Source organism: Cylas formicarius, unplaced genomic scaffold (assembly GCF_029955315.1).
Source record: "Cylas formicarius isolate icCylForm1 unplaced genomic scaffold, icCylForm1.1 PGA_scaffold_13__1_contigs__length_503275, whole genome shotgun sequence".
NCBI lineage: Eukaryota > Metazoa > Arthropoda > Insecta > Coleoptera > Brentidae > Cylas > Cylas formicarius.
The window spans coordinates 362241-434329 of NW_026844228.1; positions in this window are offsets into that span (position 1 = coordinate 362241).

Sequence of the window (72089 nt, forward strand, 5' to 3'; positions counted from 1 at the left end):
AAAAAATCTCACTCCGTAATTTCATTTTGTCAGTATGTTATACTTTGCGTCACCAAAAATAATTGTTCGATCGCAATGCGAAATAAACATTCCTGTTTAAACAAGCAAAATGGTCCATATCTGTGTCGGACCTGTAGAAACCTGTTCCGTAGAGGTTTTGGGTCTGTTTAAGGCTGTCCTAGACCTGTTCGAGAGCTGTTCCATAGATATTTTAGACCTAATTTAAATCTGACCAAAAGCGTCCTGGCTAACATTTGAAATAAAATAAAAATATTTTAACGCGATTTTATTTTTATATCAAAATACAGTTACTGAATATTTTTTCGTTTTTATACAATATGTCCTGGAGCCAAATTTTGGAAATATCCGATTTTTGCTTTGTATTCTTCCGCACGTAAGCGCAGTATTTGGAGATCGGCCTGAACAACTGCTATCTGAGTTTCGAGCTGCTGGATACCTTCTTCACATTGCATCAGCTGATTTTCCAAATTGTTTTTCAAATTGAACGCCTCACAAACTATCCTTTTTTCGTTGTCATCTTTGAACGCCTCTAACCATTCTCCTTGTGCTTGCGGTAGAGATTCAATTTTTATTTTCTTAACTCGTGAATTTGCAGCAGTACGCTTACGTTTTGGAATATCTGTTGGTGGCTGCGAAGGCGGTGGACCCATCAAACCATTCTCTTGCAATAAATTTAAAAAATTATCCGGCAACACAATTTGTTCCATGTCTGTCTCGGACGCTCACAAAATCAAAAATAATAGAAGAAATTTATAGGATATTCGCGGTGTCGATCCATGAATCATGTGACTTGTCCAAGCCCAACCAGCGCACGAGAACCTTATTTCCTCGTTTGCGCAACACCTTTTCGACGAGATAGACGTCAGGGTTAACGGTTTTCTGCAATTCTTCCTGGTAAAAAGCGCCCATTACAGGCTTACCCTTCATATCTTCCAACAGATAAGTTACCGGATTTGTAATCTGCACTTTTACGATTTTAAACAATTCCGTGGTCCAGTTGGGAGTATAACCTTTGCTAAACACGTGCTTGGTCTTGCTGATTCTTACAACGTCGTCCAGTTTAAGTTTAGATGGTCCTACAATTTTCAAGTGACTGTACGCTGATTTCAGCAAACTAGGCGCGTTATCTTTGTTCACTTCTTTAGGTTTCATTCCGGTGGTCCTGTGCACGTTACTGTTATATTTTTCGACAACAGAGGATAAAACATCTATCCATTTGTAGGTGCCGTTTAACGAAAAATATCTAAATAATTTTTCCTTGAGAGTACGTATAACTCTCTCGGCTACGGCAGCTTTCACGTTGCTATATGTACTGTAGTGATTTATGTCAAACCTACCCGTCATTTTTTTAAAATGGATATTATAAAACTCTTTGCCGAGATCAGTTTGCAGATTTTGCGGCCGGCGTCCTTCTTTGAGAATTTGGGTAAACGCTTTGGTAACTTCAACACCGGTTTTTGTTTTTAACGGTCGACACCACACGTATTTTGAAAAGCAATCCATCACGACTAGTATGAATTTAAAGTTTTTATTTTGTTTCGCATATCGGTCTAGCTGAGCCAAATCCGCTTGCCACAAATCATCCAGCCCTCGTATTATAGTTCTGCGACGCACGTAATTTCTGCGTGCCGGCTTGTGCAGCTCTCGGACGAGTTGTGCTTTCTCACTGCTCATTACTTTGTCGATTGCCCGTCAATTTGAATTAAACACCATTTTAAATCATTCATTAGTTGTTGTCGCTAACTGATTTATTTGGTCCAAACTCGTATTGTATTTGTTCACCCATTGTGTATATCGGTTTTGTTGTGGCAAAAGTTTATTAAGTTGGGAATTGATATCTGCCTGATAGCTCTTTAATGTCTTCTCAAGCTCTTCTATTTTGGATAAATGTTTTTCCAACTCCTTCATTGAATTATCGTATTTCTCGTTAAGGTGGTGATTAATGTGTGTACCAAATTTATTAATAGTCATGACAGCGGTTGTTACTCAAATAATTTTCTAACTCTCAGTCGTGCTTATTTTATAAGATAACTTTTCCCTCTCTTAGTTCTTCAATAATTGAAGCTATTTCGTTCTCATGTCCCGTGTGCCCCGCAGCAGTAGATGCCAATAACAGTCTTAATCTATCGACAAGCTCGTTAACATTATCCCAATAAATATAATCTGTATTTTCTTTATTTGATTTTAAAGTTAACCCCGTCCCAGTTTTGATTGTCCTATAAGGCGGAGGCACTTTAGAAAATGCGTCAGCTAGTCGTCTCACCGGGTTTTTTGTTTTTGTTATTCCTCGCTCCTGTAAATAAGGTCCAATTATATTTATATATTTATATGATGCATTTCCTTGCACTTGTCCATTAGGGTCATGGTTTCTCCGATACGCGTTTGTTCTTTTCAGTATATCCATATAATTATCTAGATCTTGCGATTTGAAACCGACCGGCACCTTCTTGAAAAGTAACTCATACAAACCCACAGTCCCAGGGTATGTAATACCTTGTACCTTCACATCTTTACCGACAATTTCCACAGCTTTTTGGGTTAAGCCCAGAAAAAATTTATCGTTTTCTATGTCATGAACGATACCATAATTATGGTCAAATATATGTTGGGTATCTTTTACGCTGTCATCAATGTATGTTCGTGGTAATTTATTAAAGTCATTCAACCATTGCTCGTAAGCGGGAGTGTCGACGTAATCCTGTATAGCTTGCTTAGTTTGTTCTAAAATATCTGACAGATTTCCCAACGTAGTATCGCTGTCCGAAAGACCCGTACTTTCAGCTACAACATTGCTTTGTTGTTGGATCGACGGAAAGGAGGTATCAAAAAATGAGGGCAATTCTGAAGGTAAGATTGGGGTTTTTCCGGTTCTTTTCTCCTTTATTTTGGTAGGCGTCGAGGTTAACACTTCATGTTTAATATTTTCTTTTTCTTCAAACGGTTCTTGTTTGATATCCGTTTTATTTATTGATGAAATTAATTGCTGCAGAGGCTGAGTTATCGGTTTATAGGTTTGTTCGAGTTGCGTCTGGGATTCACTTGCGGCTTGTTTTAGCCTTTGATATTTTTCTCTAACTGCGTTTCTTGATTTTATTAGCTCCGTCGCTAGGCGTTTATCCATTTTGGGATATTATATATAAATGAAGGAATCGAAGTTTTTCCTATATCTGCCCTTATCTAACTCACAATCTTTGTCAATCACAAGAAAATTATAAGGTTCGTTCCAGCAGTACACACAGATATTTCTAAACTGTTCAAATGACATGTCCAACATACAGTGATCGTTATATATATGCTTTAAACTCATCATGTCTTGCTTGAATAAAATCAGAAGGTTGGCGTTTTCCCTGATAAGTCGCTTGAGTATAGAAGAATATCCTTGAAAAATAAAGAAACAATCGGTGTTTTTATGCCTACCGTGAGTGAAATAATCTCTAATGACACTTTGGTCGTGACAAGGAATATCATCAAATATTATAACAGAATTGGGTTTAATTTCCTGAGGAGAAACGATATTCTCATCGATCTCAAACTCAAAAAAGCCAATCTCTTGTAAAGGCTTTAGCAGTTCTCTCAAATACACGTATTTTGGCTGTTGCAGGGATTTGGAATATAAGTAAACGTTTTCAAATCTAATTCCATTAGGATGTTCGAGCAATGATAACATGACGTTGGTTTTACCCGAATTTGAGGGTCCTACAATTAGTGCCCTCTTGCAACTACCTCCAAAGAGATCGCCGTGCTTTTGAAATTCGCGGACCAAGCTTGCGTCGTGGTTTTTTACGGGTAAAGAAAAGGCTTGCTTAACAACTTTCATTTCGACTGAGGCATTAACAAGAACCTGCAAAAGTATTTATAGCATAATTCCTAAATATTTAAACAGTATTTCCAAACACTCTCATGATTGTACATCGAAACAGGGCGAAAGGTTCAGGATTGGTAAATAAACTTATAAACAAACTTCCTATCGAACTGCATATTCCTGGTTACCAATTCTGCGGACCGGGTACTCATTTACAGAAGAGAATAAATAGAGGTGATCCAGGTATAAATCCCTTAGACGCTGCTTGTAAAGAGCACGATATAGCATACTCTCAGTCTAACAATTTAACAAAGAGACACGAAGCAGACAAGATCTTTGAAGATAAAGCTTGGCAGAGGGTTAAAGCAAAGGACTCTTCGTTTGGAGAAAAAACAGCCGCTTTAGGCATAACAGGTGTAATGAAAGGAAAGCGAAAATTGGGAATGGGTGTTAAAAAAGCAAGCAAAATGAAAGCGAGCAAAAAAAAGCGTATTATAAAAACACCTAATAAAATTGGTGGATTTTTACCTCTTTTACTACCGATATTGGGAGCACTTGGCGCGCTAGGCGGAGGAGCGGCAGGTATCGCGAAAGCAGTAAACGATGCTAAAGCGGCCAAAGAGCAGTTGGCAGAACAAGAACGTCATAACAGAGCCATCGAAGCCCAAGGCAAAGGACTATACGTAAAACCGTTTAAAAACAGTAGAAGTGAAGGAAAAGGTCTTTATATTAAACCATATAAGGGCGGTGTTGTGTCGAAGGAGAAAAATACCCAAAAGAGAAAAAAAAAGTCCAAATAAATTTACCTCGAAGAGCTTTGACAAATTTCGATCTGGAAAAATGTGCAAAAATACTACAAATTCCGCATTTCAGGGGCGTTTTTATGCGTGATAATTTACCGCGAAAAATTAAAATTGAAGAATGCGGAATTGTTAACTTGGATAGTGAGAAAAACCAGGGAACTCATTGGGTCAGCTACATAAAGGACAAAACTAAGGCTTTCTACTTTGATGGTTACGGAAATTTGAAACCGCCTGTAGAATTAGTTAAATATCTTAATTCTAACGGAAATGTTAACATATATTACACTTATGAAACCAAACAAAAGTCCAGTTCTTACAATTGCGGACATCTGTCACTAAAATTTCTATATAATAACATGCCGTTAAAGTGAAACGTCAGTGATTAATTTAGATTCGCAATGTCCACTACGATTTCCATAAGTGGGAAAACTTCTATATTATCCGCCGATTTCAATCCGCCAATTTATTTAGATGATGATAAGGAATACTTTTTGGGACTAGCAGATTTCGAGACGTACATGAGCATACCAAATATTGAACCCGGTAATAACAAGTTACATATAGGAGACAAAGTTATAACTATTCCAGAGGGAACGTACGATTTAACAGATATCGAGAAATACGTCAAAAACCAAGTGAAAAAGATATTTAAAGAGAAGGTCGATTTTATTCTGGAATCAAATTCCAACACAACACACAAGAGTTCAATTTTTTGTTCTAAACGAATTGACTTTTCCTCGAATGATTCCATAGGTCGACTGCTTGGATTTAAAAAGCGAGTAGTTGAAGCATCGACTACAGAACAGTCGGATAAAGTAGTAAATATTAATAAAGTCAATGCTATTTGCGTCGATTGTAATATATGTGTTGGCTCATACAGTAATGGTAAACCGGTTCACATAATACATCAGTTTTTTCCGGCTGTAGCTCCTGGGTATAAAATAGTCGAGTCGCCCCTACCTATACTTTATTTTCCAATCAGTGTTAAGACAATTAATAATATCACTATAAAAATCATCGACCAAGACGGAGATCTTATTAATTTTAGAAACGAAACGATAACAGTGAGGTTGCATTTAAAAAAGCAATAATGGTTACCAGATATAACAGGACTTTTATAAGAGAACCATCAGTGGTTACAGTACAATCACAAAAAAAAAACTATAAAAAGAGAAATATTGTTTGCAAATCCAGTGCCATTAGAAACGGCCAACGTTTAACCTGTACAAACCGCACCTTTATGAAATCATTAGGATTCCAAGTGCTCTTAAAATGACAATTTTAAATGTTAACGAAAAACTCTATATCGACAACTCCATCGTAAGTTCAGAGTTTCATACTTATCAACCATTCGTGTCTTCAAAATTCGACTATAACGACGAAATACGCATACCAATTCAGGAACTAGATTCCTTCACTTTACCCTGTGAAAGTGTGTTGTACATCGAGGGGGTCCTTACTAATGAAGATGACAAGTACACTGGAAAATTAAGGTTTATTAACAATGGAATTGCTTTTCTCTTTAGAGAGATCCGGTACGAACTTAATGGCGTCACCTTGGACGCAGTCAGGAACGTTGGTTTGGCATCAACATTAAAAGCATATCTTTCCTATAATACCAACGAAAGTATAAAACTTCAAAATGCAGGATGGTTTCCAAATCGAAATGCAAGTGACAGAATTATGGTCGATGATCACGGAAAATTTAACATCTCTATTCCGTTGAAAATGCTATCAGGATTCTTCGAAGATTATCAAAAAATTGTATTGAATATGAAGCAAGAGTTAGTTTTAATACGAGCCAGCAACGATTTAGATGCGGTCCTTTTTTTAGACGACAATGAACCAAAAACCACAACTCCCGAAATACCTAAAGCTTCGCTTAAAAAGATATATTGGAAAATCCCAAAAATAATGACAAATATTGCAGAAGAACTTGTTTTAACGAAAATCATGGAGTCTAATAAAGAGATAACAATCGGTTTCAGATCTTGGGAAATTATTGAATATTTCATCCAGTTTCCAATAACATTGCGGCAAATTCCCAGATTTGAAGGTCAAAATAATGTTTCGGTGAATGTTTATAGGCTGCTGAAAAAATCATCAAATAGGTTTCAAGTTGTTCCTGCTTATCTGACCAAAGATAAAAAGGTCAAACACGTTAACCTACTACAGATGCAAAGTCAGTATTTTACCGAAAATTACCCCTTCGATTTTACGCCCGTTACGTACTATTATGTATGGATCAAAAGTATGTCTCGGCTTTTATCATCCCAACTTTCGAAAGATCATTATAGAAAATATTTTTGTGAGCGTTGCTTGCATTATTTTCATTCCGAGGACAAGCTAGCGAAGCACGCCAATGACTGTGAGAAGAGGAACAAAAATTTGCCACATATGCGAGAAGGCGTTTGAAAAAGACGACAAAAAAGTTCGAGACCATTGTCACCTGACTGGGAAATACAGGGGACCCGCACACGAAAATTGTAATCTCCAATTTAGGGATCTCCACACCGTTCCCGTAGTATTTCATAATCTTTCGTCGTATGACGGAAATATAATAATAAAAGCTCTAGCCAAATGTGATGGGTCGATCGACTTGCTACCTGTAAACAAGGAAAAGTAGATTTCCTTTACGTGGCACCTAAATGACAACTTGGTGAAATTCCGATTCATCGACAGTTTTCGATTTATGTCCAGTGGCCTGGACAAGCTGACGGCTAATTTAACGGAATATCCGATACTGGAGCTCGGATTTAGTGAATTGTCGGAGGAGCAAGCCAATATATTGAAACAAAAAGGCGTTTTCCCCTACGATTATATGAATGGATGGAATACGTTGAAAGAAACTGTTTTGCCTCCTATTTCGGCATTTTATAACATATTGGATGACAAACCGTTGACCAAAAAAGATTACAAACGTGCTCAGGAAGTCTGAGAGAAATTTGGATGTCGAAATTTGCAGGATTATTCTGAACTTTATATGAAGACGGACATCATGCTCTTGGCAGACGTTTTTGAGAGGTTTCGAGAAACGTCACATAAGACCTATGGACTTGATCCTGCACATGCGTACACACTGCCGGGATACGCGTGGAGCTGCATGTTGTATAAATTGAAGCAAAAACTAGATCTACTCACTGACGTCGACATGATTTTGTTTATCGAGAAAGGAATGCGAGGAGGCTTAGTCAGTGCTCAAGTTGATAAATACTCGATGTATTTCGACGTCAATAACCAATACGGGTAGGCAATGTCTCAATACCTACCGTACGGAGGTTTTAATTGGTTGGATGAACAGCAAATCGAAAATCTTGACATTTTAAATATATCCAACGAGTCGGACGTCGGCTACATCTTGGAGGTCGAATTGGAAATACCCGAGGAGTTGCACGACAAATTTGCAGATTTACCTCCATGTCCCGAACATCGCTGCCCTCCAGAATCCGAAAATCAAAAATTACTGACCACCTTATACGACAAGCAGGAGTATGTCATTCACTATCGTAATCTGAAACAGGCGCTACAATTGGGAGCTAAGTTAAGAAAGGTACATCGAGTCATCTCGTTCAGCCAGTCGCCTTGGTTAAAAGCCTATATCGACCTAAACATTGCACTATGTCAGGCTGCCAAAAACGAGTTTGAAAAGAACTTGTTTAAATTGATGATCAATGCTGTGTTTGGAAAAACAATGGAAAACATACGGAACCATTCCAACGTTAAGCTTGTGAAAAACTGGGAAGGTCGCTACGGTGCGGAAGCTCTGATTGCCCGACCCGAGTTTAAAAGTGCAACTATAATTTTTATATATATTTTAACAAACCTATCTACGTTGGGATGTCAATTATGGAGATAGCCAAGACAACAATTTATGACTTTCACTACAACTACATTCAAGAAAGATTTTCCCGAGTTTTATATACCGACACCGATTCTCTTGTATACGAGATATTAACCATAGACCCGTACGAGATTCTAAAAAAAGATTGTTACCAGTATTTTGATACTTCCGACTATGTGGAGGATAATCCGTACGATATACCCAGAGTCAATAAAAAGGTTTTGGGTCTCATGAAGGATGAGAATAATGGACGAATTATGTCTCATTTTATCGGACTGAGAGCTAAAATGTACGCCACAAAGTTCTATAAAACACCCGAGGAAAAAGAGACCGCAAAACACCAATTGATGACCGCAGAAACAGATCGCGAAGCATTTGAACGTGAATTTAAAAACTTGGGTGTTACGAAGAGGATCAAAGGAGTTAAAAAATCCGTCATCAAAACTAAGATAACTTTTGAAGATTTCGTCGATTGTTTGCAAAATTTTTCTGAAAAAAGCATATCGCAGAATTTAATAAGAGCGAGCAAACTGGAGTTGCACACAGTATCCCAAAAGAAGATCGGGTTAAGTCCTTACGATGATAAACGTCACATATCAAAATCATCAGTAGAAACGTTGCCGTGGGGACACTATTCAATTATGGAAGAAGAAACTGTCTCCGCTTGATTGTAAATGTGTTTTATTGGTTTTGTTTTGAAACTTCGTTTTTCCTATTTTAAAAAATGTATGAAATATTTTGATCTTTGTCATTATATTTTGGGAATATTTAGAATAAAAATGACCGGAATTCCTTAATATTTTTCGCTTATTACCTCCAACTACTTTTATTATATTTTCCACTGTCAATAAACAGTTTGACTCCTGTTAATATATGGTTTTTAATTTTTGCAACTAACCAGTACCTATAGTACGTGTCTACTGTTAACAGCAAACAGACGACCGATTTGCAAATGCCTATTTTGAAAAAGTGTTTATGAATCTAGAAGACATTTATTTAAAGATTAAATGTGCTATTGGATTCAATTTTTCAATATATTCAACTTTATCTTGAACCAATTTGCGATGTCAATGCCTGGCAACCGCAGATAAGAGACTACGGTGCGGCGATATCCTAGTGGGCGGATGGATCGCCTTTGCTTTTAAGGCACAAAATATATTTGCGTGTGCTATCAGTAATTTTGTTGGGTGTTAATTTTTTTTGCCAAATTACGTCATGTGAAAGTCGACACGCTTTAAAATTGCATGCGGCAGACTGCACGTCCGAGGCGGTTGTGTGTCAAGTGGTTCCCGTCTGAGCACGTGGACCTTGAGACTCCCACCTACATGGCTCTCTGGTGACAACATACGTTCATCGTGTTTATTCAAATAGGCGTTTGTGCTTTTCGATTTTTAAGTCAATTTTTAATTTTTAATTCAACCATGGAAGGGAGAACATGTGAATAAATACATTTAATGTGTATTGTAGACTATATTCAGTGCAATGTCAAGTGCGATATCTATTTCCCTATGACTCTACAACTGATAAGTTTTATGATTTTAATTTACCCTAATACAGTGCGAGTCTTTTTTTGTTATGTTTTTGTGGGTTTCAATTTTCGTTAATTTTCTCAGGGATTTGTGAATAACAAAAAACAATGATCACTTTTTTTGGTCAGTTCCTACCTGTTTTTATAATATAATAATCCACTTTTTTGCGTTGCATAATAATCGAATTAAATTGAAATATATAGTGTTTTTTAAGTATCCTTTAAATGAGAGGGAATAGAAATGTGACTTTACTTACGTCACTTACTGAAAGTTTTGTTTAAAAAATGTGTTTTATAGGCAACGCGACATATACATATTTTGTTTCTTGTTTGTTCTAGAAAAAACACGGTTTGTTTGTTTGACAATAATGCGGGAGGGGTGGGGTTGAGGGAGACGGTGGGTTGGTTGGTGCTAAGAGGGTATGGATCGAATGACCTTGACCGGACCAATTTCCGCTAATATGAACCTTAAATTTTCTTATGGGAATTTACATGTAAAAATGAGAAAATGTATTCTTGAACGCAGGTAACATATCTACTAAAATCTTATACGAGTTTTCACATTTTTTGCAAAGAAACACCACCATAACTGTGAGTTTTGTTTTCGTCACAAATTTGATGCATCCATCCATCACACTTGTCACACTTCTGGGTCTAATAAACAATCTTTCATTTTTGAGTTGGAAAATGATTTCAAATAGCGTTAGTTGATCCTGTTTTTTAATTCCTAACTGCAATTCCTTATATTTTGCAAGAACATATTCTCTAGATTTTCTTAAATATCTAGTAGTTCTTAGATTACTTTCGATTTTGTTTTAAATAACCGAAATAATTTTCGACGTAACAGTTGGTTACACTTTTTTCGGTAGCACGCTTCTGCATGAAAGCAACAGTAGGGCATATATTTTGTTAGGAATATTAAAAAAAAAATTGTTGAAATAAAGATTTTCTTGGCCGCTGTCTGGAAAAATTATTTCATTAAAAATTTTTGAAAAGTTAATAAACCACTCAGTAAATTATTGAACGATTTTTGTAAGTCTTTTGCAAACATTTTCATAATGTGTGCACTACACAAATGTATCGTAATTTGATCGTCTGAATATTCATTGTCTGAACACATTTTGAAACATAGTTGGAGATATTCGATTAATGGAAGTCCATTACAGTCTTTGCTTATAACGTGAAGGAGTGCAAACAGACTTTCTGTTATGATGCCGCTGAATATTGGCCATTTCTTATTTTCGGTACAAAATATTTTAAAATCATTCAATATTGCAAAGATCGTTTTCGAAAAATGGCTGCTAGTAATCATTTCGAATATGGGAATCACTCTCTTTGTTTCAGCAACAACCGTTACAGCCGAATATAAATATACCCTTTTTCTATTATTCGTAGGATTCTGTACAACATTTCCTGTTGCATCAAAATAAATGAGTGGTTGACCGTAACTATCGTTGTGATTTTGTAATATAATCAACTGTTCGGAGCTGTAAGTTTTTATACAAAAAGGCACTGATACTTGTTTAATATATTCTGGATGATCACCCTGCATTGTTATTAAATCCCAAAGTTCGTTTTTATCGCGATCTAAATGACCAATAGCTTCAGATCTGATTTTCCTTAGGGTTGGATCGGATTTTACATACTGTAAGTTACCCATTTTCGCCAATCATGGGTTTGGTGTTATTAATGATTGATTTTTATAATTAGATGAGTGTTGTCTTAATACCTATTTTTTAACAATTTCTCTATCTACTCCTTTTGCCGATAATGTTTGAACAATGTGTTTGCATAAAATTTTCTCTTTTTCGTGAGAAGAAATATTTAAATGTTAACTTTCAGGTACGGAAGGAGGAATGTAAAATTTCGGGTACATCTTTACCTTTCGTACTCGCCGAAAAATGAAACAGTGGATCGAAAAGTTAAGGCACTCCCGGTCCGGTATCTTAGAGTAACGGCCGACGACGAAGATGAGATGCAACTCTTTCTCCAGGGCGTCCGCGAGTTTGCAGATGTTAATTTCTACCCTGCCGTAGATGAAGGAGGCAGCGGATCGGAAGTAATGGTGGCGATGGGAGAATCAAATAGAAAACGAGTAGGGATATTTTTGTCGTCGAAGCCGGTGTGGCCTCCTCTCCCAAAAAAAAAAAAATAAATAAATTTTGGAGGACCGAATAATAAAGCCACCTTTTATGGAAATATACGACAACTATGCCTGCCAATTCGATTCTCATAAATATCACCATATTTAAAATAAAAGATAAAATTCAACATAAATTTGGTTTTACTTTTTAATTTGCGGTACGCGAACAATTTATCCAGATCTGTTCCTACTTTTAACATGGGCGGAGCACTGAATTTTTGTCAACTTGTATAGGCACTTAGATAATAAAAGGAAACAAGTACCCGTCACTATATACAATAGAATCAATATGTTTTGTAGGTCTATCCCAAAATTGTCCTTATCGCTGCGGTAGCTGGAATTATTGGAAGCAATCGTTTGCCATTCACCGTGGTCGCCGAAACTGCGATCAAAGAAAACCAAACGGACTTTGTAATTTAGGTGCTCAGCGGTGACGTTTGGTAACCTTGCTCCAAAAATTTGTAGTTTATCGTTACCGTTAACTGTCATGGGATACAGCTGACTCCATTCTTCCGACCAAACGCAACTGATATTGTCGATCACCCCATTGGGTTTATTTACGTAGAACATATTTTGCACCACCGCTGTTAATAAAACATATTGATCACTTAACAAAGCCATGCTTCTCCCTCTATTGAGGCTTTTTAATTTAATGAACTGCTTTTTATAACACTCAAGCAAAGTGGACATTTATTTTGCAGAGGCACGGGCCCGTCGATATGAGTCCTACTGTCCGGTCGATTATAGTGAATAAAACAAGGCAAATGCAGGTCGAAATTGTTTTTATGCGTATCGGATAACTTATGCCACACAGCCAGCAAGTCGTAGGATTTCACGTATTTAGTAATGTATTCTGAGGGAAGCTCATCAACGTTGCTTATCGAACGATTCATCACTTAAGAGTTGAGAATTAATTTTAATTTGCTCGCTGTGCATTATTGTGATTTATAGGTTGCCGGTCGAAAAAAAATTGCAAATTTTGAAAGCACATCTTTTTATTGTTATCTTCATATAGGAATTTTAGCATATAACCAATTGAATAATAATACAGAGTTTCGTAATGCACACATGCGTAATCTACCATTCATATGAAACGTGCACTGAGGTCGCTCCAATTCAAATTTAAGCGGTATCAGGCAACTGTCGTCAAATTTTTCAATATTAACAATCAAAGGTCGCGGTTGCTGTAATTGTTGGATCCTCGAAGTCAAAAATTCTATTTTCACTTGCCCTCTGAGGTATATAATGTCGGCTGTTTCAACCAAAAGCGTAATCAACTCGTCGACAAGGTTATATTCTATAAGACCTGTACTATATTTTAATCCGTGGTGAAAACGCTCGAGCTAACGAGGACAGGCAGAGACTTATTGCAGCAGCCCATGATCCACCCACTGTAGGCCACGGAGGTGTTTATAAGACCTTCCATAGGTTAATGGAAAAGTACTACTGGCCAAAGATGCGTCAAGATGTAGCTGTTTATGTGAGTAGATGTCAGGAAAAAGGGATCAGATGATTTCCCACCCTAAACCTTCTCGATCCTGACAAGTAATTTCCACAGATCTGGTAGGACCGCTGCCGAGATCTACAAAGGGTAATTCCTGGATCCTTGTGGTCACTGATTACTTGAGTAAGTTTGAGCAAGTCTTCATGATTTTCGGAGTTCCCCGTCTTCTCCTTTGCGATAACGGACCCCAGTATAAAAGCCGTGAATTTAAAACATTCACAGATAGTTTCCAGGTTAAAATCCAATACAATTTCAATTATCATCCAAGAGCTAACCCGACGGAAAGAACTAATCGAACTGTGAAAACCATGCTGTGCTGTTATGTCCAAGATAATCATAGGAAGTGGGCTGATCAGATTCACAGGTTAGCCTGTGCGATTAGGACGGCAACTCACGAGACCACCAAAGTTTCCCCAATCTTTGTGAATTTTGGCAGAAACATGTACTTATCTGGTGACGACTATTCTAATAAAGATCTGTTCGATAACGAAAATGGCGCTCAGACGGCTGGCGACAGCAAAAGTGGAGCTTTCCGGAATTTACTTGCTGAAGTTAAGAGAAGATTGGAGGTTACTGCGGAGAGAATCGTTGCTAAGTATAATTTGCGGAAGCGAGTTCTCGATTTCGTCGTGGGTCAGATAGTTTGGAAGAAAAATTTTGTCTTGTCTGACGCCGCGAAATATTTCTTTAGCTCCAAAATTTGTTGGACCGTATCTGATTCGTCGGAAAGTTTCTCCGTGGACGTACGAAGTCCAGGAACCGTCTGGGGGAAGTCTTGAGTGGTAGTTGGCACGCTAAAGACCTTAAGTCTGCGGCGGAGCCTCCGGATTAAGTGTGAAGACGTGGGTCCGGACCTGTAGGCTGGAGCCTCCATCTGTAGAGTTGTGGTGTTGTTTCGTGCGTTCTTCTGATCGGTTACTCTGCAGTTGGTAGTTAGAATACTACTCTGGGTACCAGAGGAGGTAGAAGTCCTCCAAGAGCTCGAGTAATTTCCGCATCACGGGCTTACTCGTATTGAGCGTGCACTACTTGGTTCTGTGGGTTCTCTAGTACCTACCTGGCTGTTATTTGTACACATCTCCCTGGTTCTTGACGTAGAAGTGGAAGACTTAGTATTTGGTTTGCCGGCATAGTTTACGTCCATCGCCTCGCTGACAGGTGTTTGGCGGTGTTGCCGGAATGCATAGATTTCGTGAAGTGCTCCGTGGTTCCTTCCGATGTAAGCTAGTCCAACAGATAAAAATTACGTTCTCTTGGTCGTTGGTCTAGGGTTATGTGTTTACTCGTGTAGTCGTAGCTCATACAATATGCGGAACTTGGCAGCATGATCCTTGGCGCCTTAATTAGTTTGGAGGTAGGCCGTAATGTTCTGAAAGTAAGAGATACTAAAGTGGACTCTTCGCTTGTGTGAGTGGGATGGATAGTATTTTCGGTTTTACGACGTACTTCCGGCAGGAAGTCTCGCGGAGTAATCGTTTAGCCATTTTGGGGTAGTCGTTTAGCAAGTAGTTGCGGTAGATAGTGTTGCTGGCGGAACCCATTTTTGTTGGGGAGTAAAAAGCAAAAACCGCTGCGTGTGAGTTGTTGTGTAGAAGCCGAGAGGGAGGCGAGTGAGGCCGTTCCAGAGTTTATTGGGATTTGGCTGAACAGCTCACGCACCATTTTGTGGGATTATCGGCTCACGCCACCACGTGCTATTGATTCCGGTTAGCTTCCGTCGTTTTGAGTTTTGGAAGTTGCGGCCATTGGTTTGTGTTGAGGCTGCACGAGTCGTTAAGCAAGTGGAAGCGTGGAAAACCCTCGCTAGAGGTAAGAATCTTCCGCTATAGTACACTGTAAACTGAGGAATTTGTTTACAGGGTTTCCTACTTGGCGTTTAGTTCCCGGTTTTAGTTTCCGATTGGTTCTTTCTCTGATTTGGATCTTCCTTTTTTTTTCCTGGATCTTGTACTTGCCTGTTCTACCTGCCGCCTACCTGGCGTGTTTGGATTTATGACTGGCTCGGTTTGGGTACTACACGTTCCCGAGCAGCACGCGCACCACATAGAAGTTCGTGTCCGCAACACGATGTAAGTGTACGCAGCAGTGCCGTAGTAGGAAAGTTGGAGCTAGGAGGGTAGACGAGTGAAACCTTACGGTTATCTATCGGTTATACACCTGAGTCAGCTCAGGTTATTTAACGTATGTAAACTTAAATTATTAGTACTGACCCTCGATGGTGTTGTAACTATAGACACCCTCGTTTAGTGTCGAAGCTCGGTAGCTTCCCTCTCATACTATGCGCATTGTTCGAAGATATATGACGTCATAAATCGCTCGTTCGGTTTCGCGCTATCTACCCGGTCGACTTGAAACTACCGGCGGTTGACGCTAATCGTTGCGGCGCTATAGCGGGGTAACTAATCAGTTCACGTTGTTCACGTTCCGATTAACCGACTTCACCTTTTCCTTTCACATTTGACTTATTTTATTTATATATATATATATATATATATATATATATATATATATATATATATATATATATATATATATATATATATATATATATATATATATATATATATATATATATATATATATATATATATATATATATATATATATATATATATATATATATATATATATATATATATATATATATATATATATATATATATATATATATATATATATATATATATATATATATATATATATATATATATATAGCAGGGGTCTTCGACTTGGCTTCGGAGGTTGTTGGGGATCGTTACCATCGGCGATGCTGAGTGTTGTCGGTTTCTTTCTCCGGCATTTGCAAACGAAATAGCAAAGTACTAAAACAGTCATTAAAATAATCGAAATAATTGTCAGCCATTGAGAATGTTTCTGAAGGGTTGGTTGATGAAGTAGGTTTTCTAATTTTTCAGAATATTCGTGCAGCTTGTGTTGGGCCACGTTAAGGTCGTCGGTGTCGATCTTACTTAGCTTCAGGGGTTTCAACTCTGGGGGTTGAAACTTATCTGGAATGTGAGAACAGCAATCATATGGAATCTCCACGGCGTGGCTCTTGTAGGTCACGTTCTTATATTCTTCGACAAGGTATTTAGCTCGTTCTCTGGAGCTTCCAATAAATGCACTGCAATCTGGTTGTAGTTTAAGTAAAGAATTAGTTTTTAACATTTCGGCTACGAGGTCTCTTTTTCCACATTTAATGGAGATTGGTAGTGGTTCGGATACGGTAATTAGCCAATAATTAAAGTCGATTTCTATAACATTGTAATCGGAGGCCAGGACGATGGGATATTGCATTAAGTTAAAACAGATTCTTTCTTTACCGCGAATTGGTTTGCAGCTTTTTAGATCTTCAGGTAGTACATAGAGTAAAGAATCGTCATCACGCGCAATATATTTTATTGTTGATGGAATTATATGAAATAATCGTGTTCGATTGTCCAAAATTGGAATAGGTAAAACACGATACAATGTGTATATTTCAGGCTCAATTAAGGGTATTCTTAGCACAAAAACAACTTTATTTTCAGTTTGAAATGCTTCTAGCTCCATAATATCTACGTACCTTGCAATGCTCGAAATATAGGGTGGTAGTGGTAAATTATTTTTTGTCAAGGATTTTGAAATTTCCTGAAGAGAAATGACTAAATCTCGTTGATAAATAATAGAACTATGTAAAACTTTGATTCGTGCGAACGTGATTGCGTTTAATATATCGCTGAGGTAAGACTCTAGGTATACATAACTTTCCATAAGGCTTTCGCAAAGATTAAGTGTTTTAATTTGACTTTCGTAAAATGCTGCGGTGTCCGAAATATCATAGAGAGATTTTTGAATTTGAGTTAGATCCTGATTGAAAGTTTCTTCGTCGATTCGGAAACTTTGAATTGTAGAATTAAAAGATTTTATAACAGATGATGTAACCGATATTTGATTTTTTAACAGCTTTTCAATTTCGTGTTCGTCTTTAGTTACTTTATCTATGCATTCATTAAAGTATTCGCCGTCTGTAGAGTCTAGGTTTCCGGTAATTGATTTAAAAATAGTTCCTACACCGTTAATTAAACCGCGTTTAGTTCTAAAATTAAAATTTTCAGTGTCGATAGTAATTTCTGAAAATTTTTCTTCGACTGAGTCAGCAATTCTGGTTAGAAGACTAAAATGAGTTTGGATACTTGTTTTGAAGGCTGTCATACGAGGAGAAGAATCGTCTAACATTTCTGTGAGAGAGGAAAGTATTTTATTATTATGTCGTATGGCTTCTCGCAGAGGTTCTAGTTCCTTATATACTAGCAGCGTCCATTTGTTGTTGGATATTCTTAAACTACTTTCTTGAGTAATGAGGAATTGGGGTGCGACTGTAGAGATCAGTCCCAAGATCCTGAAAGAAATTTAATCTAATCGTAATAAGGTTTAAACTTGTCAAAATTGAATTTTGAAACTTGTTCGGTAGTTAAATTTTTGACAGTGGCTGAAGTTTCAAATACTTCAAGAATTTCATACGGACCGTTAAATTTATTCTGAGCTTTATCGCTAATTTGAGTTTCCTTAACATAAACTTTATCTCCTACATTATATTTAGTCATATTTCTAGAGATTGCTTGATCAAATCTTACTTTGAATTTTTGTTTTTGTTGATCAGTGCGGGTACGCGCGACTCTGTAATAATGCTGCATGCGATTATTTAGGTCTCGGATGTATTTGGTGATGAGTTGTTCTTCATTATACAGAATTTCTGGAGGCCTACTAGAAGTGTGCCCAAATATTAGTTCATAAGGGGAAAAACCATGCGTTTTATTCTTTGTGTTGTTGTAGCAGATTATTGCGTATGGAAGAGCATGAAAGGGGTGTTCTTTTGGATTTTCGGCTTTATGAGCTCGGATCATTTCTGTGAGCGTGGCATGGAATCTTTCTAGTGATCCACTAGATTGTGGGTGGCTAACGCTGGAGAAAGTTAACTTTATATCGTACAAAAGACAAAGATCTTTGACGAGGGAGTTATCAAATTCCCGGCCATGGTCACAATGTATTCTAAGAGGAGTTCCAAAATGTTGGAAGTAGAGAAGAAGGGTAGTAACGATTGTAGAAGCTTTTTTGTCTTTTATTGGATATGCCTGGGTGAATTTTGTGAGTTCGTCTCTTATGGTAAGGGCGTAATTACGAACTGGGAATTCGAAAATATCGATGTTAATGCGCTCAAAAGGAGTTTTAGGAGTTTCTGTGATAACTAATGGTGTGTTGAGGTTTTTACGATAGATCTCGACTTTTTGACATATTTCGCACTTTCTAATACAGTTTTCGACATCTTTGGTCAAGGTTGGCCAATTGTACTTTTGCTTTATGCGCTTAACTGTTTCGTTGATTCCGCGATGTAAATTATTTTTTCCTGAATGGTATTGGTCTAAAATGATAGGGATCTCGTCTTGATCGGGAGTTCGAACTATATCTTGGCAGATTCTTAGTTTTATATCCTTTTCGGAAAATATAAAGGAGAATACTTCTAATATTGGAAGTTGTAAATTATTTTCAATACAATACAGTTTGGAAAGATCAAAGTCATTTTTAGCTGTGAATAAAATATAGAATAAATGTTGAACTACAGTTTCATTGTCATATGGAAGAGGGATTATATAATATTTCCTGCCTTTGACGGTTTTGCTAAAAAAAATGTTAATTTTGTTAAACGTAAAATTTATATCTTCTTCAAAAATATCGTCCATTATTTTGTTATGCAAATCATCAAGTTTTGATTGCCAAAAGAAAGTGACAATATCTTTGTGGTTTTTGTCGAGAAGTTGCGAATTAGAGGTTTCTATTTTGGAATAATCTATAAGGGATGTGGTTTTGTGAAGGTATGCGAAGTTGTTGTATTCTTCTGTAACTTCCGCTGTGTCGTCTTCGATATCTGAATTATTAGAATTGTCATCGTGAACGATTTCTTCTTTACTTGTGGATGGTCGGTTGTGAATGTCATCGTTATTAGGTGCAAGGATAAAAATTTTCTTTTGGAGATCGACACAATCTTGAATATGGTTAATTTAACACGGGATAAAGCGTCTGCGTTTTTATTTATTTTACCGGGCTTATACACAATGGTATAGTCGTATTCTTCAAGCTTAAGACGCCATCGAGCTAAACGACTACCAGGGTCATTTATCGAAAATAGCCAAGTTAAAGGACGATGATCAGTAACGAGAGTAAATTTTCTTCCGAACAGATAAGGGCGGAAGTGTTTAACTGCCCATACTATGGCGAGAAGTTCCCGTTCTATAGTTGAATATTTCGTCTCTGCACTACATAGAGTTCTAGAGGCATATGCTATGGGAAGGTCTTTTCCAATTGGACCTTGTGAAAGAACTGCACCAATGGCAAATGCACTGGCATCGGTGGTTAGGACAAAAGTTTCCTCGAAATTTGGATAAATGAGTATTGGGTCACGTATTAGAGCGTTTTTAAGCTCATCAAATGAATTTTTGCATTCTGAATTGAATACGAAGGGTGTGTCTTTTTGGAGAAGTCTAGTTAAAGGTTTTGAGATCTTAGCGAAATTGGGGATAAAACGTCGGTAGTAACCGGCTAAACCAAGGAAGGATTTAATGTCTTTTGGTGATTTTGGTTCTGAAATTTTTTGAATAGCGTCTATTTTCTCAGGGTTGGGTTTGACTCCATCTGGGGTCACGAGATGCCCTAAATAAGCTACTTCCTTTCGAAGAAATTCACACTTGTCAGGTTGGAGTTTGAGGTTTGCACCACGAAGGCGTTTGAAGACATCAGTTAACCTTTGTATATGTTCGTGTATGTATGGTAGCGGAATAAACGATAATATCGTCCATGTAAACGAGACATCGTTCGTTTTGAAGACCTAAGAGAATGTTGTCCATGACACGTTGGAAAGTGGATGGAGAATTTTTTAGTCCGAAGGGTAAACGGAGAAATTCAAAATGACCATTTTCAACTGAAAATGCAGTTTTAGCAACGTCCTTGGGATCAATTTCAATTTGGTGAAACCCAGAGGCTAGGTCCAAAGTAGTGAAATATTGACATCTGCCTAACTGGTCTAAGAGATCGGAAATATTGGGAAGAGGGTATCTATCGTCGACAGAGACTTCATTTAGTTTGCGATAGTCGATGACTACGCGCCATTTTTGTTTCATAGAAGCGTCTAATTTTTTTGGGACAACCCAAACAGGGGAAGACCATGGAGAAGTGGAAGGTCGAATGATTCCTTGTTCGAGCATTTTGTTGATTTGTGACTTTACTTCTTTTTTGTGGACATGTGGGTACCCGGTCTGGCGCTATTCGTTTCAATAGTATGTTTAATTTCATTGGTAAAACTTAAATGATCTCCTTCTAAATAGAAAAATCAAGACATAGTTGTGTTATTAATTCTTTTTTGTTCTTCGTTTAAATGATCGGTGCGTAACTGGGATTGAATTTTACCGCGCCTATCAACAGGTTGAGAGTTTAGATTGAAAAATTATTTATTTCTTTTTCGTTAAGATTTGTATTAAAAGGTTCGATAGATAAATTTGAAAAATCTATAGTTTTTGGGATAGCATTAGCGTTAATAACAGTAGTAAAAAATTCACCTTTGTTATTTACTTTAACTAAAGCATTAGATAACCTAACTTTTTCGCATTCTTGAGAGTGGAAAATAGCGTCTGTGTTTGTTAAACTACATTTTAATTTGAAAATTCTTTCGGTCCTAGGTTCGATTGAAATTCGATTTTGAATATTTTATTCAGGTTTTTTACAAATTTTGGGAAGAACAGATTCGTGTCCTACTTTATGTAAAGGCATTGTTTTGAAATTCGTTATAAGTTTTTTGGACTTTCAATCGATTATACATTGGTAGTGATCAAGAAAATCTAAACCGAGAATTCCGTCAAATTCGATATCAAGATCCTAAAGATAGACTTTATGTTTGTCGTTATCGGTGAATGGAATAAGTGTGGATTCTTTAATAGAAAGTGTTTGATTTGTTATACCTTGGATGGTAATATTTTCCTTAACTCGTGTTCTGTAATTCAGCGGTTTTATATTTAAAGATAGAAATACCTGCGCCTGTATCTATTAATATTTTGAATTTTTGCGTAGCGTCAAAAATATAGTATAAATTTTTAGAATTTACCGTAAGAAGAGGGTTTAACAGAAGTTCTGTTCTGGAAAGTTTAGATTGGGATTCATGTTGTCTAAATTCAGGGTTTGAATTTGGGAATTGATTTCGAAAATCGGGTCTGGAGACATTTCGTCTGGTGGGATATCGTAAGGGCTTTCTTGAAAATCCTGCTCTGGTTCGCAGTTTTCTGGATGGTTAGAATAATGATTTTGAAGTTCATTATCTTCTTGAAGAGTGTAATTTTCATGTGAAAATTCCTGGGAATTTGCGGAATAACCGTCGATGTAGATCGGGTTTGAGTTTACATGATGAGTTCGCTGCGGGTTTGGATTCATAAAATGTGGCTTAGGATAAGAGTTTGAAGATTTCATCGGTATTTGATTCGAGTTGTTGCTAATGTTGCTTTGTTGGAACCAATTAGAAGGTCGCTGTGGATATTGCGAAAAATTTGGTTTGACATGCTGATGCGAACTTCTACATTGATTTGAAATATGGCCAATTTTATTACACAAAGTGCATTTGGGTTGCTGAAGAGGGGTTCGAATATTCGCAGAATGCGATTTAGGAGAATTTAATTTGACAGATTTTTGATTTTCAAAATATGAGAGTTGGAGTTCTCGACGAATCCTTGCTTGGGCTTCTAAAAGTGAAGTGGGATTACTAGCACGAATGAGTTGACCTAATCTAGGTTCTAAACCTATAAGAAGTGTATTAAGGGTCATAGTCTCAATTAAAGATATCTGAGCATCCTTTTGCTCTTTGGATCCTAATGTGGTGGATTTTTGAACACATGAATGCATTTTCGCATTTAGGACTTGAAGACGATTGAAAAATGTTAATGCTGATTCATTGGGCAATTGTTTAAGACGTTGAAGGTCATGAATTAGGGAAGGTAAATCTCTAGAATCACCAAAGTGTAGAGTTAATAGTTTCTTTATTTCTAGATACGAATCAGGATTCCTAGAATTAATTAATTGAGCTGCTTTACCGCGGAGCTTATTTTTAATGTGAATCACTAAAGGAATTTTTTGTTGCGTTGTTGCCATATTATAAGCACAATCACACGCGTTTATAAAATTTCCTAAAAAGATTTGGTCGCCCTCAAATTCAGGTACGATACAGAAAATTTCCGATAGTTTATATGGTTCAACTTCCAGCATTGTACTAGGTTCGTCTGATTGAGTTGCCATTATTTTAGGTTTTAAGAAAAAGCAAATAAATTTATAAGAAGTTCAAACACAATTATTTTTTGTTTTAAATATTGCCAAGTTAAACTTGGAGACTAAAGTTTAATCAAAATAATTATCGCGGAACGATTCTACATTGGGAAATTCAATAAATAGGTAATTTTCAACCTTGGGTAATCGAACGTAATAAATTCAACAATGTTGCAAATTAAAAATAAAATTATTCGTAACGATTCCTAACACTTACAGTACTATTTTCATTGCTGCCTTTCGAGACGGTTGATGGGTTTATCCTTGTTCCGGTACGATGGGCTGTCTTCGTTGTTCCCTAGATTTAGGGGTCGGAATCTGCCGCCACTAGTTAGAGTACTCGTGTTCTAGCAACGTGAACTGATCCTACTCCGAATTCTTGCCTCTCGAAACGGTGATGGAAGGTTCCTTGTTCCGGCACGACTGGGCTGCGATGGTTCTTCTTTCCGTCTAAGGGATTGGAATCCGCCGTCACTAGTTAGAATACTCGTGTTCTAGCAACGTGAACGGATCCTACTGACTGCGCCAATTTTTATATTTCACTTTTCAAAAATAACTTTTTAAAAAATATATTTAGTAACTTTAAATTAAAATTATAATCAAAATGATATTGGACATAATAACCTTGTGACGAGAGAATGTTATTAGACCGTTAAAATCAAACTAAAAATGGACATAATAACCTCGTGATGAGAGAATGTTATCAGACCGTTAAAATCAAACTAAAAATGGACATAATAACCTCGTGATGAGAGAATGTTATCAGACAACGTTTTACAATAGAAATGAGTATTTATAATAAATTTATGCTGACGTTGACGGGGTCGACGGCTGCGGATGTTACGACATATCGTTGACACGACGTTTTCGCAATATATATATATATATATATATATATATATATATATATATATATATATATATATATATATATATATATATATATATATATATATATATATATATATATATATATATATATATATATATATATATATATATATATATATATATATATATATATATATATATATATATATATATATATATATATATATATATATATATATATATATATATATATACATTGAAGATGCCAAGTGAGATTTTGGCGAAACGTCTGCAGGATTCCAGTCGGATGCAAGATTTGCAGGATTCCAGTCGGATGCAAGATTTGCAGGATTCCAGTCGGATGCAGGATTCCAGTCGGAGTTCAACGAGCGAACGGATGATATAACGGAATATAGTGTCATCACATTTTTCCATCCGTGAATCAATACGTGAAAAAAAAAAATATATATATATATATATATATATATATATATATATATATATATATATATATATATATATATATATATATATATATATATATATATATATATATATATATATATATTCCGGGATATCATCCGTTCGCTCGACTGGAATCCTACAAATCCTGCATCCGACTGGAATCCTACAGACGTTTCGCCAAAATCTCACTTGGCATCTTCAATGCTCGCTGGGAGGTTATCGGCGGTGCGTGCGGTATTTATACTCTGCGCCGGAGATGGTAACGGTGCTGCTTGTGCGTGGGGGGAGGTGGCTCCGCCCCCTGAATTGTCGCGTTGTTAATTTCGCTCGATCGTAGTTGCGATGTCCCCGTTGGCTGCTGCGCATCGCTCTGCTGTTTGATTATCGTTCTCCACGTGTTGGATAAATGCAGAGCGTCGTCTCTCGTATTGAGGTGTCCGGACTTTTCTATTTCGATGGCCTCTCGTATAATCCTAGTCCTAAAATCAGGAATATTAGCTATTTGTTTGCAAGTGCCGAAATCAATTTTATGGCCTGTCTGATGTTGGTGCTGAAACAAAGCAGATGTTGTTTGTTTCTTATGGCTAAACGATGTTCCTCGAGCCTGGCTGAAGTCCTTCTGTTGGTCTGTCCCACATACGTCAGGCTGCACGATCCGCATGCTACACTATATACTCCTTGGTTTTTCAGAGTAATTTTTTTTGTTTTGGGTTTCTTAGTATTGCTCCGATGGTATGGTCAGGTTTGTATGCCGTTGATATGTCGTGTTTCCGTAATATTCGGCCGATTTTGTCAGTAACCCCCTTGATGTATGGCAGGACAGCGATCGATCTTCGTTGGGTCTCGTCCTGCACTCTCTGCTGCGGCTGTTGTTGTTTACTGATTGCCTTGCTGATGGTGCGCCTTTGGTATCCGTTTTGTCGAAGACAGGTACTAATTTTCTTCAGTTCTTTATCTCTGTTCCTCTCGTTTGTGAGCCTGAAGGACCGAGCAATTAATGTATTTGCCACTGCCTGTATCTGTGATGGGTGGTGATGAGATTTAGCGTTCAGATATCTATTAGTGTGTGTTGGTTTTCTATAGACAGTGTGTTCCAAGTGTCCATCTTCGGTCCTTGTGATGTGCACATCTAAAAAGGGCAGACTGTTATCCTCTTCAAGTTCTATTGTAAATTGAATCCTTGGGTGAATGGAATTCAGATGATCTAGGAATTTCAAAAGCTCCTCCTTGCCAAAAGGCCATACAACAAATACGTCATCAACGTATCTTGTCCATAGTTTTGGCTTCAGATTTGCCTTCTCTATTGCTTTCTTTTCGAAGTAAATCATGAAGAGGTTGGCAATCACAGGTGAGAGAGATGATCCCATTGCTGCTCCATCTATTTGTCGGTAAATTTTCCCGTTGTGCATAAAGTAAGCGTTTTTCAGGCAATGTCTTGACAGATCCATTATGTATGGCGAAAGATCTTCGTTTTCTTCTATAAGCAAGAGTGCCTCTTCTACTGGAATACTCGGGTAGAGGGATTTGACATCGAAACTTGCCATAATGTCGTCCTTGTCCATCCTGAGAGAACCTAAAATCTGAGTGAAATGTTCTGAGTTTTTAACATAGGAATCTGCCTTTTCCACTAGGCTGAAGTGCACTGGCCAGATGTTTTTCCAGCTTGCATAATGGTGAGTTAAAGGCGCTTACGAACCCCGTCCTTATGGATCTTTGGGAGCCCGTAGAACTTTGGGCAACGACTCGATTTTTCCCTCGGAATAAGTTTCTTCTTTGTATCCTCGTTTATTGATGAATAGAGAATTTTGGACTTAGTTGTTTTTTCCAAATATGTCGTGGGATCTCTGGTGACTAGTTTGTATATTGGGTCGTTCAAAATATCCTCCAATTTTGCATTATAATCCGACGTATTCATGACGACAGTGGCATTTCCTTTGTCTGCTGGCATTATTAGAATGTTTTCGTTTTTGTTTAGATTCCTTAAGGCTTGCAGTTCTTCTCTGCTTAAGTTTGGTTGCGGTGGTTTTGACTGTCTTAAGATTCTGGCGACATCTTGCCTAATTAACTCCGCATCTTGTTCGTCTATGGTGGAAAGACTTGCTTCGACGTTGGAAACGATCTCTTCGACGGGTACTCTTTTTGGAGCTATTGCATAGTTAAATCCTTTATTCAGTACGCTGACTTCTGTATCGGAAAGATGGTATGCTGAAATATTTTGAACTGTACTGCTTCGGTTTGTATTTGGCACTTGTCCTGATTTTTTGGAATTTGACTGAAGGATTTCTAATTTTTTCCACAGTTTTTTTTGACGTGATGTCCTTGTCTTTCTCAGTGCGCCATGATGTTAATAATTCTATGCGGTCCCACAGCAACTGATGGATCTTGTTGCTCAGTTTCAGGTGGAGTCTGAAAAGTTGTAGCTCAGTCTCACTAATTTCGTACCGGGTCCGCCTGATCTGGTCTTGGAGTAGGGCCTTGCTAGCTTTGTCCAGGATAGCTTGTGTCTTTCTGGTGCGTGTATGATAAGACAACCTTGTAAATGTTGGCAGCAAGTTCTGGTTGCGGCAGTTTTTAAGAAAATTCACCGTACCCGGTATGAAATTAGTGAGATTATATATATATATATATATATATATATATATATATATATATATATATATATATATATATATATATATATATATATATATATATATATATATATATATATATATATATATATATATATATATATATATATATATATATATATATATATATATACTCATGTACCAACATTTGTACAATTAAAATCTAATACTCCGTGTCAAGCGAGTTTGTTGTTATTGTGACCTCTCATTGGGATTGGGGTTCTCAACTCGAATAATCACTTCGTATTTAGTGGGAAGTCGAGTGCTTAGGTAGTGTATAAATACGTGGCGCCCTTATAAAAACTCCCCACGCCCTTCTCCACTGTTTAAAAGCTGGCGGCCGCTACCGATACCCTTCTTGCCAATACTGTGTCTATGAGTGGCCCCATCCGACTTCCGCTAGACTGAGGGTCGAGTTTTAAAATATCGCCACAATGGGGCATTTTTCTTTGAAATGCTGCGGCGTGAAATTTAGCTCGTTGGACATCTCATAATAAGAGTGCCTAAAATTGCCAAACATATCATACAGAGTCGAATACTTGTTTTCTTTAAAATTTAGGTTTAAATCATGGGATATCGTTCCGAATTTAAAAATACTTTTATATTAGTTAAATCCACGTCATCAAATTGACTCATATCCTTTTCTACTCGAGCTTTCCTATTTTCGTGGAAGGCGATAAGAATATGACGCGGAGTTTCTAGTTTACTTGTTGTTTTGACAGGCCACGTGTGAGTTGTGATGTCAGGCAGAGATGAATATTCATTTATTAGACTCCATGATTTTCGTTAGAGTAAGTTCTTCTGCAATATTTGTCATTATTTTTGTGATTTTCCAATATGTCTTTTTAAGCGAAACTTTAGGTATTTCGGGAGTTGTGGTTTTTGGTTCATTATCGTCTAAAAAAAAGACCGCATCTAAATCGTTTCTGGCTCGTATTAAAACTAACTCTTGCTTCATATTTAATACAAATTTTTGATAATCTTCGAAGAATCCTGATAGCAATTTCAGCGGAATAGAGATGTTAAATTTTCCGTGATCGTCGACCATAATTCTGTCACTTGCATTTCGATTGGGTAACCCTCCTGCATTTTGAAGTTTTATTTTTTTTTTTATATATAGTTTTATTATTATATGAAAGATATGGTTTTAATGTTGATGCCAAACCAACGTTCCTGACTGCGTCCAAGGCGATGCCATTAAGTTCGTACCGGATCTCTCTAAAGAGAAAAGCAATTCCATTGTTAATAAACCTTAATTTTCCAGTGTACTTGCCATCTTCATTAGTAAGGACACCTTCAATATACAACACACTTTCACAGGGTAAAGTGAAGGAATCGACTTCCTGAGTAGGTATACGTATTTCATCGTTATTGTCGAATTTTGAAGACACGAATGGTTGATAAGTATGAAACTCTGGAGTTGTCGATATAGAGTTTTTCGTTAACATCTAAAATTGTCATTTTAAAAGCACTTGGAATCCCAACGATTAAAAAAATTTGCGGTTTTTAGGTGCTAAACGTTTGCCGTTTCTAAGGACAATGGATTTGCAAACGATATTTCGCTGTTTATAGTCTTTTGGTGATTGTACTGTAACGACTAATGGCTCCCTCATAAAAGTCATGTTATATCTGGTAACCATTATTGCATTTTTAAATGCAACCTCACTGTTATCGTTTCGTTTCTAACATTAATAAGATCTCCGTCATGGTCGATGATTTTTACTGTGATATTATTAATTGTCTTAACGCTGATTGGAAAATAAAGTATAGGTAGGGGCGACTCGACTATTTTATACCCAGCAGCTACAGCCGGAAAAAACTGATGGATTACGTGAACCGGTTTACCATTACTGTATGAGCCAACACATATATTACAATCCACGCAAATAGTATTGACTCTATTAATATTTTTTACTTCATCCGACTGCTCTGTAGTCGATGCTTCAATTACTCGCTTTTTAAAACCAAGCAGTTGGTCTAAGCAAACGTTTGGTGAAAAATCAATAGGTTTAGAACAAAAAATTGAACTTTTTAAAGTGTTGGAATTTGACTCCAGCCGAAAATCGACCTTCTCCTCGAACAATTTTTTAACTTGTCTTTTAACGTATTTCTCGATATCTGTTAAATCGTACGTTCCCTCTGGAATGGTTATAACTTTGTCTCCTATATATAACTTATTATTACCGGGTTCAATATTTGGTATGCTCATGTACGTCTCGAAATCTGCTAGTCCCAAAAAGTATTCCTTATCGTCATCTAAATAAATGGGTGGATTGAAATCGGCGGATAATATAGAGGTTTTTCCGTTTATAGAAATCGTAGTGGACATTATAAAGTTAAATTCTTCACTGACGACTCCTTTGAACGGCATGTTATTATATAAAAATTTTAGTGACATGCCCACAATTGTAAGAACTGAACTTTTGTTTGTTTTCATAAGTATAATATAATATATGCTGACATTTCCATTAGGATTAAGATATGTAACTAATTCTAAAGGTGGTTTCAAATTTCCGTAGCCGTCAATGTAGATAGCCTTAGTTTCGTCTTTTATGTAGCTGACCCAATGAGTTCCCTGGTTTTTCTCACTATCCAAGTTTACAATTCCGCATTCTCTAATTTTAATTTTTCGCGGTATGTTATCAAGCATAAAAACACCTCTGAAATGCGGAATTTTTATTATTTTTGCATATATTTCTAGATCGGAATTTGTCAAAGCTGTTTTGAGTAAATTAATTTGGACTTTTTTTTTCTCTCTTGGGTTTTTTTCTTTTTGGATACAACCCCGCCCTTATATAGTTTAATATAAAGACCTTTTCCTACACCATGACCGCTTTTAAATGATTTAATATATAATTCTTTGCCTTGAGCTTCCATAGCTCTGTTATGCCGTTCTTGTTCTGAGAACTGTTCTTTAGCCGCTTTCGCATCGTTTACCGCTTTCGCGATACCTGCCGCTCCTCCACCGAGTTCGCCAAGCGCGCCCAATATCGGGGGTAAAAGCGGCAAAAACCCACCAATTTTATTAGGTGTTTTCACAACACGTTTTCTCTTGGTCACTTTTATTTTTCCTACTTTTTTAACACCCATTCCCAGTTTACGTTTTCCTTTCATTATGCCTGTTACACCCAAAGCGGCGATTTTTTCTCCAAATGAAGAATCCTTTGCTTTAACCCTCTGCCAGGCTTTGTCCTCTAAGATCTTATCTGCTTCGTGTCTTTTTGTTAGATCGCCAGACTTAGATTATGATATATCGTGCTCTTTACAAGCAGCGTCTAAGGGATTTATACCAGAATCACCTCTATTTATTCTATTTTGTAAATGGGTACGCGGCCCGCAGAATTGGTAACCAGGAATATGCAGTTCGACAGGAAGTTTGTTTATAAGTTTATTTACCAATCCTGAACCTTTTGCTCTGTTTCGATATACAATCATCAATCAAAAGGCAATATTCTCTATAAATATTTAGGAATTATGCTATAAATACTTTTGCAGACTATTGTTAATATCTTAGTCGAAATGAGAGTAGAAAGGCAAGCCTTTTTTTACCCGTAAAAAACCGCCAAAGTTTGGTCGGTGAATTTCAAAAGCACGGTGATCTTTTTGGAGGTAATTGCAAGAGGGCATTAATTGTAGGACCCTCGAATTCGGGTGGCTGATGTTATCTTTGCTCGAGCATCCTAATGGAATTAGATTAGAAAACGTTTACTTATATTCCAAATCCCTGCAACAGCCAAAATACGTGTATTTGAGAGAACTGCTAAAGCCTTTACAAGAGATTGGCTTTTTTGAGTTTGAGAGCGATGAGAATATCGTTTCTCCTAAGGAAATTAAACCCAATTCTGTTATAATATTTAATGATATTCTTTATCACGATCAAAGTGTCATTAGAGATTATTTCACTCACGGTAGGCATAAAAACACCGACTATTTCTTTATTTTTCAAGGATATTCCTACTATACTTAAGCGACTTATCCGGGAAAATGCCAACCTTCTAATTTTATTCAAGCAAGACATGATGAGTTTAAAATATATATATAACGACCACTGTATGTTGGACATGTCATTTGAACAGCTTAGAAATATCTGTGCGTACTGCTGGGACAGGCCTTATAATTTTCTTGTGATTGACAAAGACTGTGAGTTAGATAAAGGCAGATATAGGAAAAATTTTGATTCGTTTATTTATTTATAAGAGTACTCTACAATAATAAAAAGAAATCTTTATATCCCAAAATGGATAAACGCTTAGCGACGGAGCTAATAAAATCAAGAAACGCAGTTAGAGAAAAATATCAAAGATTAAAACAAGCCGCAACTGAATCACAGTCACAACTGGAACAAACCTATAAACCTATAACTCAGCCTCTGCAGCAATTAATTTCAACCAGAAATAAAACGGATATCAATGAAGAACCGTTAGATGAAAAAGAAAATATTAAACATGACGTGTTAACCTCAACGCCTACCAAAGTAAAAGAGAAAAGAACCGGACAAACTCCAATCTTACCTTCAGAATTGTCCTCATTTTTTGATACCTCCTTTCCGTCGATCCAACAACAAAGCAATGTTGTATTTAGAACAAACTAAGCAAGCGATACAGGATTACGTCGACACTCCCGCCTATGAGCAATGGTTGAATGACTTTGATAAATTACCGTGAACATACATTGATGACAGCGTAAAAGATACCCAACATATATTTGACCATAATTATGGTATCGTTCATGACATAGAAAACGATACATTTTTTCTGGGCTTAACCAAAAAGCTGTGTCGGTTTCAAATTGCAAGATCTGGATAATTATATGGATATACTGAAAAGAACAAACGTGTATCGCAAAAACCATGATCCTGATGGACAAGTGCAAGGAAATGCATCTTATAAATATATAAATATAATTGGACCTTATTTACAAGAGCGAGGAATAACAAAAACAAAAAACCCGGTGAGACGACTAGCTGACGCATTTTCGAAAGTGCCACCGCCTTATAGGAGCGCCAAAAGTGAAACAGGGCTCACTTTGAAAGTTAATAAAAAAAAAACAGAATATGTCTATTGGGATAATGTTAATGAACTTGTTGATAGATTAAGACTTTTCTTGGCATCCACTGCTGCGGGGCGCACGGGACATGAAAATGAAATAATTTCAATTATTTCAAAATCATTTGAGCAATAGCCGCTGTCATGACTATTAATAAATTTGGTACACACATTAATCACCACCTTAACGAGAAATACGATAATTCAATGAAGGAGTTGGGAAAACATTTATCCAAAATAGAAGAGCTTGAGAAGACATTTAAGATGTATCAGGCAGATATCAATTCCCAACTTAATAAACTTTTACCACAACAAAACCGATATACCCAATTTATCAAGAAATATAATACGGGTTCGGACCAAATAAATCAGTTAGCGACAAAAAATAACGAATGATTAAAAATGGTGTTTTATTCAAATCGACGGGTAATCGACAAAGCAATGAGCAGTGAGAAAGCGCAACTCGAGAGCTGCACAAGCCGGCACGCAGAAATTACGCGCGTCGCAGAACTATAATACGAGGGCTGGATGCGAAACAAAATAAAAACTTTAAATTTATACTCGTCGTGATCGATTGTTTTTCAAAATACGTGTGGTGTAAACCGTTAAAAACAAAAAACGGTGTTACAACACTCGAGTGTTCGAAGTGTTTTCGGAGCGCGAGCATTGAAGATGCCAAGTGAGATTTTGGCGAAACGTCTGCAGGATTCCAGTCGGAGTTCAACAAGCTAACGGATGATATCCCGGAATATAGTGTCATCACGTTTTTCCATCTGTAAATCAATACTCTGCGCAATTCTAGATATAAGGGCTTCCTTAAGTGCGAGGTGTTTGATACTATCAACTAAGGGTGCATGATTTGAGATTTTAAGAGGGACCCAATAGCATAATTTGACTGAAATGCATTGCAAAATATTTGTTCTACCTGTGTTCTAATTTACCGACACCCCGTCAACATTACGCCTCTCGTGGACAGGGAATTCTAGTTAGTAAGTCGTTAGAGGGGGTAATAAAATTCATATTATTAAGTAATGCGCTTTAACGAGATCTAGGAATATTATTGCTTTACGGACAATTTCAGATATATTTGGCTAATTAAATCCCAGTTTTGAGTATCAAATTCCTATTTTGAATTTTAAAGAGATGTTGATTTATTTATTTTTGCTTTTTATTAGAACTAAATTCAATTAGTCTCCAACTCAAAAGCTAGAGGTGATAGAAAAAATCTGATGGTAGTTTTAGAATCAGCACATTCGGTATATCTAAATTCGGTTATTCTCTCAGGCACGAAATTTTTTTTTAATATTTTGTTGGCCTGTTATTTATTAGTTAACCTCGAAAAGCTAATTTGGAAAACAGTGGCCAAAACTAGCAAAAAGCAATGATGCGTGGCATTTTTTTTGGAAGAAAAACAAACAAATATTTTCATTTTCCCTTTTAAATTGTAATAAATCACTATACTGTCACAGGGTGTTTCTTAAGTAATCTAAAGTATTCAAGGAGGCGATTCTTCACGCATTTTTAAGAAAATTTTTCTATGCACATGCCGTACGGACGCCACTGGAAGTGAAAGTCAAAAAGAGTTTTACAACACAAAACCCCTTTGCATGAATACGTTGAGTAAATTGCGTACCAAATTTCATGATAGCTTAAGCCGTATTACGAATATAATGGGAACATCTTTTTCTCTCTCTCCTTCTGTACCTCAAAAGTTAAGACGGTTAGGACATAGGTTCATATGAAGTTTTTTTATTAAAAAATTCCTTAAAAATCGCCTCCTTGAATATTTTAGATTACTTAAGAAACCTTGTATAGTTTTCTCTTGAAGACCTAAAATGTACCAATTTTTAATTATTTTATATTTTATAGTGGTTCAGAAAAGAATAGCTAAATAATAAAAAAATAATTGGTAAAATTGGTAATTTTATGTGCGTACACATTAACGGTTTTAAATTAATAGATATTTATGGGATAATATTTTTAAAGTAAAGAAAAGATCGGTTTTGGTTATTTAAAATTAAGACGATTGTTGCCTAACAACCGTTATCGATGTCGTTAAGAGTTACAAAATAACCCTCTTAATTTATTTTTTTTTCGGTCAACCAGGTGAAGTGGTGTGCAAAATTTTACCTCGGTCTGAGAAAATTTTCATCTTTTTGGCGTAATTCTAGTCTTCAACTGAATTTTTCGGTCTGGGTGAGTTTTATATTTAGTCAGCCGTAAATATTTGCTTTGGTTTGGTGTCGCAGTTCGCAATAATTTAGCGCTTTTCATATCATGGCATGTGCTTCGGGGGGTAAAGACCCCCCTGATAGAAACGATCGTATCGTAGTTAATAATCCGATAGTGTTCGCAAATGATTTTGATTCCTTTCAAGCTCAACTAAACTTGTCCCAAGCTTCTACCTCCTCTAGCAGTGGTTATTCATCAGCCTTGACGCTTTCGCCTTTAGCTAAAAAAAAACAGCACATGCTATCGCTCAGCATCAATACTTCTTAGTACCCACTGGGGAGGAAATAGATTTATTGGAGACAGAGTTACAAAAGCTTAAATCTGTCTTCGTGGAAGATCAGGATGCCCTAAACGAAATTGCAAGAATTTCAGTCAACATAAGGAGAACACTTAACCGAAAGTATAAATATGAACTTACAGACCAGGGACTATTTCTTATCATAATGGAGGGAATAACTTCTCAAGTTGGAAACATTCACCCGATGAATATTGGAAAAAATTTTGCACAGAGCTGGAATACAAGGTATAACGAAAATCATTAGAAAAGGGGCTAATAAAATTGGAATTGAATTCAGAACATCAGAGTATGCTAATCAGTTTTTGTCAAATGAAAGTTTCAGTTCTGCTAGAGGCTATAATAGGTACATTCCACAACGTCTTGTTACTTGCAGAGGACTAATCAAGGATGTAGGGGACCAAATTACGGAAGAGGATTTTTACTCAGAAGCGGTAGCTTATACAGGAGAAGGATCCCGGGCCAGGTCGATTAAGATATTAAATGTAAAAAGAGTCTTAGGAAGGAAAAAAATACTTGCTATTTCTGGCGAAACAGTAATGAAAACCATACCCACAAACGATTATATTGTAACATTTGAAGGCAAATCATTCCCCCAAACTGTAAATATTTTTAATAATGAAAGAGAAGTGGAAAAATACGTTAACCCGGTTATAATGTGCGTCAATTGTTGCAGATTTGGACATGTCAAAAATAATTGTAGAGGCAAGCCTCGTTGCGGTTTTTGTACGGAAGATCATCTTATGTTTGTTTGTGAAAAAAGAGAGCAAGTAATGAAAAAAATGAAATGCCCTGCAGATCATCTTAACAATCTGACTAAAACGTGTAAAATTCCAAATTGTGAAGTAAGTCCAAAACCAAGCTGCGTAAATTGCAAGGAACACCACACTGCTACTGACTGGGGATGTCCCGAATACAAACGGCAAAAACAAATTAACGAAACCATGAGCTTCTATAACCTTTCTTTTTATGAAGCAGCTAAACTGCATCCACGGCTAATTAATGCAATTCAAGGCTTTACCCGAAAACCAGAAGATTTTCCTAGTTTAAATAAAAAAACTCAGAATAAAACTCCTCATCCAACAAGTCCTCAGGGCTGTTCCTCATATACATCAGTACTTAAAAGAAAACGGCCTGACACCCAATTTATCAAAGGGTATGATAAAGCAGCCCATGAACTAACTCTGTTACCCTCAAGTGCAAGAAGAAAAGTCTCATCTATACAAGTAGGTGAAAACTCGACATCAGAGTCGGAAATGGAAGTAACTCCTGTAGAAAATGGCTGGGAAGAAGTATGCAACAAGTTTAAAGCTTTCAAAAAAGACGTTATGTCAATAAAGGGTATGGATGAAAATTGTGTCAACAATATCAAACAATGGTTCATTTGACCTACGGTGGGGGGGCGGCTGCGATGGCAGCGGTTGACCTACAGGGGTTAGAAAAAGAAAGGGTAATCTTATCACTAGTTTTAATCTAACAGTAGTTTTTACGTAACAAAACTAAGTTTAGGTTTTAGTCACAAGCGTTTTATAGTTGAGCTATAATGAATATCGTTCATTGGAACATTTGCGGGGCTGAAAAAAATAAAGATGCTATCATTAGAGTTATAAAGGATTTTAAGCTTATTGCTCAATGAAACCTTGCTCAAACCCAACACTAACTTTAAAATATCAGGGTTCTCTTCTGTAAGAGCTGATAAACCTAATGGTGCAGATGGTATAGCAATTTTTTTGAAACACAAAATAAAATATAATATATATAAAAAGCAGAATTAATATACCAGAGAGGTGTCAGGTTATTCTTGCAGAGCTTGTCGATTTTCTTATTTATTGTGTTTATAACCCTCCAGATATTTGTTTGGTCAGGGCAAGCTTCGATTCAATTTTCGATCTAACCCGTAATAAACCAGTCCTCTTTATGGGAGACTTTAATGCCCATAATCCAATATGGGGTTCCCAGGTCAGCTACTCACGGGGAATTAGAAGTGGGAACATTCTTTATGATTTCATTAAGGATCGCGATTTGTGGGTACTAAATGATGGATCAGCTACTCGGCTCACACGCCCAGGCGTACACAGGGCTCCAGATGTGGCTTTTTGCTCCCAGAGACTGTCTGAACTTACTGACTGCAGGGTTCTCCAGGACCGAGTGAATAGCGATCATTTTCCTATTTTGTGTATCATCGGAAATAACCGTTGCAACTCAGGTTCGACAAGAAACTACACTAGTAAATATAATTTTAACAAGGCAGACTGGGAGGAATTTTCCGATTTAATCTCCACGAAATTTAGAACTTCACCTCCTATAAATTATGAGGATTTTATGAATATAATTTTCCTATCTATTGCAGAATCTGTTCCAATGCATAAACACTCATTAAACTACGGGTTACCTTGGTGGGATAATGAGTGCACCAACGCTATTAAAAGGAAAAGACAAGCATTCAGAGATTATAAAAACAACCCCTCTGAGACCAACTTCCTGGAATCATTTAGGACCCGGGCACAAACAAGACAGCTGCTACGTAAGAAGAAAAAGGAAGGCTTTGTCAACTTTTGTGAGAATTTGTCGCGACTGTTAAAGGTCGGAAGAGCAAGAGTCCCGGTGTGGATAAAGTACCTTTCAGTGTGCTCAGCCATCTCCCTGTTGAAGGAGCAGTCTTTCTTATCAAATTTTTTAACAAAATACTTCGGAGGGAAACCACCATTGCAGAGACGTGGAAAACCCAAATGGTGATCGCAATTCCTAAACCGGGGAGAGACCCCTCAGCGTTATTGTCCTACAGGCCCATCAACCTAGCTTCTTGCATAAGCAAAACTTTTGAAATTATGATCAAAAACCGACTGGAATGGTTTGTAGAGAACCAAGGTTTAATAGACGTTCGCCAAACTGGTTTCAGAAAGGGTAAGGGAACTTTCGACAATCTTGCAGTTATCTCCTCAGAGGTCCCCTGCCGTTTGGCCCGCAATCAACTAGCAGCAATGGTGACTCTGGACATATCCAATGCCTACGATAATATAAATGTTGACTTAATGACCTCGGTGTTGGCCAAAATTGGAATCACCAGAGATTTGACTTTGCTCATTAAAGATTTTCTCACGAACAGGAAGATACAAGTTAAAGATCCATCTACTAATACATTTGTGTCAGGCAGAACCACCAGCAAGGGAGTTCCTCAAGGTTCCTCTCTTTCTCCATTACTATTTAATATTTACATCAATTCAATTAAAGAAACATTTCCTGAGAACATAAGACTTTTACAGTTTGCGGATGATATCGCCTTGCTGAGTACTGGGACTGATGCCCAAACAATAGTGAACAATTTGAATAGAACTTTGCAAAATATACATATTGGGTCTTTGAATGTAGGACTTGAGATTAACCCCAATAAATCTGCAGCTATATTTTTTTCCAGGAAGAATTAAAAGGTTAATTATCTCCCCAGACTTCACCTCAATACTCGAACCATAGCATGGAGAAATTCCATCACATATCTAGGAGTGATTTTTGATCCAAAACTGTCATGGGAGCCACCAATTAGAAATATGATACAGAAAGCTTCAGGTGGGTTGAATATGATGCGATTTATAAGTAGAATCTGGTGGGGGGCACATCCCTCTACCCTTCTAACTTTTTACAAAGCTTATGTCAGACCCCATTTGGATTATGGAGCCTCTTTTTTGGGTGGTAGCTCAAGAAAGTCTATTGCTCAACTTAACAAAATTCAATTTGAGGCACTGAGAATAGCTCTGGGATATATGAAGTCCACACATACTAACATACTTCTAGGGGAAGCAAGTGAAATGGATTTAGAACACAGAAGATACATGCTAGAGGCTAAATCATTATTGAAAGCTGCCAGTTTAGTGGATAGTGAAACCTTAGCTGCGGTTAGATGGTTATATATCACTTATAATGAACACTATTACTTTTTTCGGAAAAAGAGTATTCCTGCACTTGTGGATGCTTTTGAAAGAGTTGATTCACTGTTAGATACACTCTACAGGAGCCCAGTTTATCCCTGTTTCTCTTGTCCACTGCCGAACCTTTTAAGCTCTGTTCAAATCCAAGGCTTAAAACTAAAGAAAGATAATAATAACTCCAAATTATTTGAAATTAAGAAGAGCGAGACTTGGACCTCTGATTTTCATTTAATTTTTACAGACGCCTCAAAAGATAAAGAAGACCGTGTAGGTTTTGGCGTTTACAACTACAATACGAACCTTAAAATGGGACAAGGCCTACCAAGTGAACTATTCATTTGCTCTGCCGAGATTTATGCTGTTGGTCAAGCTCTTGATTGGATTGAATTCAAGGACATCAACAAAGCAGTCATCCTTTCAGACTCCAAAAGTGCCCTCGAAGATATCAATAAAACTGGAATGGATGCAAAATCTAACTACCTAACCTTGCAGGTTAAGAATAAACTATTTACCTTAATAAAAACGCAAAATAAGGACATCCAATTATGCTGGATACCGAGCCATACCAATATAAAAGAAAACGATATTGCGGACCAGATCGCCAATGCTGCACGCCTAGAACCACAGGAAAATATAAAATTGAGCTTTAGGGAATTCTTCCCTAAATTAAAGCATAACATCTGGAATGCTTGGAGCGACAGATGAAAACATATAGGATTAGAGAAAGGAGTTAATTTCACCTCACATTATTCTACTCCGCCAACTAAACCCTGGTTTCATAAGCTCGACCTGAATAGGAGAGAAATCACAACTATGTGTAGTCTGAGAAGCAACCATTGCTGTTCTCCAGCTCACCTAAATAGAATCAAAGTCAAACTCTCCGGAGACTGTGAACGTGGAGAACTGAGCGATTTAAGTCATGTGCTGTTTGATTGTGCTCTTCATTGGGAAAAATCACAACAGTTGTATGAGTCACTCATTATGCTAATTTTCCTTCGCCTCTGCATATTAATTCCATTTTATTTCACCACACTCAGTTGGATTTTGCTGCTAGAATTTGAACTTTGAATATTGTTTTCACATTTTCTAATTCTTTCGTCCATTTTTTTTCCTGTATAGCCGACCAGTAGGATGGTATCACCCAGACCCTCTTTTCGGAGGCATCCTTCATGGAAATAGTTTATTGCACACCACTACCGAGAAGCTGGCCGAATTGCCTTAGCAGCAGTGGCCAAATAAAGCGTAATTAAAAAAAAAACCTCTTAATTATAGGCAATTCTATCGATACAATATCATCACACCTCTAATTCTAATTACCCTTCAGATTGTATTTAAATAAGGTAACCCTTGAAAATGCAATTTATTGTTTGTATCGAGTTGTGAAATAAGTGTGTTTGAACTTGTGCTATTCAATAAACAGCGATTATCAAATTTTTTTGGGTTTCATCATGGGCAGAACCTATGGTAGAACACCTAAAAGAAACAAACGTTCTAAAGTCTTGAAGGTGATCTGCGCGAAAAGAAAACTAAGGTAAGTGCTTTTCGGTCGATTTTCGTATTGTTACTATTGAATTTTTTATGCGTTTATTCATTATTTTATCTTCAATCTTTTTTTCAATTTTTTCGGCTGAGAACTGCTGGAAAATGTTGTTGGTTATATATCATGTTCAGCTGGCATGAATTTTAAATTATGAGGTGTTTCATCAAGATTTATGCAAAGCTTTAGTCTCAGCAGTGAAGAAACTGCAAAGACGTGCATATATTCTGCCCTTTATTGATAAAATATTTGTTTTATTTTTATTATTATTTGTTTTGTTATTACTTTGATAATTTTTCGTATCATAAATCAATATTTGACATTAAAGTCAAGTCATACATTTTAGATAATGTACAAAACACATTATTACAAACGTAAACTTCTTAGGGGCACCCGCTTCCTTCAAGCAAATTCATTATACATATCATTTTTGAAGAAAATCAAATGCTACCATCTTTACTACAAAGGCTAAACTAACATTTGCGTCACTTGGTTCTAACCCATGCTAAGTGCGGAATTTGTTGTACCTTTGGTTGCAGAAAATAAGGGGGCTGTTTAATATTTCACCTTTAAATCAATTAATAATCTTTATTACTGCATATTTCGAGTTCAAATTTTGGAAATAAGTTACCAATAGTTGTACCTAGGTTTAAACAAAGTTTTAGAAAAATCTGAAAGAAAAACCGTAAAAAAATTGGTTATTTTCAACATTTATCTTTATATTTCATCGAAGTTATTGCTAAAAAATTTAGCGGCTTTTGAGCTTTAGCGCCAAATCGAAACCTTTAACCCAACTGGTTGTCAAGTCCCAACGATTCATATATCGCTAGTTATTACAAATTTGCCAAAAGCACGCTTAATTTTAGAAAGCCCAATTTGGGTTTCCTAATTCGTCACCAACCAATATAATATAGTTGTCTATGTTCGTCACCGGGCTTCGCAACGCCTATAAATACCTATAAATTATTCCTGATGTAATCGTAAAAAAATATTTGGATTTATGCATGTGACGAAGCTAAAAAATAATTTATTTTTCTTAAGTTGTACAATGCATGAGTGTAAAAAAATCCCATGATTTAGTATAATTGGCAGATATAGTATGCGTGGTGTCCCGCATACTATATCTGCTATTGGTTTTTCGAAAGTTCCATAGTGGTCCGCAGGGATTTTTGTATATATCCGGAAACAATCGTAATGATCCCGAGATCTTGTTATTTCACCGACCCGATCGCAAAACCTGTGGACATTCCGCTTTCTCCAGCTGTCTAAAACAATCCGGGTAAACTCAGTCCCCTTAGCTGCTATAAGAAGCCCACAGGGGGCAGCGCTCAAAGCAATCCGTCGGAGATCTGCAATCGCTGCATCTGTCATCGTACACCATAGCACCGAGTACCGTAGCCGGCATGAGCGAACTAATTCATAGTTGTAAAAATGAAAAGAATAACGTACAGGTAATCGGTCCGATACATTCAATATGAAGTCTGAGTATTGGACTAAAACACCATAGGCGTAAAACTGGACTTACACAGTTATTGTCACACCACCACCACTTTTGGCATACCAAAGCAATTCAAGCGGTTTGGTGAACCACGAAGAGAGGGCGAAAGATGGGAGGATTACAAGAAGCAGTTTCTCATTTTTCTTCAGCAGAAAAGTGACGAATATATTTTGTATATTGCCCTCGACAAATAGATCACTGGCGGCATACTTAGAGTTTTTATATTGACAAAATAAACAAAATAACTGCAATGTTCGTTGATATACGAGAGTGTTTTATAAAAATTTGACATATGTGTGTCACAGGCTTTTTATAAACTGTCTAGGCATTTTAAAAAAATGCGTCATAACGCTGGAATAAAATGCATTTTTCGTTATGCTGACACCAGTTCAGACAAATTGATAAAATTCCGGCAAAACAAGTGCAGAAGAATGTATATCACATTTTGACTGATATTTTTAGGCATCAACCTCAGTTGAGTTTCGCCCTTTCCTTTTATTCATATACTTGGCATTTCTTATCGTGGAACTACAGTTATTGTCTTGGAATGTTTGTGTGAGCAGGATATTGGCAACGGCTGGATTTGACTCGGGTGGTGGTGTGACTGCGCGTTAAGGTACCTGTTGATGTGGGTAGGTTTGCGATATACTTGGTGTTGTAATTTCTCGCAGTCTGTTCGCGTCAGAAGAAGTTCCAGAAATGCTAGTTTTTTGTCCGTTTCCCTTATTACGGTAAACTCGGTTCTTTCATGTAAGGAATTCAATTAAGTTAGAAAATGATCTAGTTCAGCCTCCTCGTAATAGCATATGATGAAAATGTCGTCGACGTATCAGATCCAAAGGTTCGGCTTGAGTCGTCTTCCGCTACGAAGTACGCCATAAACAGGTTTCCTATCTCTGGTGAAAGTGATAATCCTATTGGAGCTCAATCTGTCTACCTTCGAGACACAACATGTCCCAGTCTGAAACATCTGTTCTGCACAAGGGTTTCAATTTCGCAGTAGCATCTAAAACTGCGTGGTGACAGTGACACCAAACACTGCGAAAGAAATCAGGTCAGATGTAGCCCGCGTCGTTAAAAAAATGAAAAACGACACCTTTCAAACATCATGGAGGAGCGACCAATATTTCAACCGAGAGCACACCCAAGAATTTGAAACTACGGATATGATTATAGCGCAGCAACATTGGACCACGGGCAAACAATTATTGAGTTTGTAAAAATTATATTCTACATATTGTAAAGTTCACTTTTCTTAAAAGAAGCTTAAGAAAAGAAACGGCAACGGCTAGTATTTTTTGTAGAGTTTTTGGGTCGTTGTTCGACTACAGACGGGTTCGATACACTCTGTAGAATGATTCGGACGCCACCACGCCTTCACCCAGTTATGTTAGTTTTGAAGCCTGCAACTTGTAACAGCTTCTATTTTAAACGGACTATAACAACAATTATTTCCCGCTAATCTAAAAAATATAACGCCAACCGATTTCTAGTTATATGACTGATTATTAACAGGCATAATTATAACGATTCGCTTCTATAAAAAATATACAAAATTAAAAAAATTATAATTTACTATGAAAGCCTGTCTGGAAGTCTGTCTGCCTGTCTGGAAGGAGGAAGTCTGGAAAAAATTCGTAAAGACTTAAAAATTTTGCATATTTTAAATATTAAAAGCAAAACACAAAGGTACAAAAACGACAATATTTATGAAAGTTCTTACGTTATTAATTGTCCCCGTCAACAAAAAAATAAATGACATATTTTGTATCAAAACTTCAAGTTTTAAAAACTTAAAATTAAGGATAAAAAAATGTAAAAGAGAAATAATATTAGCAAATGTTTTTTCTACTCCCTTCAGTAAAATACCTAATTATACAACGATCTAGCCTGCGGAGAGTGTCATTTTACAGCGTCGTCAGTCTTATTTCCCACAGATCCGAGCCACTTCGGACATTTCCTGGATATCACCGCAAAGGTTTGGGAGCAATCGGATGTTTTCGGATATTATACCCACCAAACAAACTCGTGACTCAAATGCCGTTTACCACACTTGTTACAAAATATACTATTACAAACGATAAACATTGACAATGTAAAAGCCGAATAATTTCGGACGTATTTTTGAACCATCCATCACCTAATACAACGAAATTAACAATACCATTCAAATCAATGTTTTATATTTTCCAATTGTATAAATTAAAAAAAAATACATTAAGAAAAAACAAACGATTTAATATAGCAGCAATTAAATTAATTATAATCGAATGTATTTGGTTATTAATTAAAATGTTACAACAAACCATTCTTCTTATTTTTAATCATATAAATTTAACATCCGTTTGTTAATAAAATAATTTTTAAATAAATGTAAAAAAAATACAATATTCATATATAATTTCAAGTTTTTTTATTACTGTAATTGAATAGAAAAAATTTAAAATGCACTGAGAAGGTAAAATATGAAACAAATTCATTTTATAACAAATAAACAAGATGGTTCAAAAAGTAGATGCGAATACCAAGTTCCCCTTTTAAATGGCACACCACTTATGCTTATCCTCTTGCTTATTATGAGCAAAAGAATAAAAAGCAGAAATTTAATACTGAATTTTGAAATGCAAGTAAAAAAAATTGTCGCGCATCTAAATAAAACGAGAACTCAAGAAGAAGTTGCATATTGGTTGAGAGAGAAATTGAGAGAAAATTTATAGAAACAGGGTATGTAAAAGATCGTCGATCGATGATGTAAGCCAACCTGCCAATAGCCAACAGCTTGGCGTTTTTTAAAAGAAGAAAAGTATTATCAGTCATTGTCAGCTACTGTTGTACAGTAAATAAACAAAATTGTAGATAATGGAATACAAATAATCCCGAATGGATGACAAAAAAATATATGTTTGGGTAGGAATATCGAATAACATAATTATTTTACCTTATTTCTTTGATCCTAATCCCGTCAAAGGGACTTACTTCCGACTCTGGCAGTTTCTTTCCCAAATCCAAATCAGCCTGATTTGCCATATAAACAGATTTGGTCGAAGGGGATCCATAGATTGGCCTGCAAGATCCCCAGATATTAATTACTCCACTGGATTTTTACCTTTTGGGACATTTAAAATCAGAAATAAGATGATTAAATTTAAAATTAGATACGTAATAAAGCAAATTAGTGACATAGTGTATAAGGTATATACAGAGAAGTCCAAAAAAATGTATTCACTGTTTAAAAATCCAAAACTTGCAAACTAATTGACGGAGTTGTCTTATTGTTGGTAGTATAATAGATTGTAGTTCCGACAATCGCGTTTTTTCTTTTGTCAGATAACAGTCACCAGATAGATTTATTGTTAGTTGTAACTTACTACTCAAGTTAACATTGCTTTCGTAAGGATTACATACGATGAAAGAAAGTCAGAGCCACTGACAGGTTTAACGATTCGTCGCATTGGAGACAAATTTGAAGCCGAAAGCTGTGTTAAAGATGTACACAAACAACGATCTGGACGACCTAGAACAGTAGCAAGTCCGTATAACTCACATCTTGTGTCAAAAATTTCACTCGCTCACCACATTGAATGAACTTCGAGCAGTCAGTTGTTGCTTGCAGTTCGGCGGCATCGTTTGTGTGTAGGTGTTAATGGTGACCATTTCGAACACTCACAGTGTCATATCCTTAAGTTGGACTTTAAGCTACACTTTTACCAAAAATGAGACAAAGACAAAGGGTAAAAATGACTTGTTATGGATGTAATAAACAAAAAATTTGACCAGAGACAAAATTGAAAAAAGCATTGTGGTATTTGTAAAAGAAGTAACGACGTTGAGAAAAATTTTCGATAGAAAATGAAACAAATAAATTATCTTGGACAGAAGATATAGTTTGGGTATAAAAAGTGTTTCTCAATAATAAAAAATTTCTTGGTCCAACTGACAAAGGCACACCTATTAAAATTGTTTACCGGAAAGTAAGAAATGGCGGCATTTAAATTACATGTTGACTCGGCATTAGTGATGTAGTAACTGGAAACTCGTTATTAAGTAGCAGCAAAATGCTTTGGCAATACCCCAAGAAAATGAGCAGTGCGAACGCTACAATCTAGCTGTCCTTTGATCGTTGAAGTGCGGTGTAAATGCTCGACAAGAAACAACTTGGGACACCCATATATACAATTTTCTTTTGATACTATAGTGAACCCTCCAGTGAACAGTGGCAGGCAATGACCGGCGGAACAATTGAACTGACCTGCGTTGAAGAGTGATCAAGACACAGTCTAGACAAGAAAAGCAGAAGAATAGATTTAACAAAAAAGCCAGCTTCCGATTAAGTATACTGTGGGTCAATTGGTGGTTATAAACTCAGAACGTATATGACAGTCGTTTTTAAAACTCCATCCCATATATATATATATATATATATATATATATATATATATATATATATATATATATATATATATATATATATATATATATATATATATATATATATATATATATATATATATATATATATATATATATATATAAATGTATATATATATATATATATATATATATATATATATATATATATATATATATATATATATATATATATATATATATATATATATATATATATATATATATATATATATATATATATATATATATATATATATATATATATATATATATATATTATTTATTTATTTTTTTAGTAAATTTATAATGTGGCCATTATTTAAAAGTAAATATTTTATCGACGGCTACAACAAAGTTCTTTCTCCTTTTAATTTTTTAATCTTAACTGAACCCTTAGACAGAAAGAAGGGTAAATATTGCAAAGGTTGAAATAAATCACAAATTATTAAAAATAGGTACGTGACATACCTAATAAAAGTGGTAGGTTTTTGTAAGATCTTTTAGAAAATATATGTTGCATCTAATTCAAATTCAATTTTATATATCTTTTTATATATCTGGCGTTCCCACTACCGTCAAATACTGCTTCAGCACGAGTCTTATCAGAAGTAGCAGAAGATGCTTCTGTCCGATTAGATGTCCTTTGCGACAAGCACAATTTATAATAAAAAAAAATAATAATAATACAAAGAAAGAAAACATTCATAACACTAACCTAGTATTTAACTGTCAAGCATGAACTTAATTTTAGCTTCTGGGGGGCAGACCAACCCACTATGTAAGAAGGGTTCTGAGAAAAACTTCCACGTGCCTTTTACACAAGCCGCTCCAACTCCAAGATAAAACCACACCTCTAATCCCCCTGTAAAAACCAACACCACCTTAGTTAAACTGACTGATTAAAGAATGAAAGATTTGACCCTGCGGCAACTTAACCACGACTCATTAGACCATAACCGAACTTACGAATTTTCCACCGTTATAAAGTGATACCAATCCACATATTAGCGTCTTCCACTAAAGGTACTCCAAAACAACTGCATGAAACATCTGCAACAAAACAACGCAGATTTAGGGAGTTTAGTTTGAGCGAGTGTCCCTGATGAATTTTATTAATTATTATAATCTTGAATAGGCCGCACCGGTAAAATTTAAGCGGCCGAACAGGACTTCTAATACATCGAATTAACCTTACTTTTGATTCTGACGTGAGCATTGCACATTGCGGTTTAACCTTCGTCCGCTCTCGACAGAATCCGTTGTAATCACCCCCAAAATACTAGAAATTGGTTCCATTGTGTGGATTAAGTGTTCTAAGTGTCTAATCAACGTTCTAAAGTATTTATTCGTTATCGGCCTCGCTGTTTTTTCCTGTCCACACCGGTATAGTGGCCGGTTGATCCACGTGTTAGGGGGAGTGTGGGGCGTTTTTTGTGATCGGTCAAAGATTTTTGAATAACGTTTAATTGTTGTTTCCGTTCCCTTCGGAGGGTGATGGATCCGTCCGGTCCCTTTTAATTAAGGCACCCTACAGGGCTATAAACAAAGTATCGGATTATTTTTGTAAGTGGCCGAGTGATCCCAGTAATCTTAGCCAATAGAAGTAAGGGAGTACTTTTATTTCGTTTATTGTTTTGTGGTTTTAACTTTTTATGTTTTCGGCGTCCTTTTTGTCTAGTTAAAAAGCAGTAAAGATATTTTTATGTATTTCAATATGGCAAAAGTAGGATTAAGCTTAATAGAATATGGGATAATTGGTGGAAAGGTAAATTCAAGATGTGTTGTGAAAGGAGAAGTATTGAATGCAGGATATGTTATTATGTTTGGCAAAACTGAAGGTCAACCTCACTTCATAAGAGTTTGTGCACTTTGCAAGCAATTGCAATGGAAGCCCTCATGAAATTTCTGCAGAGTTGAGACCTACAAACCACTCAGTTGTGATTTTAAAAATGTAAAGCTGGAGCCGGAGGACATGGTAATCATAGTTCAGCAGAGTTAAAAATAAAGCACTCAATTGAAGAGGAATAGAAGATGGTTCAGCATGAAAATGAAGTATCCCATAAATGTGGCGAAAACAGATTTCCAATATTTCCTGATCTGGTTCTCTAGTATTTTGCGTCAAAGTTGCCTGACTCAGCAATAGCGAAACAAAGTAATGCAATTAATAATATTTTTTTTTTTAGAAAAGGACGTAATACAGACATTCAATTTATGAAAAATATATCAGTTGGTGATGCAAATTTTACTTTTAATCTAGAATAATGCGATACAATCGATCTCAATGATGGGAGTGAAGAAGACTTTAAAGCAATACAAAGATCTCTGGAATGACATAATGCTAGAAAATTTTTAATTATTGGTTCTCAATATTTGGCCAAAAATTTTCTCAAATAAATTTACTTGGCATAGCTTGAATTAGGAAAGCAATGCCAGGGAATCATCATTGCAAAAAATGCCATCACTGAATTTCAATATCGCAACTGCGTTATTGGAAATTAAGTGTTCATATGCTTATATCTTACATATTGACTTTTACTCTTTATTATTTTATTTTGAAGAAAAAATACAAATACAAAAATACAAAATACAACTAAAACAGAAATATATGTTATTTAGTGTTATATTCATCATTTGACGAGAGTCCTGTTATTGTGTTTATGATTTCTCTATTACCATGTTAAAAACTATTTTTCTAACATAATACATAATTTATCTGGGTGTAATTCCTAATGGAATGATTGCTTTGTAAACAATAGCAACACAACAATCAGGTACCTACATAAACAATTGTATAACTTTCAATTTGGAAATCTGCTTTTTTTAAGTATATGAGAAATGTTTATAATTTAAATTAAGATCTTTCATCAGACATGATTGATGCAGAAAGATTTATTACACCCCAAATTATGGTAAATATCACATCTATTTTGGGAACCAGGGACCATTGTAATTCTCCATAAAAATTTTTTAAACACCTTTAGTCTTTGACTCAATACAAACTTTAGCTAAAGCTATCTACTGATTCACAATAATTGCCGATAATTGCTTATTATTTTTCAGAAAAGGTGATCTAATCAAGTTCATTGTATAAATTGTACAGATATCATATATCAAAATTCCCTTATCCGCCGTAATGGCATCTCTATTTGAATTCAGTTTATTAATGCCATTACTTTGTCCAAAAATTATTTTATCCAATGCTTGGGCCCCACAAACAGCACTTACGAAAGTTATAAGACCTTTTGGAGCAACCACAATTACGAATTTAACAGTTATGTTTTGTTTATATTGCAAATTGAAATTTATTTGACGATATAAACAAATGTGTTTTTCAACTGTGATTTCAGATTTCAGATTTATGAAACAAGATAGCTACAGTAATGCAACTAAGATATAATTTTAACTTATTCATAGTCAAAATTAGCCTCTCTTTCACTGCCAGCCCATGAGATCTCTCCCATAAAGTTAGAATTGAACCGTGAAAAATAATCAAAAGCGCTTAAATAAAACAAGATAAAACTTTTATATTTATTAAAACTCACAAAAAACTTTTTCATTTTTAGTACTTAACTTTCTAGTTATTGACTACCTAACTTTAACTTAATCGCTGTCGCTATGGATATCGGGTTCAACCCGTGGAACGTTGGTTCAGATAATGGCGGCGGTATCAAAGGTTCGCAAAACACTTGAACGACTTAAAAGCCCCCGAGTCAGGCCGTCGAGCGACAATCTCGACCCTCTCGTAAGTTTGCCGCTGACTTTTATTGATAGTCGTGGCAAACACCAAACACACAGGAAATTCCAAACGTAATGGTAGGGGAAGTTGAGGACAGTATCTTCGGTATATCCGGCTCTTTGGAGACCTAGACAACACTTTCAGTTTCAAAATTTCCTCGCAAATACTTGCGATCATCATTCACAATAAAACAAATGCTTCACGATACGTGTCTTCTACACGGCCGTCATCTAACGCTCGGATCAACGCTAAAGAGGTGGCGCCACGCAAATGCTTCAATAAAATTCTTTCTTTGTCCTGCGGAGAAACTTCCGGCAGGACGTACCCAAAATTTTAATTGCTTTCTTTCGCGGATACCACTCCCCTTCGCGACGAAACCAAACGTCATGCTCCGAAATTTCGGTGTTCCGCGTTAACGATGTTAAGACGAAAATAGGCGATAAGCTTCGTAGTTTTTCGAGTTCTCCGCACATTCTAATAATAACGAACCATGCACCGATTATCATAACGATAACTTTCGACCACGACGAGCCGCCCATTGGCAGGTAGCCATCGAAACGAATGAAGCTTAATTGTGGTGGTGCAGGGAGCGTTTTGATTTACGTTGTCGCACACACGATACACATTAAAATTGCGTACGACACCATACAGTTCGGGTTCAACGACGGGATCAGGTAGGGATGCCGATATAATCCGATACACCTCATCCGTGTCGTCGATCCTATCCTGCGGCTCGAACGTAACTAGTATGTGCGCATGCGGCAACCCACCCTTCTGGAACTACCTGAATAGCAAACAACTGCCCATCGACCACATCGTCCTTGACTTGGACCAGTGTGAATCACACCAATTCAGGACGATGCAATGCGGATCGCAAGTCATTGTCACGAACAGATCCGGTTTATCGTGAAGCGACATCTTAACCATGGCGTCCAAATAAAGTTTGTTTTGCCTCGAAAACCAGCTCCTTATCTCCTCTAACCTCGCTGCAGGTCCGATTTTCCTTCGCGTACCTGCAGTCTATGCCGTTATAATTAATGCAACGTCACGCACGTGCCTGAGTCGTTAGTCGTATTTACTTTCACTACACGGAAAATTACGACATAAGATCATCGTGACGGTTCAAATTCATTTTGGCGACCTACTAAAATCCACGTCATAAGGAAAATTGTCCATTATATATTAGAATCACAAGTTTAGAATGCTTCAACAAAGAGCAGTTCAGTCCTTACCCTTAGAGCCAGAAGTTGTAATGCACGAGGGAGCTCCGGCTTTACCAAATACAGATTTTCCAGAACAAAATATAGGTATTGGCATAAAATCGGATAGTGGAGGAACAAAGGGAAATGAAGAAATGTGAAAGACCTATTTGTCAAATGATCTAATCAAGGAAGAGCGAAAGGAAATAATACCGGTCAATTGCTAAGCTCTAAATTCTCCTCTTGTTAATAGTGAAGTTCAGATGTCATCGAAAATTTGAAATTGTTCCCCCTGTAAAAGGGTGGCAAAAACAATCACCTTAAATGACTATCCGGCAAAAAATTTGCAGAGGCTGTTAAAAATGAACAATCTATGCGGAGATCCAATTAACTTCTAGGAGAAAACAATGCCCTCATCTAACGGTGGTGTAGGACCTTCGGACAATTATCCAACTATTTAAACTCCCAGCGCCCGTCTTACGAAAAGAAAATATTAGAGGGACAGAAAGTCATCGGACCATTACCGCAAGAGGGATTATATATTTAGCGGAAATAAGCTTTTCCACACAATTTTCAAACAAATAAAATTCTTGTCAAAACCTAAACAAATATCCAAACAATTAGTAAAAAATGTGAAGGATCAAAGGAAAAATTATGAACAAGCTTTACATCTATTACTTAGGATAGGTTGTATTAAATAGTGTTTTCCAGTAGAAGGTGAATTTACATCCACTTATTATCTAATAAAGAAACCAAATGGGGAAGATAGCATATTAAGTTTGAAAAAGCTTAATATCTTCATTCAAGCTTTTCACTTTAAATTGGAGAATTATAGAACCGTCCTAACACTGTAACATGAAAATTATTTCCTCCCCCAAAATTGACCTGAAAGATGCATATTTTGTAGTCCCGATAGGAGAAATACAGACAATATTTAAGATTCATATATAACAATATTTTGTACCAATTTAATAGTTTACCTTTTGGTCTTAATATAATATATAATTAATAATAATCATAATTTGTCATATTTGAGCTGAGGTAGCTTTTGCTTGATCAAAATCTATTTAACACAACTAAATTAGAACAAAAAATGTTCCGATTTTCACGTTATTTATTGGATATATATTAGATTATATATTAATGATTCTATCTATATTAAAGATACTACACACTATACGACATACTCGGCATCGTCATTGGATCAAAAAAACCTTGAGTAAGGCGGGCGTAGACACAACCTTTTTTGTATGTATCAACTTCTGCTGCGTTTAGAGTAGGAGTGAGTGGAGAACATATAATTAGCGCATTAGACCCCTTCTTCAAACGTATTTTTTATCTTTTATAATAGAACCGAAAAATAACCAATTGACAAGTTTGCTAAGGCTATAATTGAATCAATAAGACTTAAGTAATGGGCAGTTTTAATAATTATTCTTATAATTATATGTACGATATGGATTTTTCTTTTTATTGTTTAGCAATTAGATTTCGTTGATAAATAATTGTTATCACCACCTTATCTTTTGCAAGCGTTAATCGAATAAAACATTTTCTTAAGAAAGTCACCTTTTGTCACTCTAAACATTTACAATGTAATAATTATATCAAGGACCAGCAAAGGAAAATTTTAATTAATCTGCCTTCAGGTAAGTCGTAAGTTAAGATTTTCCTAAAAAGTGTTCATTTTTTAAGTAAAAAAAAACTGATTTTAAAGTTATTGCAAAATTGTCACGAGGTGCACTGACTCAATTAATAAATTATCTAAACTACTTTTCACATATAAGAAAGAACTATTTCAAGAAAAATTCAATTTTCAGTAACAATTGTGAAAAAAACTAATGCAAATTATTTTCAAACTAAATTGTGTCAGCATAACTCAAACAAAACTATTGGTAATGTAAATTTACTTTACATATCTTAAACATTTTCACATTTTCGAAAAACTAATAACTATTCAAATTTCGTTTTGGCCTATGTTTAGTTTTCATTTTATTATTTTTCGACTTCTTATGAATTTATATATATAAACTTATCGATTTATATATATAAGCTTATCGATTGGCGGCGAGTACAGCACCAAGAAGTTATTCTTCTTCCTTTCCTCGCGGTATTAAATTCATGAACTTAACTGGTCATCTATACCCGCCAGCGCCCTTAGGCGCATGCTCCACGAAAAATCACGGTGAAGCGCTAAATCGGTCGCTCTCATCGTGTGGTTCAAAAGGTGCCGTTGAACGCATCAGGTCATACGCGTGGTGATCAACAAATTTCCTCACCACTCGAGGCACAGAGGACGCAGCACGGGCCGGCCCCTCCGGAAGGAAGACCAAAAGCGAGGTAGGGTCAGTCAGTATCTCACATTCAAAATATTATTCCTCCATCTTCTTGGAGATTTGTCCCAACACAACTCAACCCAGGTGATATTGCATCATGTGGTATGTTGCCGGAAGAGCTATTGAACAATTCTATGTAGTGGAACGGCCCAGAGTGGCTACGTCGTTCAATGGCCGAACAATCCAACTCCTACTCTCGACTCACCAGATATTCGGAAAGAGGAATCAAAAAGGTATGTTTACTCGACGTTTCCACAAAAATTCTTTCCTTTTTCGGATTTATTGGACAGATTTTCTTCTCTTCCAAAAATTCTTCGTATTATCACTTATGTTTTGCGTTTCATAGATCTGAAAATAAAACGTCAGTCTGTTGATACATCAGTGATGAATGAAATTGAATTACATAATTCATTACTCGTATTTGTTCGAATCGTTCAACAGCAATGTTTTCGACAGGAATTTGATCTTGTTTCCAAAGGTCTACGTTGCTCCAAACCTATGCGCAAGTTGTGTCTTGTAATTGATACTCAGGGTATTCTCAGGGTGGGCGGAAGGCTAATTACGTCCATGCTTCCCTATGAGCAAAAACACCCTGCCCTCTTATCATCAAACCATAAACTGACAGATATGATAGTCTGTTATTATCACAATAAATACCTGCATCCAGGTTTTCAAACTTTGTCCTATTTGTTGTTACAACATTTTTGGATTATTGCTTCCAAACGAGTCATCTGGAGGAATTTGTCTCAATGTTACCGCTGTTTTCGAGCAAACCCTAAACCGTACATTCCCCGTATGGGCAATCTGCTCTCTTATCGCATCACACAACTCAAGCCATTTCAGTGCATTGGTGTCGATATGGCAGGTCCTTTTCAAATTACCATGGCAAAACTATCTAAAAGCATATCTTTGTCTTTTCATCTGCTGTTCTGTTCGTGCTATCCACCTTGAGTTAGTTTCGGATTTATCAACTGATGCATTTTTAGCCGCATTGCCACGCATGATTGCGCGCCAAGGAAAACCTTCTGCTCTCCACAGCGACTGCGGAACGAATTTTATTTCTGCGTCAAAATACATAGCCAATATCATGTCCGATGCAGCTAGAGAAGAGCAGATCTCTTGGTGATTTAATCCTCCCTCTAGTCCGCACTTCGGTGGCTTGTGGGAAGCCGGCGTCAAAAGCGTCAAAAAACACCTAGTCCGTGTAGTAGGTGACCGCATCATGACCTACGAAGAACTCAATACAGTTTTGGTTCAAATAGAATCAATTATTAATTCTAGACCCATATGTGCTGTCAGTAATGATCCCAATAACGTGAGCTGTATTACACCCGGCCATTTTTTGATGTTGGCTCCAGTATCGACACTCCCTGACCCTGATATGACTTCTTCAAACATGTCTTGACTAAACCGTTGGCAGCTAATCTTGCAAATGCAGCAGCACTTCCGGCGTCGATGGCATAATGAATATCTCACAAGCCTCAATCAACGTAATAAATGATGTGAAAATCGCCCCAATCTTGATGTGAGCACACTGGTGGTCTTAAAGGAGGAAAACACTCCAGTACTTGACTGGCGTCTTGCGCGTATAGTCGAGGTCTACCCTGCCCCTGATGGCATTGTCAGAGTGGTCAAGGTTCGTACTGCGACTGGTGTCTTTAAGAGACCTGTTATAAAACTCTGCCCTCTACCAAATCAATAGCGTGGTAAGCACATTTTTCGCTTAAAGCACACAAGATGTTAGCACTTCTATTAGTAATATTTATTAGTATAGTTCTGAATTTTCGTTTTTTTTAACCTATAAACTGTAGGTAAACATGGGTAACATTTTTTCGGAACCGTTTTTTTGTTTTTTTGGGAAAATACCTACTGCATTTTGGTGGGCGGTATGTTTAGTTTTCATTTTATTATTTTTCGACTTCTAATGAATTTATATATATAAACCTATAGCTTATCGATTGGCCGCGAGTACAGTACCAAGAAGTTATTCTTCTTCCTTTCCTCGCGGTATTAAATTCTTGAACTTAACTGGCCATCTATACCCGCCAGCGCCCTTAGACGCATGCTCCACGAAAAATCACGGTGAAGCGCTAAATCGATCGCTCTCATCGTGTGGTTCAAAAGGTGCCGTTGAACGCATCAGGTCATACGCGTGGTGATCAACAAATTTCCTCACCACTCGAGGCACAGAGGACGCAGCACGGGCCGGCCCCTCCGGAAGGAAGACCAAAAGCGAGGTAGGGTCAGTTAGGTAATCAAAAATCTTTTGATCCTGTCTTGAGTAAGTTTTGCGACTTCTTGCTGTGCCAGCTGCGGCCAAAGTCCGTTTCCACGCGGACAAAACAGCCTATTTTTTGTTAAAATTAAATCTAAGAAATATTTTTCAAATAATTCATTATTATCATTTAATCTAAACCGAAAAGCTTCCCATTAGTTTAGTACATAAAAATAAATTCTTAAACAATTTAAAACATCTAAATCAAATATCACAAATATCCTTGATTAGATCGTAAAATTAACAAAACTTTAATTTTTATAAGAAACTTCCACAGGCTACTGTAATACTTTTTACAAAACTTTTGGATTCCTCCTGCGTCGGTTTTTGCTAAGTCGAAATTGCTGACGTTTCGCCAATCATCCTGTTCTTCTCTTCTTCAGAGCTTGACTGAAAATGTTTCAGTACCCACAATTTGACACTGATTAAGTAGAAATCGTTCTATCAATAAATACTGATTTTGTAAATCTGCTTGTTGGATTCGGGACAACTCGAGTAGGCAAAACATTATATGCACAACTTGGGAAGAGGAGATCTTGATTAGTCTCCAACTATTTTCCCAACCCTTGCTCTCCTTGACTCGTAAGTATCACCTACCTCCCTTGTGTGAATAACTATTTAGTACAAATTTTTTAACAAGTTATTGTTGCAGGGCGATAAGCACAAGCGGAATTCGCTACTTGTATCAACGTTTGCCAATAAAATAAATACGTACAAAATAACCGGCCGTTTATTATACAGAAGTTACAACACACATTTTTACATGACGCGCACACGATAGACAAGTACGGAGAACAACTGAATCCGATATTTACAGTGCTGAGAGGCAAAGATAAAGAAACGTAAACGCAATATGTATTGCATATTACTTATACAAATAAATGTACCTAACACGCAAAGTATTGTATTCCAACAGTTATGAGACTGATCCATGTTCTCTATCCCATTTTTTTTTGACTTGCATATATGTCTGTTTCCTGGTTTTGATATATTAATCACATATCCATGTAGTGTCATCCAATTTACATTTTATTTTTTAGTTTACCAAAAGATGAAATTGTAAGGAAACAATGGATAACATTCTTAGTCAAAAATGGAGTTGCCAGGGAGGCTGATAGCTTTACAAGAGCTTCCATATTACTCCTTTAAGCTATTGGAGAGGTGATAAATACTGGATAAAATAGGCAGTCTTTTAGGTAGATATTGTGATCAGTTGTAAATCGGGTTACTTGTTGTTTTTTCAATAATACAAGCGTTTCCTCAATCACTTAATATTTATTGAATTTTTATTTTCTATAAATGGACTGTATCTCACATTGCGGCGACGTCGCGACCCATGCCGTCTACCCCGTAACGCTACAAAATTGTTACTAGTCTAGCAGAAACGTAGACCTTGCCGGTTTGGCGTACAACGCCTTGTTGTCACATTGACTGAAATGTCCGGCATGTTTAAGATACACAAAATTAAAAAGAAATTTACATAATTTTGAACTCAACATACCCCCAGTCTTGAAAGAACCCTCTTTCAAAAAAAAAACAACAAAACAAACATTTCTTGAAAATCGATTTGCCTTAGACAACCCTTGAAACCACTTGAACTGAGTTTTTTTTCACACCCACTTTCGTGAAACAATGGACACAATTTTGCGAATGAACGTTTGATGACACCTTCACTCGTTTTTACATCAGCCACCCGACTAATGTTGTCCTTTCCTGGGTATAACTGAACGATGCGTCCCATTTTCCAACACAAGGGAGGCACATTTTCTTCTTTCACGATCACCAATATCCCTTCCTGCAGGGTGTCCCCGCCAGCCTTCCATTTGACGCGCCTCTGAAGTTCAGCGATGTATTCCAGTGACCAACGAGACCAAGAACCTTGTTGGTATTGTTGAATACGTTGACAGCTAGCAAGATTATTTTCAGGTTGCTCGAGCAATCGTGGGTCCGGTAATGAGGTTGTCCTTCTTCCGATCAGGAAATGGGATGGGGTTAAAACGTCCAAAACGTCAGAAGGATCAGAGGACATTGAAGTGAGAGGACGTGAGTTTAAAATGGCCTCTATTTGACACAACAAAGTAGAAAAATCCTCATAAGTCAAATTTGCCTTGCCCACAGCTCTTTTTAAATGGTATTTTACACTTTTTACCCCTGACTCCCATAAACCCCCAAAATGAGGCAAATATGCCGGAATAAAAGACCAATTAACACCTTCTGTCGCAATCAATGTCTTTAAAATGACATGATTATTACGCAAAAATTTTCTGAGCACCCACAAAATTTTTACCATTGTCTGAAAACATTTTTTCTGGTTTGCCCCTCCTAGACACGAATCTCCTGAAAGTTGCAACAAATGCTTGCGTAGACAGACTTGTTACAGCCTTTAAATGTATTGCACGTGTGCAAAAACAAATAAATAAACAAACATACCCATTGTACAAACGCGTGCCCCGTCCCAAAGCTATTTTAAAATTGAACGGCCCTGTATAATCAACCCCTGTGGTATTGAATGGAAATTGTGGGATCACTCGTGCCTTAGGTAGGTCTCCCATCTGTATTTCAAAGGACCTAGGTTGAACCTTCGAACACACAACACATTCATGCACCACCTTTCTCACAACATTTCTGCCCTTTAGTGGCCAATAATTTTCCCTTAATGAACTGAGCACTAATTGAGGGCCTGCATGCAGTAGTCTCAAATGCTCTGCCTTAACAATCAATTTTGTACATGGATGTTTTGCGTCTAACAAATTTTTTGTCATATTTAAATTCTGAAAGCGCTAGTCTTCCGCCTACTCTGATTAATCCGTCGGCGTCTAGAAACGGATTTAAATTTGACAACGAACCCTTTTTTATCTTCTCACCGGTCTCCAAGATTTTCTGCTCATTTACGAAATATTCATCTTGGGATAACTTTAGTAACATTTTTTCAGACTCTTGGAGTTCCCTCACTGTCAAGTTCTTTGATTCGTGACTATTCAATTTTCTGCAACGTGCTGTAAAACTTAAGCTATATGCAAATACACGTTTCAATTTTGTCCAACTGGAATATCTGGAAAAAATCTCTAGACTATTCTTCTCTGTATTCAAAAAGGCTTTTACTCGCTTCCTCCTTTCTGGAAGTTCCTCTAACGGTACATCAACACCCTGATTTGGAAAGAAATCTTGTGACAACCATTGTGGACCTTCAAACCACAATTTATTTCCACACAACTTGGAAGGAAAAAGTCCCCGGGATACTAAGTCTGCGGGGTTTTCTTCTGACCGCACATAATGCCAATGGTCTTGATCCGTCATAGACTGAATTTGAGATACTCTATTTGCGACAATTGATTGGAATTGATTTGCTGGTGATTTTATCCAACTTAATGTTACTGTAGAATCGCCCCACAAAAAGAGTTTCCTGAAATTTAACGTCATGGAAGTTTGTACTTCTTTTATCAACCTTGAAAGTAATAATGCACCTGACAATTCCAATTTCGGTATAGTGAGTGCCTTTATCGGGGCAACTTTACTTTTTGCACAAAATAAGCGAACGACTACACTTTCATCCTTCATGACATTTCTGACATAGACACATGCTCCAAACGCTTCTTGTGCAGCATCACAAAATCCATGAAGTTCGATGTCCTCTGAATTGTTGCTGCCTACATGTCTTGGAATATGCAGCACATTTAATTTCACCATTTCTTGCTTAAATTGTTTCCACTCTTGGGCAATATTGGTCGGTACTTCATCATCCCAATCCAACTTGAGAATCCACAGTCTTTGTAAAATAATTTTGGGAATGACGACACATGGACTGACTAACCCAAGTGGATCGAACAGCTGGGCAATTTCTGACAGAATCTTCCGTTTTGTGGTACTTGAATTACTTGAAAATTCCCTCACCCTGTAGGTAAAGATATCTGCCTGACAGTCCCAATACAATCCCAAAGTTTTGTGTTGATGCTCTCCTAGATTAAGAGTTTGTAATTCTGCCTTGGGCCTTACTCCAAATTGTTCCAAGAACTCTTTCTTGTTCGAACTGAATTTTCTGAGCTCAAACCCACGAGATTTTAAAACCTCACAAACACCCTTATATATCTGAAGTGCCTCTTGAATCGACGAGGCCCCTGATTTCAAATCGTCAACGTAGAAGTCCTTGCCAATTACCTTTGAAATTTGTGTTTGTTCGCAATTTTTTGCCAGTTCTTGCAAACACCTTACCGCTAGAAATGGACTTGAGGTTAATTCAAACGTCACCCTGTTTAAATTGTAGACCTTGACTTCTTCTGCTGGATTTTCTCTCCACAGTATCCTTTGTAAATGGCGTTGATCTTCCCTAACCCATACTTGTCGGTACATTTTGGCGATATCTGCGCAGAATGCTACTTTATGTTGTCTAAACCTCATCAAAATTGAAATGATATCCTCTTGAATTCTTGGCCCCGAAAATTGCAAATCGTTAAGTGACACACCCGAGTCTGATTGTGCAGAGCCGTCATACACAACCCTTAACCTTGTTGTAGAACTTCCTTCATTTTTCACTGTATGATGTGGTAAGTAATAACACCTTTTATTCGTGATGTCCTCACTTACTTGAGTAATGTGACCTACCTCTTCATACTCTCTCATGTATTCACAATAATCTACATGTAGTTGCTTGTCCCTGGCAAATTTCCTCTCCAAAGAGTAAAATCTCCTCAATGCCATCTCTCGAGAATCTCCCAACTTTTCAATACTCATTTTCAATGGGATTGCAACAACAAATCGACCATCCTGATCACGTCTTGTTGTTGACACAAACAAATTTTCACAATCAATTTCATCCCGTGTCATTCCCTCAATTTGACCTCCACCTAGCTCTTCTAGTTCCCAAAACTTGGCCAGTTGGTCTTGTACCTCTGTACCGATACTTAGGTTGCACACCGTTTTCTTAGGTTTGACTCGAGATCCTTGTCCACTGATGTAGCCCGCTACTACCCATCCTAACCAAGTGTTTTGTAAGACAGGTTTGTTTTCCCCTAATTCGATTCTTCCTACTCTTATGAGTTTCCAGAACACACCTGCACCAATTAACATATCCACTTCATCAGGCAAATGAAATTCACTGTTTGCTAGACAAATATTTCCTGGAATGTTTATTGGCCCTAACTCAATTTCACACAAAGGAATCTCATCACTAATTTTTGGAATGATTAAACAACTGATAGGAATTTGGAAATCACCTTTCTGAGAACTGATTTCTACTTCACACCGTCTCGAAATCTTTTCAGTGTTTTGACCAATCCCAATCACACACACATTCGCATATTTTGTTTCTAACTGAAGTCTGTCACACATTTTTTCAGTGATAAAATTGCTCATTGAAGCTGAATCTAACAAAACCTTGCAATGATGCACATTGCCACTCACATCTTTTATTTTGACAATCGCTGTAGAAAGTAACACCTGACATTGAGTCCCACAATTTCTACTCGATAGCGCCACAGAGGTTTTACTTCCTTCCTTTGAAGACGCTTCTACAGCCTTTTGCACGTCAGCAATTGGGGCACTTTCAACACTGCCGTGTTCAGTTTGGCGTTGGTTATAAAAATGTAATAGAACATTATGCCCTAAACCACACTGCGAACATTTTTTGCCTTGACAATTAAAACTAAAATGCTTGTTCGAAAATTAACACATGCATAATTTGTTTCGTTTTATTTGCGCAATTCTCTGGCTGGTTGTTAGCTTCAAAAATTTCTTACATTCGCTGATGTCATGACCGCTTTTACAAATAACACACTTGCTTTTTTCAACCCCAGCAACAAAAACCCTTTGTTTTTGCCCGGTAAAATTTTCCTTCAATTTTGTCCGGGAATTGTTTTCCAAGGTCTCTAACAAGTCTGCACGGCTTTTTAGAAATTGCTTAAAATCTTTTAACTCAGGCATCTCTGTTTTTATTTTAAAAGATTCCCACTCCTTTAATGTTACGCGATCAAGTTTAGTGCCTAAATGATACAAGATTAACGTGTCCCAAAATTTTACAGGTTCACCCAAATTTTCCAAGGCTCGTAAGTTCCTGTCTGCGTTATCAATTAAATTTCTCAAACTAGAAGAAGATTCATATTTTATGGGCTGTATATCGTAAATCCCTGTAATATGATTCTGCACCAAAATACGCTTGTTGTCATATCTTTTGCACAAAATGTCCCACGCGATCTCATAATTTGAAGCGCTAAATTCTAACGAATTGAAGTACCTCCTTTGCTGGAGCCTCAAGTGATGCACGCAAATAGTGAAACTTTAGAAGGTCGCCAATCGACTTATTCTTGTGAATTAAACTATCAAACGTGTCTCTAAATTCCAACCACTTTGAGTAGTTTCCAGCAAACGTTGGTAAGTTTATTAAAGGTAATCGTACACCCATCGTTTCATTAGAATTTGGCCGTAAATTTTCCTGAAAAATGACAGAGTTGGAATCCGAATGCGTATTATTTTGCAAACACTCATTTTTGTTGTTCGTCTTATTAAAATCACCCAAAATATTTTTTGCCTTTGCGGTTTGGAAAACTTCCCTTTCATTAAATTGGCTCTCTAAATCTGTTTCCGAACATAATACCTCAATTTCAGTTTGATATTGTTCAAAAATATCTGATAACTCGATTATTTTCTCTGTTCTAAATTGCGATTGCATAAATACTTGTTTTTCTGAAGATGCGCTTTCAGTTTGCACATTGAAATTTGTTAAATACCTTTTAAATTGAGATACGCTCGCTTTTACACTAGCTCCCTTTCTAATTAATTGGTTTAATTGCTCAGCCATTTTGCTGATTTTAGACACACAAAATAGAGACCACAAACTACAAAATCCAAGAAAGGTTTGAAAAGGATCGACTTACAGGTTAACGGCGACTTTTTTATAAGTCCGGTCCTTACTGTCTCGTTCTCCGTCGCGTCGTAGCAACGCTGCGCGATCGTACGGCCCCGCACGTACAATTTCCAACACCGCGCCGCGCTCGCCGATAAACTCCACGCACCGCTACGACGACCTTCAAACAATGCTTTGTGCACCGCGCCGCTCCGCCTTGTCTCAGCTGCGCTTTTTTGCTTGCCGACGTTCGTTTACAGACACGTAAACGTTTACCTCACAATTTTCACACAATTTTCTTTGCGAATACAGACCTCGTTTTTCACTTTTGCGGAACACTCAATAATTCTCGCAATTGAAAACTCTCCATTCGATGGATCACAATCCCGTTCGATGGACCACTATGTTTCTTCAATAATACAAGCGTTTCCTCAATCACTTAATATTTATTGAATTTTTCTTTTCTATAAATGGACTGTATCTCACATTGCGGCGACGTCGTGACCCATGCCGTCCACCCCGTAACGCTACAAAATTGTTACTAGTCTAGCAGAAACGTAGACCTTGCCGGTTTGGCATACAAGGCCTTGTTGTCACATTGACTGAAATGTCCGGCATGTTTAAGATACACAAAATTAAAAAGAAATTTACATAATTTTGTTTTCTGGTCATTTTGGTTGCCGATGGTACCAGCCAGCCCATATTTAGAGTGCCAAATAGTCCCTTTTTTTTCTAACCCCACTGATAAAATTTATCAATATGTTACCAACTTTTTGTCGGTCTAAAATGTTTATATTTTTCCTGCATAATTTGTGACTGAAAATTTTCCATCTTGAATATATGAGAAATTTTTGTTGATAAGGGGACGTTTTTCGGCTTTATTTCCAACATGTCAAAATAATGATTTCTTTCCTAGAGTAGACACCAGCAGATCTTTAATCTTCAGTGGCAGTAAAAACAACATTACAAGTTATAGAGAAGTCTGACACAGAATAACCAACGGTCATCAGTTTTTAAGAAGAACTTAAGGCACAGTAATGTATTGTCAACAAGTAAAGTGCTCCTCATTTAAATTTTGTTTCGAATTTACAGTTAATGAAATTTTTGCTTTAGTTATTCTACTAATAATTAACAATAGTTTAATGTATTATAAATCAACATTTTTTTATTGCTTACGTCTTTTTTGCAATTTTTAAAGGTATCAAATAATATAAAAGTTCCTTGAAAAGAGTAACACTAAATATTATTATGCTATTAAAAAATGCAGCATTCATTTTTATTTAATTTCTTATTGTGTTTATAAGCAACAATGCAATTTATTCTTTTCAATAAAGACCTTATTAAATAATTCATGTATTTATTCATTGATATTTTTACATTGTGTTCATTCTCCAACTAATAAGACAATTTTCCTTTTAGAATATTTCATGTGAGCTTACTGTTTTACTTTATATTCATAGCAGTAAAGTACACATATTATTAGAGTATTATTTATTAATTCTAGTGTACAATTAAAACATTACCACTCATTTCAGGCGTGCTCAGAAATTGTGTTATTCTATGATGTGACGTCGTTGGGGGCAACGTCGCTTGATGGGAAGCGCCATCTATTACTTAACTAATACAAATGGTCTAAAGAACCCTGTATGTCACACTTACACTTTTAAAAAATTCCGAACATTTCGGGAAAAGTAAAATTCAAATGGCAATAAAATATAAGTAATTATTGCGTGAATTGATACTACTATTCAAAGCCGTTTGGTAATGTTAATTCTGTTACATTTAGAGATAATTGTTTATTGACTTGTTTTATATTAATTTTCGAATTTCTTGGTTACATTTTCCAATACCTACAGTTTTTTAACGAAATCGTCCATTGGTACTTTTCAGAATAATATATTTGGGAGGCGAAACTTTCTGCAATTACTAGACTTACAATGAAAGAATGAGCGCTCTATTTATACGAGGTGCTTGTTGAACATTTTTTTCCACTTAGATGTTTCCAGTGCGATGTCTAATACTTCAGAGCTATATTTACACTTTTAGAGTCACATTTCGTGAATTCGACTTTATTTACATTTTCAATAGAGATTAATCCAATAAGTTTAATAAAAAAAATTGTGCAAATAGCGCTTAAAGAACCAAAACGCTAAAATAGTTACAGAATTATACTAAGGACGCCGATCTGTCTGCTGTAATTCAGCATAATATTAAATCTGTACTTGTTGCTAGTTTTTTGAACGACACTTTCTACACCTTAATTCCTTTTTTGCCTGAAAATTTAATGAGATTTCGACATATTTTGAGAACATACTGGCGTAAAAATGCAGCATCCAAATATTGACAATGTGTCATCGGACTTGTTGCCTTCTGAACGCCGCAAGGTCTAACGTCAGAATTTGTAATTAGAGCTGCCATTGGTTAAAAACGAAAATTTAAATATGGCGCATGCGCACGCTGGACGGCCTTTCTCAAATTTTTTTAACATGGTTGCTCATGAGTTTGGCATCACCAAGGCGATAACAGAAACTAATCAAAACCAACCAAGGTAATAACCAAAACCAACCAAAATGGAAAAATTAAACCGCCTTCACGGAGGACCATCTCCTTGACGATAACGACAAAGGCGATTACAGAAACTAATCATAACCAACCAACCACCCTGGTAACAAAACAACTAATGAGGAAAGTATTTCAATTAGTACGCATTATAAAATAGTTACAACTTAAAACAAGTAAAAAACACTTAGTATCGCTGATGGTAACGATCCTTAACCACCTCCGAAGCCAAGTCGAAGACCCCTACTTCTAATGCCACTTAAATCGCTAAGTCTGAAAAGACAGACTGGATGCCACGCAGAAGTAACCACCGAAGAAGATCCGTTTTAATTATTACGATTAGAGTACGATTGCGAAAACACAGTGTCAACATATGGCGCAACATCTACAGCGTCGACTCCCGTCAGCGTCATCATAAAACTACTATAAAGACTATTTTCCATTCTGCCGTCTCGAGGTTATTATGTCCATTTTCATTTTGATTTTAAATTGATAAATATTTTTTAAAAAGTTATTTTTGACAAGAGCAATATAAAATATATGAAATATATTTAAAATTTTCCCTTCAAAAATGCATTGAGAATGTTGGCACTTGTCAACAATAACAAGTTTCGTCATCGATAAGGCGTCACCTCATAATAAACGCGCCACCCAATATTTGCCAGATTGACCACGTCATATGGTATGTCCGGTGCAGGAGATTCGCGATTAAAATTTGGGGGTAAATGATGTAAACGATGTTCGTCCGTAATATCGAATTGTAACCGTGAACACAAATTGCTAATCTGCACGAGCGTATTGAAAATGTGGGGGTGAGTGAGGAGCAATGGAATACCGAAATTTGTCCTAAAATGGGATTTTTTCTTAAAGATGTGATAATATAAAACACATTTTTAAATTTTGGTTATGTATGTAGAAAAAGGAGATACACACGTTACAAAAATTATTACAATTATCAATTAACATGACCATACGGATTATTTTTTAATTTTATCTGCTTCAATGCATATTCGAACTCGTATAGCAGTCGTCATTTTTGAAACTCAATTGAATACTGAAAAGAGCGCGTTGCCTAAATTGCAGGTTTTGGCAAGTTTCTGCCCAACAAGGCCTTTCGTTACCACTGCCCTCGCATCTTGACATAATTTGTGCTTGAAGTGCGACTTTCTTGTTCTGTCTGAGCCGCATGTCGTTTTCTAAAAAAGGCGAAAGGTAACTGAAACGTCATGGGATCTAACGTGACAAATTACTGATTTTGTTCTGATGATCGGTAGCGGATGTTGTGGATATGCTCTTAAATCAACATAAAAAATTTATTGAAATTGCGTCGGTCCCAGTTTATATTATCTTTAAAACCTATCACGATGTTCACTAGAGTGTCCGGCCCGTCATGTTCGATGCGTTCGTGTGTTATCTCCCTATGCGATGTAAGTAAATCATGTTCCGGAATCGGCAATAAAGGTAGTAAAATAACCGGTAGTCCGCGTAAAATTATGCATCCCACGTTGGGGGTTCTCAAAGGTCGATTAGGAATTAACGGTAATGTTTGTCCAAAATGTCAAACATTTTACGAATCAGTACAATTACACGGCCGGCATTTAGAGACTGAAAAATTTGGTGACGCGTTAAAGGTGTTACAACAACAATTAATTCCCGATTATCCAAAAAACTTGTTACCTCTCAATCGATTTCTAATTGTACTATGTGATTCGTAATTAACAGCCATAACTGAACCGATTCGCTTCTATTCAGTGGATTTTGAAGCTGAAACAAGAAAAATAAATTTAAATAAAATATATCTTAAATCAAAATTTGAAATTTTTGAAAACTTAAATTTAAGAATAAGAAAATAGAGGAGAAATAATTCTTTCAGTTTTAAAACCACCAACTATCAAACAATAATTAAAAAATGGCAATTTACTACACTTTGATGAACAGTTGCTAATAATAAATAAAATTAGTTGCTGGTTGAAACGTTATAAAACTCTATTTTTCTTGATTTATATTCACCAAAAATTAAAGTTAAAAAGAAAACTTAATTTTAAAATACAAAGAAAATTGGCAAATACATATGTATAAAAACGATAAATGTTGAAAAAGTAAAAGCGAAATAATGTTCCATTTATTTTTAAACAATCAATGTATAACAATGAAGCTAACCATTTCTTAGTTATTGGTTAAAATAACACAACAAACTACTTTTTTTATATTTTAATCACATAAATTTAAAATTGAAAAGAAAATTTCATTTCAAAATACGGGGAACATTTTATATTAGAACAAAAGATGTTCAGACTTTCAGTTATTTAATGATTTATGACAGCTGTTTCGGCAACACCGCGCCTTTATCAAATACCAATTTCGCTCCTATTTTTAAACTATTAATAAAGTAAATTAAATTAATTCATTATTTTTTTAAATCCTAGAAAACTCAATTTTTTTCTATTTTCTAATTATATTAATTTAAAATCAAAAAGAAAATGTAACGGTAAAAATGTAAAAGCGAAATAATATGCTATCTATTTTCTTATGCCATACAAATATATAATATAATTAAATATTTCTTAACATCTTACGAAAATTTAAAAAGAAAACAATTTATGAAATTCAGGGAATAGAAAAATCATGGATATATAATAATAACAATATGTTATTAGTTGAAAACTTTCTAGACTAAAAAATAATTTGAGGCCTAGTTTTAAATCATGACCATAGCATTAACGAAATTAATAATTGTACCACGAAAATATACTACCAACAAATAAATTAATTACTTTCTGAAATACTACAATCCATAGCCTCTTATCAGCAAGGAGTAACATGATATTAAAATGAAATGAAAATGAAGAAAAAAAGATTTTGCAGATAGAATGTGTAATCCAATCTCAAATCTCAACAACTACCTAAACAACAGAAAGAAGAAAGATGGAAAGATAATAATCGGAACATGGAGCCTTCAAGGAACGGCTGTTGATGGCAACATCGGTTTATTTCATAATTGTTTTAAAAAACCCTGGAATCCAAGTCGAAAATGGGAGTCTCGTAAGAACAAAATATCGTAGTTGTCCCCGACTTTCTGGGGCGATCATAGCCCGATATTCTTTAAAATAATTGCTGATTCGTATACGGATCTTCCACGATATTTTGCGAACTGCTTAGGAATCGTTGAAATTCTAAGTGTAGGTCCAAGCAGTGAAAAATCGATGCAAGAGACCAAAGTAAAAAAAAAGGAAATACTAAGCTGGAGGAGATGTACAAGTAGCAAAAAAAAACAGAGGGAGTAGGAACGCGAACACGCTCAATTAGGTTGGCAAAGCTTGCGATAAAATTTATAATGTTCCGGTCGTTTAAAACTATAGGTGTTCTTAAAGTGTGATTGTAAATGTGCTGGTTGAAGTTTTTAGGAGCCTTTTCACCCCGTTTTTTTTAACGTTCCTGTTTGACTTACCGTTATGTTCAGTTTGACTTTGGGGTTTTAATTCGCCGACCAATTGCTCTGGGCATTATCCAACACATCGTTCTATGTTAGGATATTTCTGCTCGGTCGGCCATCCGTGACCCTCTTCCCGGCCCAGCGAGGCAGATGAAAGCCTGAATAGCAAGTCCTTTATCAAGTGGAAACGACCGCGTTGCAAATTATACGCTGATCCGCGTTCAACTCATTCATCGTATTACCACGCGCCCGTTTCATCTACGCCTGCAGCCTCTACGTCGTCCAGAGTCTAGATCGATTTCGTGATTCTGTCGAATAGAAAACATACTACAAGAAAAAGGGCTACAAAATAAACAATAATGATGGGTGTTGATGGCATAACTCGGAAGTAGGGGCTCTGTAGACCATCGACATCTACCTTTAGGTATGTAGGCATTGATGCTATTGCGGAGTTGCGGTTCAACTCTCGAAAACAAACTTATGTTGGCGGCAAATGTTCTCACGAATGAATCTCAATCTGAAAAGTCTTTATCTCAAGACCTGTAAAAAATAGTTTCGATTAAACTGTTAAAATGTTAAAATATCCTCTTGATATTGTGATGTAGACATTTAATTTCGTGTCAAGAAAATGCCTGGAGGCCAAGTGGTGTATGGATGGATGGGTCCTAGTGCTAAATACAATAGCGACGGGGATTGGCAAATGTGGCAAGAGCGTGAAGAGCAACATTTTGAAACTATTCGCACGTCAGACGAGTGTCTGCGCTTTTGACATTAGATGTTTAAAATGCCTACAAAATGTTACGAGATCTATGCGATCCTGATTTACCCAAAGACAAAAGTTTTTAAAGTTTATGTGCCGTCTTATCCGAACAGTATTTAAAAAGATAATTGGTTTTTAAGGAGCGAATTGAATTCTATTAATTAATGCAGTTCGAAAGAGAATCGACACCTTCAGGTATGTCGCTAAATCAACGCGTACGACGGGAATATTCAATGCGTCGAAACGGAGGTTAATAAGCCTACGGGGACGATTGGCGGCCTTCTTGTAAATGCATTACATCGGACCGCAAGAAGCGGTACATTTGGAAGGTGAGGCGTGTGAAATTTATAGGGAAAGCGACGAGGTAGCGGTAGTGGAAAAGGGCGAACGATTTAATTTGGCGATTTGGTTCGATTTGAACACGGCGGAGAAGGCGATCGGTCGGCGAAGGTTCTACGTCGAGATCGTCGAGACGCATTCGTGACGGTGGATCGCTTCTATTCTATAGGCCGCATGAGTCCGGGGAATATGGAATGGAATTTCCGGATAATGTGGCAGGTTTAACATTGTTCGTGAACGCGAGAACGGACCAGGTCGCTTACCTGGTCCGGACGACGATGAGGAGGCGGACAGGATATTATGTTTGGAGAAATTTGCTCCCCAAATTCAGAGTTCTTCCCTGTTTAGTCCTTTTTTCTGTCAAGTACTTTGTTAAGGCAATTTTAGTAGTTCTCACCGTATTCTGCGGCACACCGTTAGCATCTGGGTGATGGGTAGGAGAGGGTTTATGAAATAATGATTTAGACTACAAAATGTCTCAAACTCTTCACTAACTAATTGAGAACCATTATCGCTAATGATCAGATATCTCGCAAAACAATGGCGTAATTTTCTGTTTTTAATTCGTACAAACCGTATTGCCCAGCTTTCCGGCGCAAAGTTCCAAATTGACGTGACAGTTGAATCGGGCCAACGGCGCCGCATCGTAGATGATAATCTTATAAAGAACCTTATAAAGAACTTATAAAAATTATAAAGAACCTGCCTCTCGACCCTAAAATTGGTGCTCGCCACTGTCCGTTTAGGATACTTTCAGCGGCACCCATCGAAAATCGTGTAAGCTTGCCGACTAAATCTAACAGGTTACAGTAGGAACCCCCTCTCACCCTCGGAATGTATGATAATATTGACTCAGCGTGTTAACTGTGTCGATGGACTCCCTCCGCGAACTTTCCGCTGAATTGCTCCTTCTCAGTATCCACCTTCACTAGCCGAACTGCCCGTCTTCCCCAGGAACCAACTCTATCACTTGACCGCTGGGCCAAGCCATGCGCTTGGTAAAGTCGTTAGTAATGAGCACGATTTCGTTCAGTGCAACGTGACGCTTAGAGTCCTTACCAGGTCACAGTCAGGAACCTCGTCCGAAGTGTACTCTCGGAGGAACATCATAGGAGTCAACGGTGACAATTCACCAGGTTCACTCGACATATATGTTAATGGTCTGGAGTTGATCACCGATTCACAGTCACATAGCACTGTGATTAATTCTTCACTTTAGATCAACTTAAAGACAAACTTTTCGGTGTCAGTGATTTCCTAAGATATCAACTCTTCTGAACGCTATAACGGACTTCGAAGATTGTGCTTAAATCGAAGAATCGATGTTACCATTCGCAAAGTTTTCGCGTACTTCGAAAAATAGTTCAGGATGTCATGGTTGAACCAGAATTGAGCATAGCAAAAACTACTTTCTTCTTCCGTTCTTGGGCTATTTCCGGCTCATTGCAGCTCCATCTTCCTGAGGCACGAGATCTGCATCGAAGTAGAGCCAACTTATCCCCTCCCACCATTTAGACGACTCTAAGTACTTGCCGGCCGGAACACACACGAGATAACAGATCGGCGGGATTCAAAACTCCGGGAACATAACGCCAATCTTCCCAGCACGTTAAAAGACGAATTTCGTTGACACGATTATGCACAAAGGTACCCCACTCTTCATTTCGACGAATACACGAGATGACGGTGAATGAATCGCTCCAAAAATAACCTTTTACATTCATCTCTAGGGTTTGGACAACGGAAGCATACAGTCTTGAACCAATAAGGGTTGCTAGCAGCTCTAATCAGTTCTAATCAAAGACGACACACGGCTTCTTGCTGCCAGTAAATTCACAAAGGCCTCACCGTCCTGTGTGCATCTCATAAACACAACAGTAGCATAGGCGTTCTTACTAGCATCACAGAAAGTGTATAGCCAGCTCTTATCCATCGGGGGATCTTCACATCCACTAAGTGTGGTTCTTTGGCCCATTGGCGAAAAGTATTTTCAATCTAATGATTCACTATAACGTCCCATCTTATCTTCTCCTTCCAGGTTTTCTGCAGTAATAACTTCGGAATCATGGTAGTCGGACAGATGAATCCTATAGGATCAAACACCTTTTACGTTAATGAAAGCATCAATCTCTTGGTGACAGGTTGATGTGCTATCTTGCTCAACTCTTCCATATAGCCTTTGGAAATGGTCAAAAAATCACTGCTCGTACCCCAGACTAATCCTAGCAGAGTAGTAAATGAACACTCTGATGAGACGTCCATTTTAACTGGTTGATGCGTGAACTGCCACCCCCGTAAGTCGAAACGAGCTTCGGCCATGGCACTAGTAGACTCTCTGATAAACCCGTTTAACGTGAAAACATCAGACACACTTGAAACACTACCTAGTATAGGAAGCTTTATTTCCCTCGCATCTTTCCAAACACTGAGATATATGATAAGATATAGTAGCCCCTAACGAAAAAGGACTATTGTTAACGCGAAAAACAACTCGTCTACCTCTGTAAATCTTTTCGCGACCCTCTGAATTGACCCATAAGAAGCGAAGGTAGTCGGTATCATCTTGGTGAACACTTATTTGTAAAAAAGGCTTACGAATATCTGCTGTCACCCCGATTCGACACTGTCTGAAGCTGAGTAAGATATCCGGAATTAGCTTAATTAAGTTCACTCCCTTTTCAAGGCATTCGTTCAAAGAAGGACTTTCCTTCCCTTTGGCTGAAGCGTCGAAAACGGGTCGTATCTTGGTGGTTGCGTTGCCTTGTTTTATTAC